Source organism: Carassius carassius, chromosome 41 (genome assembly GCF_963082965.1).
Source record: "Carassius carassius chromosome 41, fCarCar2.1, whole genome shotgun sequence".
In the NCBI taxonomy this organism is placed as follows: Eukaryota; Metazoa; Chordata; class Actinopteri; order Cypriniformes; family Cyprinidae; genus Carassius; species Carassius carassius.
Window position 1 is genome coordinate 13,995,107 of NC_081795.1, and position 51,905 is coordinate 14,047,011.

Below are 51,905 nucleotides of genomic sequence, written 5' to 3' on the forward strand. Positions count from 1 at the left end.
GTTATTTATTTGTTCTGTTTTATTGAACATCTGCAGTTGGCATCTATTTAAACTTTAAGCTAAAGCGCGATCATTCATTTAATTGAAACAGTTTGTACTATAGCCTGGGTTCATCTGAAAGTCAATTTCTGTATAGCCATATAAGTTTTAAATAAGTCTTGCCAAAAAGAAAAACGAGTCCATCAGTGCCATTAAACAGCCTACATGTCTTTAGCTACATTCAAAATTTAAACAAACCAACTATTGATTAAAACAAATCATGTGGGGAAATAAATAAATAATACAATTGTCAATGTTTGAGCAAACATATATCAAACCATTTCTTTGGTCAATACAACAAGTGATCCATCTCAATACTCATGAGCAGCATGCAACGATCCCCTAATTCTTGCAAAATAATACATGCAAGACTGTTGTAACGTGAAGTTGAGATGTTGCTCGGAAAGAGAATGAGAGTCGAGAAAGAAAATGCACGAGGGATGACGTCTTAACTTTCCCGAGTTTAATAAAAGTAGCCTACTTAAACATCACACAATTGTCTGCACATGGGGAGTCGAGTGAGGAAAAAAAGAAAAGAAGTGTACAAACATCTAACTCCGGTCACAAAAGAAAATATCAACCTCAGAGATCGGTAGAGCGGGTAACTGCTCTTCCCACCTGTCAGTTCTACCTATAGACTGTATAAAAACAGGTTCTACCTCAGACCACTGATCTATATATGACTGGATCGCTCATTGCGTTCTAAACTGCCAACAGACAGTGAAGCCACCGGAAAAATTCGATCCGCCATCTTACTAATCCCTACGAACAGAGAGCACCATTGAGTTACATTCAAATCGCTGTCATAAAATAACTTGATTTGAAGCAAATCAGTCAAACAGGACTCGTTTTTATGTTATGTGTAATAAATTAATGTTTACTTCAGATGTTATCTGCAGAGTTTATGGTTTTTTGGGGCAGGATAAGCGATATATTTAAATCGTTTAGGTGGGTGTGTCTGCTGCGCACTGATGAGACAGGTAACGATCCAACACAAAATATACCTTATTTATTTATGAACATAATTATTCAGGAATTAACATAAACGTATTAGTATCAGAAATGGATTTTAATATATTACAATTAATAATACAATTATGTTGTTAATATTGCTCTATACTGAAATGAAAAGCTTAACTTACTATCTGGGAAATAAAGCTTTATGTCTTTAATTCCGTACTGTATATACAGTCAGTTATTTCTCTCAATAAATTCAGATTTCAGAACGAACACTTTGTCGTTTGTTTTATATGTTGAGGTCATGTCAGTCTGATGTTTATCGTGTTCATGATCGCTACTGTAATGAATGTAGCTTTTTAATAAGTAGGGGAAATTCCCGACATTTAAAAAAATAACCGTTTACATGCCTGCGGTGTTTGCATTGTAATAATGTACAGAGATACTTCATATTTATAAATGCTGACTTGTTAGGTGATGTTTTCTCATTAAAATCATACAAATTCCTATTAATTCAATGGAACGTTTACGCACACTAGGGATTACCAATATGGTAATAAGTCTTAATATAATTTAAACGGATGAGTTATAAAAAAAATTCACCCCCCTCACAGTTGTCATGAATGGCAAAATTAGCTATTTAGACCAAAAACATTTTTTGAACCAGGCTGTAATAGAATGCCATTAACATCATATATCTGGAAGCAGTTCTCCCATAGGGCTTCTGACGAGTACGTCTGGTGGAGCAGATTCATTCATCCATTAACTGTCTTGTATAAAACTGTTTTGTTTTAAATCGATTTTCGTTTCAGTAATTAAAAAAGATTATAAAAACGGCAATGAATTTAACATTGCTGGTGGTCAATGTAATTACAGCATTATATATATATATATATATATATATATATATATATATATATATATATATATATATATATATATATATATATATATATTTCTATTATTATTATTATTTTTTTTTGCAAGGGTAGACCTACGCTCTCTCTCTTTCTCTCTGCGCTCATAAACTCATACGTACCTTATGTGAATATGTGATTATATATCCATGTATATATTATGTTTTATTATGTAAAATGTACGTGTATCCTTTTCAGTGTATACACTAGATGGCGCGCTTCTCTCTCTCTCTCTCACACACACACACACACACACACACACAACACTGACATCACATGAATTCTAAAGAATCTATTCAGTGTGTATATTTAGCTTACTATGTGTTTAATAGCAGCCCTGTCATAGATGCACTTTTTTTTTTTACTGTAAGACACGTCCAAGTATTTAGGAGAAAGAAGGTTGTCAAGGATTTGCTGAACCTAATTAAACACAAAAGAGCTCCCTTAGCATGTCAAATACACAGCAGGGGTGAACGTGGGAAAGGGTCAACTTAATGCACCCATAATGGGTGTGAAAATAAACTATAAAATAACAAAGCACTTTGATGATGTCTCACATTTAGGCAAAATGTGAGTTGTTTAATTTTAAGCGTTAGCTTTTGACTTTACATTCTGTGAACTTTTCACTGTCAATCAAAACGAATGGATTTGAAAAGTATCAAAACATTTTTTTTTCTTCTACTGATTAAGTAATAACTCAATCATCACTTGATTTTATTTCAAACTTGGAAGCAACAAGTCATTAAATAATAAAAAATAATAAATGTTTATCTGAAATAGTAGTTCACCCTTTTACTGGCTCTGCTTTAAAACCAGACGTTTTTCATCCAGCTGACATGACTTAATGTGGCATAAATGTCTACGTATTATAATATTAATTCATGAGACTTTTTAAGGAGTCATAAGATTAAAATAGCTAGTTCACTGCTTAGCATGAGTCCTTAGCCATATTCACCAAACATTGAATAACTTAAAATGCCATAATACTTCATGCATGATCTTGTATTTCCATCAATATGCAGCCAAGCACAGATGCTATTATTTTAATATCAATGTCATCATATGTCCCTGCCCAGCTTCTCTTATGAATGATTCAGAAAGCTTCGTTTCCATGCTCACAATAAACACAGCTAACCAATCAAATTTTTTTAATAGATGAGAAGCTTGTATAACAAGTAAAATTGGGATGAATCAGCTTCCAAGATTCCAAGAAAAAGAACTAAATATTTATTTAGTGCATAGTGCAAATCTTAGTTATATTAATCAAACTTAATTAACATTACAAAACTATTAATTCTGACATGGAGAAAGGAAATTAGTGGCAACAACTTAATTTCCATTCTCTTGTAATGCCTGGTTAGATTTAACATTAGTTGTTATTGTCATTCAAGCACATGCAGTACATTACATACTGTATTACACATTTTAAAAACTTAATGCACCCATAATGGGTGTGAAAATACACTCTATAAAATATAAAATTACAAAGCAATTTGATGATGTCTCACATTAAGGCAAAATGTAAGTTGTTTAATTTTAAGTGTCAGCTTTTCACTTTACACGGTGTGAACTTTTCACCGTCAATCAAAACAAATGAATATGAAAAGTATTTTAACATTTTTATTTTAATTAAGCATTAACTCAATCATTGACTCATCAGTTAGCCCGAAATCATTGGAAATACCTAGATATATAATCATTATATTATGACTTTATTATATAAATAAAATATATATGATATCATTATAGACTGTGACACATAAAATAATAATATAAAGACAAATATTGTTAGAATCTTGTGTGGAAAGAATACAATTTTATTTATTTAATTACTTTATTGTAAAAATACTGCAACTCCACATGACAGTCAGGGAACTTCCAAGGGGACTCAAGGGAGTCTGTGGAAAGGTTTAGAAAAATATGAATGAATGAATGGATCTCGTTATTGAGGATTAATAATAATAATTTAAAAAGTTTAAATAAAAAATAGATACATAACATATAAAAGTACAGTATTATAAATAAAAAAGTAAAAATGTAACAATAGAAACTACACATTCCACATTATGATCAAATTTAGAATAGTATTTTTTCTAAAAGATCGAGAATCTCGCTAAAAGCAGTTGACAGCTCTAATGTTGAGTCAACTCTTCTGGAGCTTTATAGAGTACAGCACAGACTCTTTCCTCTTTCTATCGAGTCGCAGCGCTGCCAATCGGAGCCGAGTAGAGTAGAGTAGAGTAGAGTTGTGTCCCTGTGGCCGCCATTAAAGGATGCGACCAATGTATTCAAACAAACCAGTGAGACACAGCTGAGCACAGCACAGCCTTACCTCTTTTAACTGTACTTTTTAACCAGAACATTTTACTTCCATCGCCAGCGTCTCCGCGAAAGGCCGTTGACGAGAGTCCGGTGAAGACCTAGAAAGCAGCGAGTGATTTTTAGTCAAATTTGAAGCTGAAGTCTTCTGTCTTGAACTGTTTGTTGCTGCCTCGCTTAACGTTAGCCCGATGCTATGCTAAGCTAAAGGGGGAGGGCTTGGATTCACTTCCCTACCCTCTCGGACTCCTGAAATTACATATTATTTGATGTAAAAAATCTCGGGGTGAATAGCATCTCACCGCGGATCATGGTAAATGCAAGCAGGGAGTTTTTAGCGCAATTATTCCTGGTAAGTGAGTAACCTCTAGCGGAGTCGTAGCGGAGCTAAGCTAATTAGCTCGCTGGACGCGAAGCCGATTGTTTCCGAGAGACGGAGACCCTATCCAACCCCCCTCGCATTATCTGTTCCTGGGATCTGAAAGACAGGATGGCCCGCTGGACTGAGCTTTGATGATGAGTTCTTGTTTTGTACCCAACGGGGCGAGCTTGGAGGACTGCCACTCCAATCTCTTCTGCCTGGTAAGAGATCAACTGACTGAGGGCCAAAGCCATATTTAGCTGGCCAGTCAATCAAACAAACAGAGGCCTGTTGATCTTAATACGAACTCAATCGCTGCCGGTTTATAAATATATATTAGACATTCAGGTGTGTGTTTGTGTTGTGTTGACGGAGGTTGGCGCATGAGATACGGCTTTGTTGTGTTATTTAGGTCGTGTTTGCCTAACGTTGGTACACACTTGCTTAACTGGTTGGAACAAGCTGCAAGTTGTTGGCATGAAGTAATTCTTTAGTAGAAAAACAGCTTTTGGGAGACAATATCAACAGTCAAATCCAGCACAATACAGGCAAAACCATTGTTTTTTCCCCCATGCACTGGATAATAATTTGAGATTTAGGCTAGTTTGCTTTTATAACATGCCTTCTTTCGTTTAAGTGAAAAGCAAACATCCAAAATCAGCTTACAGGGTTCGTTTTATTACACCGTTCTATCTGCGCTTGTAGATTTAAAATATAGTATATTATTTTCTCAAAATGAGTCAGAAACCTCCACTTCAGTAGGAGGCCTACTTGCATACACCAACGTTGACAAACTTTTGAAGGTTTTTGCAGTTTGTTTGTTTGCTTATGTATAAATCACTCATCTGGTTTTTATATAACTTAATTACTAAAAACATGGTGCAAATGTGTTTTAGATGTTTTCTAGCTGTTGACTCGGTTTTCTGATTTATGGAGTGATAAAAAAAGACGTTTAGAACACAACAAGAGAAAACGTTATATTGCACGTATTGTTTTTGAGATCTTTTTCATCATGACATTTTGTGTCAAATTGAATTGTACCAAGTTTTAAAAATATTTATTTTTTGACTTGGAAAAATGAAAATAGTGGCACAATAACTGACTTTCTACATTGTTTTATTTGTGCTCATATCTAGTTGGAGGGGTTTGTTTATGTGTCATTTGCCTGATTTATATAACATTTTATTTGTAAAGATGGGATATATATATATATATATATATATATATATATATATATATATATATATATATATATATATTCTGTCTGTTGAAGGTGTTTTTGGATTTATGGAGTAATAAAAAGAAATCCCCTCTGTAAAAACCTTTAATATGTCAACAGAGTGAAATGAGTCTTAATTGAATGTTTAGGTTTCTGTTCTGGAAATATATGCATATTAGTGCATATTTAATTAGATAATGGCTCTTTTGCATATTTAAACGTAACATTTAAGAAAACCTTTCATAATTAAAAGTTCAAATGTACTGTGATCAATCAGCTGGAGAAATAACTCTTCATGTCATGTTGCATCGCTCCTGATAAGACAGTACGTGTGAACTTTGTCAAGAAAGGACAGATTCTAAAAGCTATTTAACTTTGTTCATGGTCTTTGTTTTTTTGTCTCTGTCTTTTATGGACTAGACTAATTATCGGTTTGGTTATGTTCTTCTAGTAATGCTTGTTGAACTTTGTAAATGTGTTGTGTGGTAATAGAAGTCTAATTTTCCTATATACACCTACGTTAGTTTCTTCAATTTGTGGTTGTAGAGTGATCTGTAAACAAGAGCCAAGTATTCATTATAAGTTTCCTGTCTAGCTGGCCTTATTTCACTTCCTTCTTGCACCAAATTCTCATATTTTTATAGTAATGTTGGATAAACTACACTACTACACATATCCAGGTCAGACTATGAACTTGATTGAAGTGATCTTTGATGCAGGTTATGAGTGGAAATGTCATCTCATCTTGGTTTGGGGCTTATTCTATAATTGGGGCTACATTTCACAAAAAAGTGCAGAATCAGTATGCTTTATCAGCAAAATTACTGCTGGTTTCAGTTTATATAATTAAATTAGGGTAACATGTCTGCTAGTTGCTCAGTGTACTTGTTAACCATGTGAATAAAATTAAATTTAAAGTTATCTTAAAAAAAAAGTTTTTATAATCAGTTACTTTAAATACAAGATCCACTTACTGCGAAAGATGTAATTTAAGGGACATCAAAGTAATTTCAAGCACAGAATATTGTGTGAGGTAATCTGGTTTTTGATTTTTGTGAAGAAAATGTAAAAAAAAAAAACATTTTATTGTCTTCAATAAACATGAAATGTACTTTAAATTGTAGGATGAATCTGGGACAAGCAAATGATGCATTTGAGATAAGTTTTCAGATACTTATCAAAGTGGTGAGAAAGTTTAGCAAAAGTCAAAGTTTTTCAGAGCTTAATGCTGACAGTGAATTTCAAATAGGCCTACATGTTGATTCACGATGTTAAATGGTTAGATGGCGTCATCTTGCATTAGTCACAGAAAAATTACTTTACATGTCTACATTTATCAAAGTTGCACAATCAAATTGTCATTTTGGCTGTGCTTTTGCATATGCACGCCTGTTAATCCTAGTGGAGGTGTCGCTTTATCACTGGTTGCTGAGCCTTCACAAACGTTCTCCCTCTCTTTGCTTTTAGGCTGACCTCACTGGGATCAAATGGAAGTGTTTTGTATGGCAGGGCCCCACCTCGTCCCCCATCCTCTTCCCGGTGACGGAGGAGGATCCCATCCTGTGCAGCTTCAGTCGCTGCCTGAAGGCAGACGTGCTGAGCGTGTGGCGGAGGCACCAGACCCCGGGCCGGCGGGAGCTCTGGATCTTTTGGTGGGGAGACGACCCCAACTTTGCCGAGCTCGTCCACCATGACTTATCATGTATGTCTGCTTGGATGTGAAACTGACACATCTGCCAAACTGTAACATGAGCATACACCATTAGAAATATGTGTAGTCAGAGATGACATTTTGCTTGTCAGAGGTTAAAGCAAGGGCTTGATGCAGATTTTTTTTAAATAGCAAAATTGGTAGTTAGCTTGGAGGTGTTTTTCCAGACATTAGTCATAGACTGGTTATTGATTTTGCAGTTGTTGAGGTTTGCTAACTGCATTCATTGCAGATGTGTCAAAGCAAAACTATTCAAGGATTTTAGTATGTCTGCAGTGAGACTTTATTTTTCTTAGCATACCTCATCTGCATAGCAAATAATTCTTACTCAATATATAAGCAGCTCTTCTTATATGGAAGAGGAAACTGTGGTTAATGATGATTCATTCTTTTTTTAAGGTGCAATTAGACTTCAGTCTGAAGGGGACAAAACATCTGTTTCTCATTTACCTTTTATTACCATTATAGCTTGATCAATACTTGGTCATTGAAGAGCTAAGTGGGGTTAATTTCCTGATTCTTTGCACAATTTGTTCCTAAAATGAAAACTGACTACTGGCCTGACATTGCAATATGTGTGGTCTTCCAAAGTATCCATCTGTCTTTGCCATGTGCATTATGATTAACTAAAAAGTCATGTTAAGGCTCGTAACTGGTCCAACAGCAGTTGAGCATGTGGATATAATAGAGTACTGATCTGTCCTCTGTGACTCACAGGTTATGAGGACGGTTCGTGGGAGAGCGGCCTGACCTACGAGTGCCGAACGCTGCTCTTCAAAGCCATCCATAACCTGCTGGAGCGTTGCCTCATGAACCGAGCCTTTGTTCGTATCGGCAAGTGGTTTGTCAAACCCTACGAGAAGGATGAGAAGCCCATCAACAAAAGGTAAAAGAGAAGTTGTGCAAACCGACGATTGAAACTGTGACTGCTATGCGCCTTGTTTAAATTTTGGAGATAACCTGGTGTGTTTTCATGCCCAGCGATGCGGATGCATGCTGTAAGCTGCAGCATTTAACAGCATGATCCTCATTGTTTGTCGCAGCAGACGAGTGACATCAGGCTGTTGGCATTCTTGTGTGAGGAAGAGCTCCTGGAAGCCAGTGATTCTGTCACATATCCTCGCGGGATACTCTGTTTGTTTGCATGAGAGTTGCACTAGACTAGAGCATGTCGTCATCCTAATGAACTGTCTTAAGTGAAACATTCGAAAAATGTAGGGTGGGGCAAAAGGTGCGGTCCATCTAATTGTCTGTCTCATTTGCATAATGTCACTGGCTCCCTCAGGGTAGAGGTGGTGTGGCTGTGGGTGGGAGTATACGACTTCCTGCTGTGGCTGTGCACACTGTGCACTCAGTGTCAGTTGAGGATGCAGGAGCTGGAAAGTGTGGCTGCTTCCTCTGTCTAAGTTTTAATGAAGACCTTACTCTTCTCACAAAACACTGACTATGCGGTTTCACACTAGGTAGGTCAACAGGAACCACTATTTCACTTTCACTTGTTCAGCTCTGCCTGAACTTGAAAAGATGTCAGAGATCCAGAGTTCTTCCTAATAAGCAGTGATACTCATGGCTGAGCATTTCTGGTGCCTTTTTTTTTTTTTTTTTTTTTTTTTCCTAAGGCAGATAGGTGAGCTTGAATGATGATAGGTCACGTTGAGCTCTAAATAAATATATATATATATTATATATATATATATATATATATATATACATATATACATATATACATACAGTACAGACCAAAAGTTTGGACACACCTTCTCATTCAAAGAGTTTTCTTTATTTTCATGACTATGTAAATTGTAGATTCACACTGAAGGCATCAAAACTATGAATTAACACATGTGGAATTATATATGGAATTATATACACAACAAAAAAGTGTGAAACAACTGAAAATATGTCATATTCTAGGTTCTTCAAAGTAGCCACCTTTTGCTTTGATTACTGCTTTGCACACTCTTGGCATTCTCTTGATGAGCTTCAAGAGGTAGTCACCTGAAATGGTCTTCCAACAGTCTTGAAGGAGTTCCCCGAGAGATGCTTAGCACTTGTTGGCCATTTTGCCTTCTGTCTGCGGTCCAGCTCACCCCTAAACCATCTCGATTGGGTTCAGGTCCGGTGACTGTGGAGGCCAGGTCATCTGGCGCAGCACCCCAGCTCTCTCCTTCTTGGTCAAATAGCCCTTGATGCCTTCAGTGTGACTCTACAATTTTCATAGTCATGAAAATAAAGAAAACTCTTTGAATGAGAAGGTGTGTCCAAACTTTTGGTCTGTACTGTATGTATATATGTATATATATATATATATATATATATATATATATATATATATATATATATATATATATATATATATATATATAATATATATATATATATAATATATATATATATTTATTTAGAGCTCAACGTGACCTATCATCATATATATATATATATATATAGCCTACTGTTTAGCATTACCATTTACAATTTATTATCTTTTATTTATATTTTAATATATTTAATATATACTATATCATAGTAAAAAAAAATATGTGATGGCAAACTGAATGTTACTCCAGTCTTCAGTGTCACATGATTTAATTTTTTCAGTTGTTTTTTTTAATAGAAAGTTCAAAAGAACAGCATTTATCATGCATCATTACCAAAAAGTGTTAATTTAACTAACATCAAGCTTTTGAACGGCAGTGCATAGGGCAGTTCACATGCTTTGAAGTGCCATGTTTGTAGTGTGATGTTTGTAGTGGTTTGCTGGTGGCATTTGACTAAGAGTGCTCAACAGACGTTTGAGGAATGCAGGCTTCCCCATTTCTCTCGCTCTCTTTTTTTCTCTCATAGATCCCCTGGTATTGCATAGGGTGATGTTGGCACTGTTATCGGGGGTCATCACTCGATTCCTCCAGTGAGAGCATTGCATTGTTGGCATATAGGCAGGAAGTTCTGGTTCTGGTCTTCGCATTGGTTTTTCTGGTTGAGAATGGGCTACAGTGTTCAGGCATGCAAAGAGAGAGCTGCAACTGTAAAGGTCTAGAAAGTCAAATTGTAAATGCCATTCAAGAGAGCATTATTTGTCTGTATGGAAGTCGTGGTCTAGTGGTTAGAGAGTTTGACTCCTAACCCTAGGGTTGGGGGTTTGAGTCTCGGCCCGGCAATACCACAACTGAGGTGCCCTTGAGCAAGGCACTGAACCCCCAACTGCTCCCCAGGTGCCGCAGCATAAATGGCTGCCCACTGCTCCGGTTGTGTGTATGTGTGCGCACTTTGGATGGGTTAAATGCAGAGCACAAATTCTGAGTATGGATTACCAGACTTGGCTCTATGTCACGTCGCACATACACTGTAGTATAAATAAATTTGAATCAGAAATAAAACCACAACTTTGAATTTTTATCATAAGGTCGTCTCATGATGTATTGGAATTAGTGACAGATCTTTTCTTTCATATTGTGACAGATTTAAGTAAAACTCATTCTTGAAAATGGAAAAAAAAAATGGATGTTGGCAGGTGTGCATGCAAGCTTGAGGTCATTTGTAAGAAGGGGCTTGATCTTAAGTTGACTAAATGACAGAAGAACTCCAGCATACGTTTGTCAGAGAAAAGACTGTAATTTCACTGTGAGATCAAGTTAGCATTTTAATTTAAAATTTACAAGGTCCAAAAAAAAATGAAATGCGTACATGAATTATTCACAATATGATCAATAACATGCATTTAGAGCTAGACGGGGTGTATTTCCAATACAGGCTGACTTTAAAGCTTCTAAAGAAACCAAAAGTCAGTATGATTTTAATATATCAAATATACTACCTATCAAAGAAGTTTCTCTCACAATGGAAAAAGAAATGGAGGCAGAAGAGCTCATCAGCAGCTGCCCACTCCCATGAAGCATTGCAAATGACATAATTGTTTTCCCACAAAGACTAATTGTACATTTTTCTCCTTAATGATTATTAACTTTATAGTTTACTGTTGTTTGATTGTTATCTGCTGTGAAGCATTGCATAGTTTATTCCCTTATAAAAGCATTTTAGTTTTTTGCTTTATCAAATGCAAGTTTTTAATGTTATGATTATTTTAATCTATATAAAATTTCTTCAGAATTAAGGCCTCAGAGGAAAAAAAACACAAACAAATAAACAAACAAACTGTGGGTTCAGTTGATGATTCCTGAATGCTTCAATTTGATCACTCATCATCTTGCATGTTTGGTTACACTGTAACAGCTGTTTACTCTTGCCTGCGGGTCACACACTCACAGGTGTTGGGTTTTTAACTTTGAGAATGTGTGCTACATGCGAGTCAGAGTGTGAGACATTCATTATGTGTTCTAGAATTTAATTCAGCACTTTATAAAACCCCAAAGTTAAAATCTTTGAATTTGTAACCGGATACTCACCTAGTATCCTTTTCATAGTACTCCTAGACAAGATGTAATGTTCAGCCCTATCTGAATGTATTAAAACACGTGTTCTGTGTGACAAGTGTCACAAAGGTTTAGGCACTTACCCTGTAAACAAACTGTGATGACCTCAGCTGTCAACACACCATTCCCAGAGACCTCCAGGAAGTGTGCTGCTTTCTCTCCAGACCCTCGAGTAATCCTCCATTTGTTCCTACTCCTTTGCAGTGAGCACCTGTCCTGCTCCTTTACTTTCTTCGTACATGGAGACAGTAATGTGTGCACCAGCGTGGAGATTAATCAACACCAGCCTGTCTATCTGTTGAGCGAGGAGCACCTGACTTTGGCCCAGCAAAGCAGCAGCTCGGTTCAAGGTAGGAGCATTGCTGATCAGTTGACTCGGGTGAAATCTGTATGTACATTGTGTCTTGAATTTATGTAATGCTGTTGTAGTCTCAACCTCAGGACATGCAAAGGCTGTGTGATAAATATTGAAAATATTATATGGTGTAAATAAAATTGAAAAATAGACAAGTTATTTTAAATTGTAATAATATTTCACAATACTATTGTTTTTTTCTTTCTGTATTTTTGATCAAAGTAATGCACTTTTCAAAAACATTAAAATAAATACTGACTTCAAAGTTTTGTAAGGTAGTGTTCCTTAATGTTGCAGTTGTACTAATCTGTAATAATTCATTACTAAATCTGGTTTCAAATTTAACAACAACTAGTGGTTTTACTTTTTTGTTGCATCTGCATTTGACATTCATGGCTTTTTCTTGACTGTTGGCCCGAATAAGCTGTAATGTGGACTTAAAGGGATAGTTCACTCAGAAATGAAAATTTGATGTTTATCTGCTTACCTCCAGGGCATCCATAACGTAGGTGACTTTGTTTCTTCAGTAGAACACAAACTAATTTTTTTTTAACTCAAACTGTTGCAGTCTGTCAGTCTTACAATGTAGGTGAATGGGAGTCATGGCTAAAACATACAATAAAAAAAATAAATCAATCAAAATAAAAGCCTGCAGTCATGACTATACATTGATGTGTAAAGACACAAAACGATCGGTCTGTCCACAAACGAACAGTATTTATATAGTTTTTTACCTCTGATGCACTGCAATGCCTGTATTGTCTGAACTGTATGAGCGCCTCCTCAAAACACCTATCTCTCATGTGGACCATTGACACTCCTAATTGAGATTGTAGATAGACTATCAATGGTCCACTTGAGAGATTGGTGGTGGTAATGCACTCATAAATCTGCAGTAAAGCAAGAAGACTTCTCACGCGCAGGCTGTGTTTTGAGGAGGCGCTCAGACAGTTCAGGCGTTGCAATGCATCAGAGGTAAAAAATAATATAAATACTTTTCAGTTTCTTGCACATACTGATTGCTTTGTGTCTTTACACATCAATGTATCGTCACGAGCTGCAGGGTTTAATTTAGTTTTTGTTTGTGTATGTTTTTTTTTTTTTGGATTTATTGAATGTTTTAGCCGTGATTACCATTCACCTCCATTATAAGACTGACAGATTGCAGTGGTTTGTGTTCAACTGAAGAAACAAAGTCTCCTACATCTTGGATGCCCTGGGGGTAAGCAGATAAACATCAAATTTTTCATTTTGGGGTGAACTATCCTTTTGAAAGGATAGTTCACCCAAAAATGAAAATTAGTGATTATTTACTCATCCTCAGGGCATCCTAGGTGTATCTGACATCGCAGTTATATTTAAAAAATGTCCTGGTTCTTCCATGCTGTATAATTGCAGTGAATGGTCCCCCTGTTTTTGAAGCCAAAATAAAAAAGGGCATCCATCCATCATAAAATTACTCCACATAGCTCCGGGGTGTTAATAAAGGCCTTCTGAGGTGAAATGATGTGTTAGTGTATGAAAAATATAAAATGTATAAACTGTAATCTCCAGCTTCCAGTCAGTCAAGGTGGCACGTTCACGACAAGGCATTCGAGTGTATGACATGGACGTAGTGGAAGGCACAATGTAAGCTCTGGGGATAAAATCAATCGTTTTCTTTAACTAACGCAATCTTTCACTTCAGAAGGCCTTTATTAATACCCCAGAGCCATGTGGAGTAGATTTCTGATGGATGGATGCACTTTTTTCGGCTTCAAAAACAGGGGCACCATTTACTGCCATTGTACAGCTTGGAAGAACCAGGACCATTTTTAATATAACTCTGATTGGATTCGTCTGAAAGAGTAATGTCAGAAATGCCTAAGATGCCCTGAGGGTGCATAAATCATGGGCTAATTTTTATTGTTGGGTAAACTCTATCCCTTTAAGTGTCTATGTGAAAATAATGCTGTTAAACTCATTTGTAGATTGTTTTTTTTTGTTGTTGTTTGTTGACTCACATTAAGACACAGTTGTATTGATATACAAAAGCGGAAAGTTTAGCACTCAGTGCGAAGCACATAATGACAGTAGTCATGAGAGGGAATTTTACACTTTAGTGATGTAACTCAAAAGATGACAGGCCCTCCTCTTTGTTCTGCTGTCTTTTTTGTGGTTTGTCGTTGCCCCAGCAGTCAGACTGGTGGCAAACACGTTTTCTCTTCTGTTCAAGGCAACAGTAATGGAAGGCCTACAATGTTAACACCTCTGAGACGCTGCTTCTCTTGTGATAGTCATTATCTCAGTGTAGCCCCACTGTGGCCCTGATGAGGTGTTTTCCAGATTCAGTACTTCTTCTTTGTTAAATCACCACCGTTCCCTCCAAGGTGCTGAGTTCACAAGCTCGTGTCTTGCATTTCTGCTTGGAACTGTATGCTTTACCCTTTACAAGATGCATCTGTTTCTTCTCAACCTGTTGTCCTATGTGGGATCAATGTCAGTCGTTAATCCACCTTTGGAAATGCTGTTGCTTTTTAAAGTAATATTCCAGGTTAAGTACTAATTAAGTTCTGATGTGCTGATAGCATGCTGCCAAATGGTTTCAAGTCATTTCACAGTTCTCATAGGGCTTAACTTGAATTAAGAGTAAAATATTTGTTTAATGGAAGAGTCCTTGTTTCAAGAGATGCTGACAAACCTCTTTATCTGAAGCTTGTTTTTTCTCCATTCTAAGTGGCTAGCAGTCACAAATTGATTGATTTTAATTTAGTTTTGTTTTATTCCAGTTGTTCTCACTGTAATTGTTGAAGATTGACTTTGGCAGGGCTTGTTCACGGAGCTTGTGTTCACTTGTCTGGCTTGTGTTAGTTCGTTAACCATCTCCCAAAGGGCAACTGATGCTTATGTTAGACTCCTGTTAGATGTATTTGCAAAAGCAATAATGTCGAATGCCAAGAGCACTCATTCTTATTATCCCATCATGTTTTATTGTCTTGAACAATGGACCCAAACATTCTCTCAAGTAATCCTTATCTACATGGAAATTGCTCTTTTTACTATTACTGCAACTGCAACAATCTTTCTTGCTTCTAACAATATGCTTAATTGGCCTAATACAAACATATATGAACTCTCCTTGTTCATATTGTGAATATTTTTATTATTTGTACACTAATTGAGACACGGCAAGTTTTCACTTGCCTTTTGTGCTTGGTTTATGTTAAAGTGTCATGAAACTACCTGTGTCAGCACAGGTCCGATCTCATCACAGTTTTGAATAATGTGTAATCGTAGGTGAGAAAAGCTTTGGAAGTTGTAGGAGGAGGAGAGGAGATAATGCAACTGTTTGTGCTCCAGTCAGTTTCCTTTGCTTTAAAGGAGATGCACACTGCAATTCATGTTCGCAAATATATTATACACTTAAGAAATTCATACTTTTATGCTACAAGGACGCCTAAAATTTATCAAAAGTGACAGGAAAGAGGTTAATAATGCAGTTCTTTTAATATTTTATGCATTTAACAATCATTGGGAAAATATATTAGGGTTTTAAAAATTAATTATATATTAATTATAGGGTTAATATAGAAAACTAAAATTAAAACCATAAAAATTGTTATTTGAAATTTTTTTTTAACTGAAATAAAATATTTAAAACTTCTCATTTTAATCTAGTTTAAACTTGGTCTATGAAAAAATATATATATGAGCGTATGAGAGAGAGAGAGAGAGAGAGAGAAATTAAAAAAATATATAGAGACATGGAAATAAACAAAAACTTACAAAACTACAAAAACACAAGCACATTACTAAAACTTAAAAAAATGTTAATCAGAATGAAAAATATTATCTTAATGATACTTATAGATACACATAGAAACGTCTATTTTTTATTTATTTTTATATAGAATAATTACGAGACATATGTTAACATCTAATACCATGTTTCATAATACACTTCAAAAAGGAAATACCTTTGCTCTCTATTTATTGTCCTGTTTCAGATCTAGTGTGAACTGAATTATTGACAGAGCTCATGACTTTCGTTTTATGGCTTTCTTTGTGGCCCTGAGCGTTCTCGTTCTCTTTTTCTTGTTCTCGGGTAACCACGAAGTGAACAGAGATATTACCAGGAAGTATCACACTTGCAATTACATTGAGACAGTATACTGCTTGTTTTCCTCCAGTGATCCTCTCTCCGTATGGTTTGAGTGGGACTCTGACGGGCCAGTCCTTCAAGCTGTCAGATCCACCGACCCAGAAGTTGATTGAAGAATGGAAGCAGTTCTATCCCATAGGCCCCAACACCAAGGAGATCACAGACGACAAGATGGATGACCTCGACTGGGAGGATGATTCCTTGGCTGCTGTTGAGGTTGTTGTTGGTAAGTCCGCTGTAAATATTGAGAGTTCAACATCATCAATTAATGTAAAGTACGAGTGCAAGTAATCATTTATGTTGCACAGCTGGGGTGAGGATGGTGTACCCAGCCAGCCTGGTGCTGGTGGCCCAGTCAGATATCCCAGTCATGGCTACAGTGAGCTCTTCCACCTCCTCGGGCTCTTACTCAGGAGGGCAGCACAGTCACATGATCCATGGAGATACTGGCATCTCTTCAGTCACTCTGACTCCTCCCACTTCACCAGAGGAGGCTCAAGCAGGTAATACTACCACATTCTCAGTTATTGTGAATAAAAAAAATTAAAAAAAAGTTTAACTTTAGTTCTACACAGGTAATTTCTTTTTCCTTCCACTTGGGGTTGAGTTAATGGAAACGTTACGTGATTGATTATATTTTCTTACTACAGCATTAACTGACATTTTAGCAGAAGAATAAAAATGATAATCATGTAATCAATTAATTATGTGACTATCTATTTTTATGTATTTTTTTGGCAGCATAAGAATCATTTTAAAGCCAGAGAAATTCTGAATGTGTATATGTGATTTTTATTATTAACTGTAATTCATATAGCAGTCATATAACAGTTGCAGTAATTATTGTTGTAATTATACATTTAATGTAGGGGTGACCCCGAATAGTCAACGATTCAATGCTTCGATAGGAGGAGCCTGAGTAGACTACCAATCTCACAATCGAATATTCGTGGGGTTTTATGATCATGCCATTTTGAGTATATGGGGGAGCTCACATGTCTGATTTCAAGTAAAACTACTGGTTTTCTTCAAAAGTTCATATACAGTCTATTAAGATAATGCAGTAAATAAGAATCTGAAAAGAACGAAGCAGTAAATAAGAATCTGAAAAGAACGAAACTTTAAATAAATATTTTAACATGCGTGAATAAATCCAACCACCCCTATATTTAAGTTTCACTTTCCATAATCCGTGACCGACAGAGAAGCATGTTGGTGGCAGGGATTTAAATCTTTAATAAGACTCAAATTGACACAGACAGAGTGAAAGACTGGATATTTTCGATCAGGTAGAGTACAAGTGACTTTAAAACATTTCAGCCGGTTTATATATATTGTGTATTATTTATCTCGTATAAGATGGATTTGGTTGAGTTGCACTGCATTATAGCACTTCATTGTAATACTACGGTGATTATCTCTGCAGCGCGTGCAGGACAAACAACAATGCATAATAATAATAACTATGACATTAATAACTATAACATTATAATGAGAACACTATAATAATAAAATTTTATTGTACTACCCACTGTTTTAGTGGGTGGTAGGAAAATCTGACAGGGTTGGACAAATTGACAGAACACCAGGACACATTACCCGTTTGTATTTTCCAGAATCGCAGTGTGAAAGGGGCTTATGAGATAAATCCCACTGATTAAAAACCTGCTATCAGATGACTCATTTTACTGGTCATCTTCAGTGCATGCAACTGAAAACAAAAATGCAGAACATTAATAACTAGGCTCCTGTCATATACATAACGTTATAATGAGAGCACTATTATAAAAAGGGTTTTGCTGATGTTTAATGTTAACTAGCTTTTAATCGAAACTTTATTTTTGTATCTGCGAGGCATCCGTGACACGTTTTCCCTGTGTGTTAATGTCAGTAATTATGGCTGTCGAATATCTGATTTGACTCTTAGTAATGTATTTTGCCCCCGTCCTCAGACACATGATTTGACTATCAGTCGAATATCGGCAAGATTCGAAAATTCAGATTCAGCTATGAAAATCCTTAAACCTCTAATTTAATGTAATTTTTTATGGTTTATTTTTGTTTTTATATGTATTTCTTTTTATATGTATTTCTTTTCAAAACGTTTAATGCCAAAGAAATGGATTCTCTGTTACTGTCAAAACATTTAGTTGTAATGATTTCCCCCACTCTATTGCAGTTTCTCAGCCTGCCCAGAAATGGGTGAAACTCTCCGCTATGTCAGGCGCCTTTAGTGTGGACAGCAGCAGTCATCACGGAGGCAAGATCCCCCGCCGGCTAGCCAGCCAAATGGTGGAGCGAATCTGGCAGGAGTGCAATATTAACCGAGCCCAGAACAAGTATGCAGCTTAACTGATCAGCCAGAGCAAATAACATGGTAATGGGAAATTTGTCGAGTAAGAACAAAGCAACTTCAGGTGTTTGGTATGGTTTGTTTTTGCAGGAGAAAGTTTTCAACCATGTCTAATGGAGTATGCGAGGAAGAAATGGACAAAGCTTCTGTTTGGGACTTTGTGGAGTCATCTCAAAGGTCACAGTGCAGTTGCTCAAGGTATTCTCAAGCTGCACATTTGAAACAAATGACATGTAATTAACTGAAATTAATGAATGAAAGCCTGCTGATGACATTGAGCTTTCGCGTTTCATTCCAGGCTTAAGAACCAGAAACAGCGGGCATGTAGCACCCCCGGGCATCCTCCATCTGCTGGCCAACCTCCTCAGCCCTCTACCAAACACAAGATGGCGGAGAAGCTGGAGAAAGGAGACAAGCAGCAAAAGAGGCCCCAGACGCCCTTCCACCACCGCAGCTCTCTGTGTGAAGAACAGCCCAACTTGGAGCAGGGAGATGGTGTTCACAGGCTGTGTCTGCAGGGCCACGAGGACAGCTGCTACCCCAACCTCCACCATGCTGACATCACCTCCAGCAAGACCCCAATGCTGCACAGCTCAACTGATGAGATGGCTGGCTCCCCTCAACCCCCGCCCCTCAGCCCGCACCCTTGTGAGCACGGAGAGGAGACTGTCGATGGCCTAAAGTCTTCCTCCTCACCCTTGCACCAACACTTCTATCCTCCTTCCTCTGAGCCCTGCCTGGTACCCCAGAAACCCCCAGATGATTCTTCACTAGACCCAATGCCTTTATCCTGCCCACCTCCATACCCAGAGTCCCTAGAAGCCACCGTGTACATGGGCTCCGCCATAAACCCCAACGAGGACACAACACACAACCCCTGGAGGTACTTTAGGGTGCCTGGTAGGAAGAATGCGGATTTCCAAACACCTAATCTTCCTGTGGTCACACTATTCGAGGATGTTAACAGGGCCGGGGGCCAGGATGCTGTTGTGTCAGTTACAGAGTGAGTTCTCTAGCCTTGTGCACTAAAATAGTGATATTGTGACACTAAATACCAACACATTTTCATTTATATTCATGCATTTATCCAAAGTGACTTACAGTGCATTCAGGCTATACATTGTTGTTTATCAGTATGTGTATTCACTGGGAATTGAACCCACAACCTTTTGCTAATGCAGTGCTCTACCACTGAGCCACAGGAACACCTCTTCAACTTTGGGAAGTGTGATTAAAAATAAATTGAGTCATTCTGGCTTGTTGAACTGAAAACCAACAGTTTTCTTTTGGCAGGCAGAATGGATCCTTGTAAAAAATAAAACTGAATTGCTGTTCAAAACATGTCCTTGCCTTCTTGAAAAAGGAAGCTTTTCTAACTTGCCTTTGAATAGGTTAACTTTTAAACATCTTAATTACAGACTGTAAGGCAAGTTACTCTTCCATAAAGAACATTTCTTAGGCCTTTTTGCAAGTCATTTTGCTTCAGTGGTTGTCAGTAACAAAAAAAAAAGGTTGAATTGGACCCTGTTCCTGGCCCAATATTCTGGTGCACTCTCTCTGTATTTCCTGGAACAGATAAATAGTCAATAGCTGCTGAAAAAAAATGACCACTGACTATGTCAGCGTCTCTGCAGAGGTTTTTGCTACACACTTGATGTTTTGATTTAGTGGCTATGACTGGCTATAGAACAGGTTGATAACCATTATTATTGATCTTATGTAAAATATATTTATTGATATGTGGCATTTTATAGTAAAAAATATAATAAGCATGTTTTAGATTTTAAAACGTATTTTATTTTTTTAGACCACAATTATATTAAAAACAATAAATTAAAAGATTAATGTATATAGTTTAAGTACTAATTTCTTTAAAAAAAAACTACACTGGTGTGTCTAAATCTTTTAGTACTACTAATATTTAAGTGGTAAATACACACAAATAAATGTCAAAGTAGTATCTGTGTAACTGATCGGTTATTCAATATGACTTTCTTCCAGCTAGAGTGTAACATAGTGTGGGGTGTTTTGTTGCAGGTTTATGTCCTCCTCCAAAAGGCCTCTGAAAGTGTCGGAAGAGCTGGTGAAGATGTACGAGCAAAAGAAAAAACAGTATCTCTCAGCAGCTGAGTGTGATGGGGACCAGGAGCATGAATCTGACCCTTATGCTTTTGTGGAAGGAGATGATGAGTTTACTTTCTCTGATAAAGACAAAAAAACAGGAGCCGAGAGGGAGACTGGGAAGAAAAATAAGGTCAGGCAGTGATTTTTCTTAGAAAAATGTTGTGATATCATGTTTCTCAAAGTGAGAAGTCTTAATCTTATTTATTTTGCTTTTAGAGGGATGATGGCACTTTACCATCTTCTGATGGTGAGTATTATTTCCTTACACTTAAGTTGATAAAAAATGTTTCATTGTTTCAGAAAATGTTTCTGAGGGTCATTTTGAACACACCTTTTCACACAGATGCCCAGGGGTCAGCTGGCAGTAAATCACTTCCAACCACCAGCTTGATTCACGAGACAGATCTGGTTGTGTCCATTAATGACCTGGACAACCTCTTTAACTCTGACGAGGATGACCTGACGGTTAGTACTCTTATGAACTCACCAGCTAACAGTGAAGTGGAAAGTGAGAAGGCTAGTTGTCCTTATTTAAACAAAGCGTAACATCATAATGAGTTGGATACAGTGATATTCATATTGAAGCAAATTATGGCGCTTTTCCACTGCATGGTACGCTCAGTACTGTTAACTTTTGGGGGGTTTTCCACTGGGAACAGTACCTGGTACTTTTTTTTCTACCTCCTCGGTTGAGGTTCCAAATGATCCTTACCGTTACCAAAACATGACATGTAAACTCTGGCCATCAGACTCATCACTACCTTCATCACTGAACTTGCGTCACAAACACAACAGAACCACTAGATTTAAATCAGCAAGGCCAGCGAAGGAGCAAACGCAACTGTTTTGAACGGGTGCACATATTTTTAACAACCCAAAAAGTGGCTGTTGAGGAAGTACAGAGGGATCCTCTCGTTGATGGCAGAGGAGTGGATCCAGTGAGAGCTTGATGGGGCGACGCTAAATGAAAACGTTTTTTTAGGAGTCGGGGCAGTAGAGGCGGCGCAACTATAATGACGTGAATAATCCTGGGCACTCTAAAGCAGTACTAAACTACAGTGGAAATGCAAACCAAGCTGTGCTGTACTGAGCCGAGTCATATCACGCAGTGGAAAAGCGCCATTAGAGACCGCTTTGTTGCTGGATATCCTGCCTCATTATAAAACCTTGTAGGTGATCATAAAATTCTTTATTTGCTGAATTAGTGGAACAGTAGAGCAATTAAAGTGAACATTTCTTTGTCTTACTCCAAACAGCCTGGATCCAGGAGAGCTGCTGGTGTAGCAGAGGGAAAATTTGGTAGGAAAGAACCAAAACCAGCAGCGCCAGACCCCCTGCCTTGTATGTGCCTCAATTCATGACCCCTGCTGTATCTGCATCATTACTGATGCATTTGTTCTAATAACTGTTATTGGAAGTGTGTGAGCAGATTGGTTTAGAATGTTTCAATGTAAGTTCATATTATCCATAGAGAGTGGGAATTTTTAAAGTTATGCTGTTAAATATGTAGAAATGCTTTATATATATTTGTGCCACATTGGTTTTTGGCTGATATTGGAGTGATATTTAAAAAATATATATATATAAATTATTTATCACATATTTGTTTTTTTAAATACATTTTAAAAGTACATTGAAAGATAAAAAAATTGTATCTAAATTGTAATTGTACAGTAACACTATTAATTGTAGTCTTCAGCAAATCTTTAAAAAAAAATTTGTACGTTATAATATTGTGATGCTCAAATTCACTTCAAAATGCCTATTAAAATTTTCATTAATTTCATTAAAAACTGAAATAAAATAGAATATAAATATTAGAAGACTGAAACCTCAAACTTAAACAATAAAAACAAAAATGTGCTGCTTTGGCAACTAACTGATAAAATTTTGGTGTTAAGGTACTAAACTTAATATAACTTTTAAAACTAAAGTAAAATTTATATCATTTTAGTGTTAATTTTAGTTCTTAAAGTACTAAAGTGAACTTAAATTATAATGAAAAAATATATTAATAGTATATAATAAATATTAAAAGTATATAAATAAAAGTAAAATAACAGTGCTTTTTTTTAATCAAATTTGCTTTTTTTTTTTTTCTTCATTATTATTAGGAAATAGTATAGGATTTTAATAACTGTGCAATTCTAGAAAAGTCATTGCATGGGCTTCTACTTATTGCTCTTACTTAGAGCTACAGAATCCAAGAGCTACATGTTTTTTTCAAACAAAAACCGTTTTAGTGCTGCACAAGTCATCACAGACTGATATGTTAATGGCAAACATCTGTTACCTATTTTCTATTTATAGTGCCATATTTCTGTTCCTTCATTGTGTGTGTTTATTGATCTAGATTCTGCGGACTTGCACCAGATGTTCCCAACCCCTCCATCACTGGAGCAGCACATCATCATGGGCTACTCTCCTATAAACATGGGCAATACAGAGTCAGGGGCTGGCTTCTCTCTTCTGGATGGGGCCATCAGCGGGAACTTCAAGATGGAGGTGGAGGAGGGTTTCTGCAGCCCCAAACCCTCAGAGATTAAGGTAGTACTTAATTACTGCGGTCAATTCCCAGGAATATTTTCGTGAAGAGGCATTTTGTGATGTAAGACTGTTTCTTTATTGTATTTTCAGGACTTCTCCTACGTGTTTAAACAAGAGTCCTGTCAAGCGCTCATCGGCTGCTCCCTTTACGCCCCTCTGAAGATGCTGCCCAGCCATTGTCTGCTTCCCATCAAGCTTCCAGAAGAGTGTGTGTACCGGCCCAGCTGGACAGTCGGCAAACTGGAGATGCTGCAGCCAATGGCAGCCATGACCTTCCTCAACAAGGACAGGTGCAACAGCCCAGAAATTAGGGATTTTTCTTCCTCCCTAGCAGAATTATTTTGTAACAAACAAACCTTTAATGAGTCATTCAGCAATTCAAGCTTTCATCAGCTTGTTGGCATGTATGGAAGCCTAAAAGGCCTACCTTTTACCTTACTTGGGAGGATACATATTGAGCGGGTGGTGGTTAAAGTAAGTGGGTCAGGTTTTTAACAAGCACATAACACACTCTTCTCTGCTGTTTGTGGTCCAAGCAGCTGCCAGACCAAAATAGCAATTCGGTATTAATGATACTGCAGCCTTAATTGAGCAATGTGTCCAGAGCATTGATGGCAAGCACGCTCAACTTTTAGAATGTGTACCTGCATCTGTTTTCATGCAGATATGTTTTCCTGCCACTTCTGAACACCTTATTCAAAACTAACAAAAACTGTGCTATTTTGCAAATAACTTATGAAATGGTCCCAAGGTAATTTTAGTGAATTGATGAAGACGTTCCCACAGTTGAGTACGTTCCCAGCAGAGTAACCACAGATGTACTTTCACTTAAACTGTAAGAGAAAGAGAAGACATTGATTCACTGTTTGCTTGTTTTATTTTTGTTTTTCTCAAACGACTCTATACTGCTTGTGAATTTTGTGGTTTGATGCAGATGTGTGTGAAGTGGTTCACCTCTGGTGACCCCTAACCTTAAGGTTGTGGGTTCGAGTCTTGGGGTGGTAATACCACGACTGAGGTGCCCTTGAGCAAGGCACTGAACCCCCAAATGTAGAGCACGAATTCTGAGTATGGGTCACCATACTTTTTTTTAACTCTGTATTTACCCACCTAATCAGTTTTTATTGGCCATTCAGAGCAGACAAACACTGCTGTTGTTGGGGGTCAGTAAGATTTTTTAAATACTTTTATTCAGTAGAAATGCATTAAATTGATCAAAAGTTACAGAAAAGGACATCCATGTTATAAAAGATAAAAAAGGTTCTTTTGAATTTGAAAAATCCTGAAAAATAAGTTTTCCACCAAAATATTACAGTACAACTATTTCCAACTTCGATAATTGTAAGAAATATTTCTAAGGCACCAAATCAGCTTATTAGAAGGATTTCTGAAGGATCATGTGACACTGAAAACTGGAGTACTGTGTGTAAAGACATAAAAGTGCCATTCTGCTGTTGGAGAGTGTTTTTATATAAACTACAGCAGTGCTCGTGCATTAAATCATTAACCTAAACTCCTCACTGCATCATATAAGTAACAACTTGAACCATCAGTGTATGATTCAAACTCATTTAGACAGTCAACAGTCTTTTCTACACATCATTTTTATATCCATGTATGTGGTTAGTCAAATCATATTAAACAGTAAAAATCAATCAGGAAATCTGTCTTGCATGCACTCGAGATGCTTTTTTACTCCTATTGGTTGTCTCTCGTAAAATTCACTGCTTATTTGCATAAAGTTGAAGAATTCTCAACTTTTGTCACTTGACTCGCATCGCTTGACACACCCACATTCCGTCGCCAGAGGTCCCTGTCGCTCGTGTCGCCGGAAGTCGCCAGCTTTCTATTAAAAATACATGGGATTATGTCGCTGGCTGTGTGAACGGGGCTTAAGAGACTTCTTTCAAAAACAGAAAGAACATTTTACCAGCCCATGCTTTTTTAATGTTATCTTCAGTTCATCACACTCAAAAATCTTTCTTGTGCACATCCAATGACCCACTTTACTATGTCTTCTTAATCCATTTCTATTGGCAGGTCAGAGCAGACATAAGATGCTTTTATGCTTTATAAGAGGCTTTAGTTTGAATCTTACAAATATTTTGGGTGAATCACTTTAAATAATTTAAACAGTGAATCAGGAATCGTTTGGGAATTGGATCATGTCTCCCTGAACTGAATTGACTTGATGAGGGTTTGAGGAGGTGACTAAAGATCCCACTGTGTGACAAGCAGAAAGTAGCAACTATGTTTTTCCCCATAATTTTAGACAGTATTTCTATTGTTTTATAATTTTAAACCAAACAGTCTTATTTCTGTCACACTTTGGCTTGAAATGTATGCTTGTGCTTTTTATCATCAAAATAAATGCCAGTTGGTTTGATATTTTAGCCACTGTATGTGACACTTTCTCCTTTTCTTCAACAGTAACATCCCTAGTGTAGGAAGTGCAGTTGAGCAGGACCAGAGCTGCACCCCTCAGACACACAACACCTTTATGTCCAACAGCGCCCCGCCCAGCAATTGCGGTGCTGGCATCCTGCCCTCTCCTGCCACCCCTCGAATCTCTGCCCCGACGCCACGGACACCCCGGACCCCACGCACACCCAGAGGCCCCGCCAGCGTCCAGGGCTCGCTGAAATACGAGAACTCCGACCTCTATTCTCCCGCCTCTACACCCTCCACCTGCCGACCTTTAAATTCAGTGGAGCCGGCCACCGTGCCCTCCATCCCGGAAGCTCACAGCCTATACGTCACCCTCATCCTCTCCGAGTCGGTCATGAACCTCTTCAAGGACTGCAACTTTGACAGCTGTTGCATCTGCGTCTGCAACATGAACATTACGGGGGCAGATGTGGGCGTCTACATCAGCGATCCCAACATGGACCCACAGTACTCAAGCATGGACCCCTGCTCTTGCGGTTTTAGCGCGGTTATGAACCGTCGCTATGGAAATGGTGCCGGCCTCTTTCTGGAGGATGAGCTGGACATCATGGGAAGGGGTTCAGATGCTGGTCGGGAGACTGAGAAGCACTTTGAGGCTGTACGCGTGGCCTCCCTTCAGATAGGGGCGGCCCTTAAAGAGCAGGTCCCGGATGATCTAATCCTCTTGCTGCAGGACCTGTGCACTAACCCCTTCTCCCCCATCATCAGGCCAGAACATCCCAGCACCAGTCTCAAGACCCCCATGCGCCTGGAGGAGAGGGACTATTACTGTGATTGCTACTTGGCTCTGGAGCATGGCAGACAGTTCATGGACAACATGTCTGGGGGAAAAGTCGATGAGATGCTGGTCAAGAGTTCCTCTTTACACCACTGGGCCAAACGCAGTGGTGAGATTTTTTTGTTGTTGTTGTTCTCTTATTTTTACACTGCTCATTCAGTCCATGGTTTTTAGCAGTGCTGGAAAAAAAATAAGCAGCTTTTTCAAAATTACAGCATAAATACCAGAAATAGACTTGAATATGGTGTTGGACAAAGGGAGGGCTTTGAGTCAACCACTTCTGTAGAGGTCTGCTGCACAACCCAAGCCCAACTGCACCAATGTGGTTTCGGCTTTGAGATTGTTGTTTTTTAATTGATATTTAATGGAAAAATTATCTTATTATTGTTATGGTTCAAAACATTAACTTATTTTGAGCACATTACATCTTTGAGTCCGAATTTAGCATGTAATTTGAGTCAGGTCTTAAATTCAACATGGAACAGAGTTTATGGTCCAATTTACTGACATAATTTTGGAATAAAATGGAATGTCTAGAGTTGATTTTGTTTCCATCAGTAATTAATCTGCTTATGAAAAGTATTTTCTATGGTGGTTGGAGAGTAGAATTAAACTAAAAGGACTTGGAGTTATTAAATTGTGGGATTTTTTTAAATTGTTCATATTGAATTTTTTCGTGTATTCATTTATATATTTATGGGGGAGCTGTTGAAATATTTTCTTTGAAATAACATGCATAAATTTACATTAAGCCCAGGAATGTATTAATCTAAATAGGATTCATTTTGAATTTGATCAATCGAAGACCAGCTTAAAGTCACACTGAATTTGAAGTAGCGACAGATCATTTGTTCTGTATTTGTGAAATACATCCGAATGAAACGGATCATCGGAATATAAACAAATTTAGGGCAGGATTTGGTTTAGTCCACCAGTTGTTGATTGAATGAAGGCAGAACAGAATGTGAGCTTGGCAGTTGATTGTAAGAAGGGTGAAATGATCGGAGAAGTCCAGCGTGTGTTACCAGAGCGAATAGTTATGACTATTTGTTCACAAAAAGATCAGAATGCATTTAAAAAGTAGATTTGGTCTATTTTCATTTCATGCAGACCTGTAGCAAATTCTGCAAATAAACTTGAAAAACAGCTTTCTACTAAATGTGTTAAGCAGTGAATCTGTTTGAAGTCGAATCTGGTGTGTTTGTAAAACACTACTGTCTCTCTGTTCTTGCAGCTTTCGATATGAGCATGCTGTTCTCTCAGGATGTGCTGAGGATGCTTCTGTCACTGCAGCCTGTCCTGCAGGACACCATCCAGAAGAAGAGGTCTGTGCGCTCTTGGGGAGTCCAGGGCCCCCTCACCTGGCAGCAGTTCCACAAGATGGCTGGCAGGGGATCGTATGGTAGGCAGAACTCAACTGGCACCATCCTCTATGTCGTTTATAAATGATACAGGCACATTTACACAACTCTTTTCTCTCAGGCACAGATGAATCTCCAGAGCCCCTCCCCATTCCCACCTTACTGGTAGGTTACGAGTATGACTATGTAGTGCTGTCACCTTTTGCTCTGCCATACTGGGAGAAGCTTCTGTTGGACCCGTACAGCTCTCAGCGGGATATCGAATATTTGGTGGTGTGTCCCGACAACGAAGCCCTGCTTAATGGAGCCAAAACTTTCTTCAGAGACTTGACAGCTGTATATGAGGTTAGAATGTGCTAAAGATCTAGTGAATGCTGCGTAATATGTATTATGTCCAGCTTTATTCTCATTTGAATTGTACACTTACTATATAGTATATAATAGTTTTATGCAAAAATCTATCTATTATATCTATTATATCCAACTTTTTCTGCATTTGTACAGCACACTATATATATATATATATATATATATATATATATATATATATCAAGTCTCAACCACCTGATTTTGCTTTGTTGTAATATTAAACAACTATATGTGACCCTGGACCACAAAACCAGTCTTGAGGGTACATTTTTAGCAATAGTCACAAAAAACAACATTTTGTGGGTCAAAATTATCGATTTTTCTTTTATGCCCAAAATCATTAGGATATTATTAAGTAAAGATCATGTTCCTTGAAGATATTTTGTAAATTCCTTACTGTAAATATAAATAAAACGTATTTTTTTATTAGTAATATGCATTGCTAAGAATTCATTTGGACAGCTTCAAATGTGATTTTCTCAGTATTATGTTTATTTTATTTTTTTGCACCCTCAGATTCCTGATTTTCAAATTGTTGTATCTCGGCCAAATATTGTCCAATTCTAATAAACTGTACATCAATGGAAAGCTTATTTATTCAGCTTTTTGATGATGAATGAAGAATTGACACTTAAGACTGGTTTTGTGGTCCAGGGTCACATATTATCGCCCAGCTCTTTATATGAAGTTGGATATATAAATATTTCCAACTCTTTACACATACAGTATACCTGTGTAGGGATATAAATATAATCTGCTGAATGTGACTAGGCATAAAGATGTTACATTAAGAGGTTCTGAACATTTAATATGCTTTTCTGTAAAGCTGCTTTCGTAAAAAGCAATATACAAATAAAATTGACTTGATGGTTTATTGTTGTTCGACAGTCCTGTCGGCTCGGTCAGCACAAGCCCATCGCTAAGTCTCATGCTGATGGTATTGTGACGGTGAGTGATACTGGAGCCAAATCTCTCACGGATCAGACTCTCACTGACTGGCTCTCAAAAACCATAAACGGCAGCAGCGAGGCATTTAACAAACTCAAACTCTACGCACAAGTGTGCTGTCATGACTTGGGTATGTGCAGAAGCAAATTAAAAGTTCTTCGATGTTGTGCGGACAAGGTAAATCTAACAGTCTTATAATATTTCTTATCTCTTTAGCATCCATTCTGGCATCCCAGTCTTTGGACAGCTCACTGCTTTCCCAACGAAACCAAACCAGGTCTACACACACTTCCAGCTCTGGTAGCCCCATAACAGCTGCTCAGAATGCCACCCCATCTACCAGCAGCACCTCCAACACTAACACCACCACCACGTCCACCCCTTCGTCCTCTTCCTCCTGCTCTCAGGGCATAGGCCCCATGCCATCTTCCAAGCCCAATTCACTACCTCCTTATGGAGGCTTGCAGTCCAGCCAGCCGACTGCTGGTCAGAGTGCAGGAACTCTGGATGATGGCACGTCGGCCACCAGCCAACCTCAGGTCCAGTCTGAGCTCGCAGAAAGGTACCACCTTTCACATCCAAACAATCATGTTACTGATTCTCTCAGATGTGATCTCTGATCTGTGATTTATCTTTGTGGCAGCACAATGGAGAGAGAGAAGGTGGGGGTGCCTACTGATGGAGAGTCCCATGCTGTCACCTATCCTCCTGCTATAGTGATCTACATCATAAACCCATTCAGTTATGAGGAGACAGGCCAAGGCAGCAATTCTAGCGTGTGGACAATGGGTCTTCTTCGCTGTTATCTAGAGATGCTTCAGACTCTTCCTCCTCACATCAGGAATGCTGTATATGTCCAAGTAAGAATCCATCTGATCCCTGCTTTCTGATTGAATGTTGCTTGGAACTAAACAACCTGTGTTATTTTTTTTTTTTTATCGCCAGATTATTCCCAGTCAGTACTTGCTGCAGCCGGTCTGGAGTGAGGAGCGCCATATATACGCACAGCACCTGAAGTCTCTGGCTTTCTCAGTTTACACTCAGTGCAGACGGCGTCTGCCAACCTCCACTAATGTCAAAACGCTAACAGGCTTCGGTCCTGGCCTGGCCATTGACACTGCACTACAGAGCAAAGAGGTACTCTTAATAATTGCCAATATATTAGGCAAAGGATTTTCAATTTCACATGAAATACATTTCAATATAGATTTACCAGTTTTTTTTTTTTTTTTTTTAATTCATTATTCTTTCATTATTTTGAAAAGCGCAATAGAGTTCTAGAAGGTCTGTGGAAAGTTTAGAGAAAAAATATTACTGTCAATAACAGATTTTTGAATTTATTCATTTCATTGATTTTTTACAAATTTGTATATATTATAATTAGGGCTGTCAACGTTAACGCTTTAATGTTTGTGATTAATTTTAACACAATTAACGCAAAATTACTGAAGCACAAATTCTATTCCAACCCTTTAACCCAATTTTGCTTCTCTGCTTGCGATCAGATCATTTTAAGCTGGTAAACTCTGGGAAAGTTTTCAGTCCAATGATCCAGAAAGTGAATGCGTTCAAACAATCCATCCAAAATAGCGCTAATATAAAGGAAACCAGGCTGATTACATCAGAGATTGCAGAGAGAATAGAGACTTGTGTTGCATTTTCAGTGAATTATCCATTCCAGTGTGTTTCACTTTTAAACACTGAGATCTGTCATATTCTGTGACTGTGTCTGAAGAGTGTGAGCCCACACACATCGTGCTGTATGAAGTACAGACTGAACGGATTGTCAGCACAACACATGCAAACTGTTTCTTCGACTGGATAACCAATATCTTGCTAGTAAATTTTTGATTGATAAAGACTGCAATCAAGGTAAAGATGATTGCGGTGGCGTACAGGAGTTGTACAGTAAGCACGCGTGATTCCGTTATAATAATGCATGTATGAGTGCTCTTGAAGCAATGATTGCAGATTGTATTTATGCACAGACATTTCCATACATTCATGTTGTTTCCACACACATTCACGATAATGTTTTGATTTGCTGTGTATGTTGCTGCGTTTAGTAATTCTGAATGGATCCGTGTACTGTAGTAGATATATGCAGTCAGCAGGTGGTTGGTTCAGGCTTTTTTTTTTTTTTGCATCACCTTGTGGTCCTGTTCAGTATCGCAACTTGACTTCTCTAAAATGTAAAAAAGCTCATTCTCTTTCTCTCAATGCAGATGTTTGAGAATCACCCTTCAGTCTTTTGGTTTACTTTGCTGGATATAGCAAATGGTGACAAAATAAACATTTGAAACAAAGTATATGGTCTATGCTTAATTTCATGAAGTGTACAGAAAAAGGGTGTGCTTTTAACCAGTAGTGTATAGCTGCCTTTGTTTTAAGGGAACATTTTGGGGTCTGTGGCATCAATAAATCAAAAACAAAAAATAAGGCAGGAAATTTAATTTGAGACACCCATAATTTTCCTGCAACAACGGCCAATTTGCAGTTTTTCATACATACAAAAATATTGAGAAATGGGACTGTGTAAATATAACAATATTGACCTCTTGGTCCTTGTCCTCCTCAGAGACCAGAGTGTTTACATCTCTACGCACCACCGTTCGTCCTGGCACCGGTGAAGGACAAGCAGACAGAGCTGGGTGAGACTTTTGGAGAAGCTGCCCAGAAATTCAACGTGCTGTTTGTGGCCTACTGCCTGTCACATGACCAGAGGTGGCTCCTGGCTTCATGCACAGACCAGTACGGAGAGCTGCTAGAAACCTGCGTCATCAGCATTGACGTACCCAACCGGTGAGCACTCAAGAGCTGGTCTTTGATTGGCTTTGTTTGCTCAAGCCCAGGCCTCTGTTTTTGACTGGGGTGTGTGTGTGTTTTCACACAGAGCTCGGAGAAAAAAGGGCTCTGCACGACGGCAGGGCCTTCAGAAACTTTGGGAATGGTGCCTGGGTCTCGTACAGATGACCTCACTTCCTTGGCGCATTGTGATTGGCCGGCTCGGAAGGATAGGTCACGGGGAATTGCGTGGTAGGTTTTTCAATTATTTTTTTTATTGTTTGGCATCATGTACCCTTTGCTATGGATCTAACTGCTGTTTTTCCTCCAATCAGATTGGAGTATTATGTTGAGTAGGCGAAACTTGCAGTCTCTCAGCAGACGACTGAAGGAAATGTGCAGGATGTGTGGCATCTCTGCAGCAGACAGTCCCAGCATCCTCAGTACCTGTCTAGTCGCCATGGAACCACAGGCATCCTTTGTCATCATGCCAGGTAATTAATTTGGCGCTTTCACACAGAGCGGTTGTTTTGTACTTTGTCTTTGTTTACTGTATCCATTCAAACCATTAGAAACTTTTGATGACTATTTGATGAAAGTTCATGATTTCCTTCCATTTTCTTTCTCTCCATAGACTCCGTGTCCACGGGCTCTGTGTTTGGCCGCAGCACGACCCTGAACATGCAGTCCCAGTTAAACACTCCTCAGGACACCTCCTGCACTCACATCCTCGTGTTCCCCACTTCTGCCGGCCTCCAGGCCTTCAATCCCAACAACGGTCAGACACTTCCACATCCACCCCACCAAACACTTCTTGTGTTTATAGCAGGCTAACATAAGTTCTCATTGTGTTTGCAGATGTCACAGATGGCATGGGCGGCATGGATGGGATCTTAGACCTGCTGTCAGAGAATGACCTGGTTGATCCTGATCTTATTAACATCTTACCCAACTCTCCCAACACCTCCCCAGTACAGTCGCCAGGCTCACATTACCACCACGGAGGAGACGGCAGCAAGGTAAACTGATTTGCTCTGACCTTTTGAAGAATTTCTACATGCAATATCAACAAGAAGTCTCTTATCCTCAATAAGACTGCATTTATTTGTTAAAAATGCAGTAAAAATTTAGAAATATTTTAATAATTTCTTATTACATTTATTTGAATATATTTTCAAATGTAGTTTATTCCTGTGACGTGAAGCCGAATTTTCAGCATCATTTCTCCAGTCTTCAGATTCACATGATTCTTCAGAAATCATTCTAATATGATGATTTGGTACTCAAGATACATGTCTTATTTTTATCAGTATTGATTAGGGGTGTAACGGTACGTGTATTCGTACCGGACCGTTTCGGTACAGGGCTTTCGGCACATTTGTACCGAATGACCGAATGCAATATTTTGTTTTGCGGAACATATACATTTTCGTGTTTCCAAGCGAACACATTAAGTGGCGGAAGTCTCCGCGTTCAGCGCAAATCCCGCCCTGCAGCTGATTCTAAGGCCGGTGACACACTGGCTGCGTGGCGTGAGCGTGGTGTTTCTGCTGCATGTCAGTTGCGTGACGGCTGCTTCGCGTTTTCTGTGTCTTTACACACCAGAATCATGCCTGACGCGGCGCTGGCGTGCTGCTGGTACTGTAGGTGACATAGAGGGAGACCGCCGACAGACCAGGATCATGTCTTCACGACAACAATATCTATACTTCATGTTGAGCATAAATATAAAGCCTACTGATAAAGGACACCGTCAACAATATTGACGGCAAAATAGACTATTATTGACAGGTGCAATATGCCAGTGTGTCACCGGCCTAAGGTTTTCAAAAGGCATCATGCGAGTGTGAACATCACTACAACTAGGAAAAAATAGATTGTAATTCAAACGCAGTTCACGTCGGCATTTAAACAGACCTTTGCTCTTAATTCCGATCGGTCTAAAGCAATAACGAAATCTGAGCAGGTCTAAAAACTGAAACTGTTGATGCTGCACTTTACACTTTTGGAAAAGTTATATATATATATATTTTAAATATGAGCAGGTCTACACGCTGGGATTGGTAATGCTGCACTGTAATCATATTTATTTATATTTTTCATTATATTTTATTATATGATATTGGTTTGAGACTGAGAGTATTTTATTTAGTGGAGAACTTTGCAGCAGTATTTTATTTCTTATTCTTTTTTTTATTTTATATATACTTTATTAAAAAGACAAATTGTTTAAAAAAAGTAATAAACAACCTGCAGTTTAATGTTTGCATTTCTTTCCCTTACTGTACCGAAAATGAACCGAGCCGTGACTCTAAAACCGAGGTACATACCGAACCGTGATTTTTGCGTACCGTTACACCCCTAATATTGATAACAGTTTTGCTGCTCGATATTTTTGTGGAAACACTTTTTTGATGAATAGGAAGTTTAAGAGCAGCATTTATTTGAAATCTTTCAAATGCATTTTTGCTGAATAAAAGGTTTTTTTGAATGGTGTGCTCAATATCTTGTATATCTCTGAATATCTCAATATCAGGAACTAAGTTTAGGAGTAATGAGAAATTATTTTGAATTTTACCCATACTTTTACATAACTGTTTAAAGTAGCTGAAATCATTTCTCAAAGCTGTGAATTCACCGTCTCTCTCCCCTTCCTCAGGGCCAGAGCACAGACAGGATGGAGTCTCACGACGAGTCTCCCAACATCCTCCAGCAGCCCATGGCTCTGGGCTACTTTGTGTCGACGGCTAAAGCTGGCCCACTGCCTGACTGGTTCTGGTCCTCTTGCCCACAGGCAAAGAACCAATGTCCACTCTTCCTGAAGGTAAGCTGCTCAGTAAATGTATTAATCAATTCACTATAGAGATACATTACAGCTTTATTTTCCAAATCAAGTTCACAATCTAATCTATTTAACAGAGCTGCACAGGTGTCATATAATGAATGTTTCTGTCTTTCTTTCAGGCTTCTCTGCACCTTAATGTTTCGTCAGTGCAGTCAGATGAGTTGCTGCACAGTAAACACACTCACCCTCTGGACTCCAGCCATACCTCAGATGTGCTCAGGTATCAGCTGGACCCCTTACAGACACTCTTCCCTATATCCCATGTCTCAAATGTATTTCTGTACATTTATAAAAAAAAATCCCACATGGTGTATCTTTTTTTTAACCCTTATGCGTTGTTGGGGACGTTTTCGTCCACTAGGGGGAAAGTTGAGTCTTATTTTGGCCACAACTTTCTCTGTGCTTGAGCTAATGGAATGATTTTTGGTGACAAATCTTATTTTGACCCATATTTTGGGAAAATGCTTGAAATTTTTCAAAAGCTCAACGGTACACTGTGGGCAAATTCACTACCCTTTCGGTATGTTCGTGGATGAAAACATCCACTAAATTAAACTGCTGAAAAAATGTATCAGATAAATATTTTTTTCAATTTTATTCGCATAAATCTATTAATCAACCTCAGTCCTGATCAAAACTACCAAATGTTTAAAAAAAATCCAAGATTTTAACTCTTTAATTATCAAGTTCATAAACGATGTCACTGATTTGGGAGAAAAAACACACACAATTACATATTTTCAATATATAAAGTGATTGTGGACTGGATATTTTTTTTACCTTTTATCACAGTCTTGGGTATGTCAAAGATTAGTAACAAGATTGGCTTTGATGCATTGTTAGTTTTTGTGCAGCATCAGATTTAAAATTTTTCTCCCTGATTTGTTGTTGGTGGCTGTTTTTGCCCCATTGACTTCAATTATAACGACATTTTTTGATTGCAAAGCCATGACACCATATAATCATGCATTCTTGATTGTTTGTGGTTTTCCCTTTTGGGAAGAGGTAAAATTTTTATTTTTACAGTTGATCACTAGGTGGGACCATTAACCCTTTAGATAGGCCTGTGCAAAAAAAGGCTTAGTTTCTGGCTTGTATATGGAGTTATATGAACAATCCACAAGGGTTAATACTTGTTGGAGCTTCGATAATTTGTGATTACAAGGATCGCAACTGATTTATGATCCATCCCAGGCTGGATTTGATTTATGAATAAATTGGCTCTCAAAAAAGTCTTTCTTTTAAAATCTGAACACCATTTATTTAAAGATATAGTTCACCCACAGTCGTCATTTACTCGCCCTCAAGTTGTATCAAACCCACAAGACTTTCACTCATGTAAACAAAAATGAAGATATTTTTAATGAAACCTACGATTTCAGTCCCTCATGTCAAAATGTTGCTGCTTAAAAAAGATCATAAAGACATTAAAGAAATCCATATGAATCAAGCAGTTAATCTAAGTCTTCTGAGAAGACATGAACATGACATATTTTTAGCATTTTAATGAAGATATGTTAATGTAACTACATTTAAATAGTTTTAAGATTTATTGGGGCCGCTCTATAAGTTTGTTGAGAACCGCTGCTTAAAATGATGAACAATTAAGGCCTCTAATCACAAATCTCAACTAATGTGGTCAATAGATGCTCAATGGATGTATGTTGATCATTGTTGATATAAAAGTCTGTTAAAACTGTTTAGAAAAAGAATGCGTCTCTTAAACCACTTGTTTGCATATGGATTTCTTTTGACGACATTTTAATGAAATGGACTTTCAGTGGTTTCATTAAAAAAGATCTTAATTTGTGCACAAAAAAAGTAGGCCTAAATTAGGGATAGCTCACCTAAAGTTTTGACAGTGAACAGATTTATGCTGATTTGAAGCAATTTGAATAAATGCATTTTGAAAAAATGAAGTTACATTTTATGTAATTATGCTATGTTTTTTTTTTTTGAGTGAAGAAATCCTATGACTGACAAAAATACATCAAATTAAGTTTGTTTGTTTATGGTAAAACTGTGGATTCCAAATGGATGGAAAGCTTATACGCAATTCAGATACATAATTCTTAAATTTACGCCTAAATATTTGTCTTCTGAAAATGAGAGCAACTCTTGTGCATTTAGAATGACATGAAGATGTGTAATTAATGAAATAATTTAAATTTTAGATGAACTATCCACTTTTTCAAATTATATATATATACATATATATATGGATATATGATATGGATTTCTCACACATTTTTTCTTTATGCAGATTTGTGCTGGAACAGTACAATGCCCTTTCATGGCTGACCTGTGACCCAGCGACTCAGGACCGGCGCTCTTGTCTGCCCGTGCACTTTGTTGTGCTCAACCAAATGTACAACTTAATAATGAACATGCTCTAACCAACAAGGGGTTCTGCACAACTGTTGCCATGATTTCTCCCAACAGACCCAGCAGAGACACAGCATCACTGCACTGCACTGCCGCTGCAGGCCTCCACACTGTGGACACGGCTGGGCAAACCAACCTCAATCAGACAGCGCACTTACGGCAAGGCCAAGCTGCCCAGTTCATGCCAAATGTCCATCTCGCAACAACTGGAGGGAAAAAAACTAGTCCATGTCAGTGGACTCAAGTCCTGATAATGGCCTGAAAGTGCAGTCTGGGTCAGGTTTTATCCGGTTGAAATGCCTGCATATATCTTATTTATTGTATGTTTTTAAATGTCATTTCTTAATATTTTATATCATATAAAGACAGGAAGCTGCATATTGCCTTCCTAAATGAATTAAAAATGGTTTGTCATGTATGTAATTGTCTTAATTACAGAACCGACAAGTGAATTTGCTGTTGGTTGCTTTTAGAGGAATATTTAGAGAAATATTTTCTCCACAATTTTTACTGTCACAGTGTACAGAATGAAATATACAGGAGCTCACGTTCTTACCTTTGTGTGGTGGGGACTTTAAGATAAGGCTGTAGCTACAGAATTCCTGTACAGCAATTTAAAGTTTCAAATAAGAGGACAAGAGGTACATTGTCGGATTATATATTTTATATCACAAATTTAGAGAATTGTGTGTGTATATAAATGTGTAAATACAATTGTGTGCCGCTATGGATGGTGCAGCTAATGTTTTAGGAATAAAGTGTGTAAAACCTGAAACCTGTGGTCGTCATTGCACATCCTGCTTGATTTTGAACAAATATCTTGGGTTTCTAAGGAAAATATGAGACCCCATGTTGCAGGAGGTTTCATCATACTCTCCAGATATGATAAGCCCTCGAGGGAGACACTGCTGTGTATTTATTCTCCTCAAATCCCTGTGAAATGACAAGGTGCTATTCTCATCAGGCCTGTTTGGTGTCCTGGAGACTGGTTTTGCATATGTGCTCGTTTGCTGATGGAGCTGAACCAGAGGCTTAGCTGTGAATGTGTTGTGTTTAGTAGTGTTGTTACTGTTCATTGAGGTACTGGGCATTGCATCAAGTTCTATCACTGCATCACACACTATATTTTCATCCCTACTCTTTATGTAGTTATGGCTCTTGAGGAATTACGATTTTTTTTTTCTCCTTGCTTGCAGTTCATGTCAGTTTGAGAGGTCGTGTCATTTTTATCACAGTTATGGGACATGGTACTAGGGGAGAATAAAGAGGTAAATATCCCTGTGAACAGAACATCTTTATTGTCCGTCATTTCCAGTCAAAATTTGGACAGTTATTCAAAACGTGTGAAAACTGAATGTTTGTAAAAGCTAGCTTTGAAATTAGCCTCGGTAGTACAGAGGTGTCGGACATTTAATTTAAAAAATGTTTTTATAATCGTCATTTAATTTAATCTTTTAGTTAAAGTCCAAAAGTGTACACAAGTATAAACTCCCAAGCTGCGTATTGAATAATGTATAGTGTTAATATTGCTATGTAATATAGTATACAACGCGAACAAAAACTAATTGAACCGAGTATGAGAGATTATTACATTATATATGTTTACATTACATTACAGAACAATCGCTTTTCACATTGTTCATTCATTTGTCCCTTTGGATAAAAGTATCTAATTAAAAGAGAACAACCACATCCCAACAACGAGATGAAAAACGTTTTAGTATTTTTTTATTTTGTTATTAAAATGTTTTGAGTGGTAAAAATACGTGTAAATTAATAGCGACTTAATATATCCTGTTGATAATATGGTTACCATGATAAATTGACAAAAGAAGTGTATGTTTCGTGAAGGAAATTTCCTCCTGCATCTGTATGTGTCCAGCAGCAGGTGGCGCTGTCGCGCTTTCATTACCTCCTGAAGCCGCTGAAGAAGAACTTTACCTTTCAGGTGGACAAAAAAAAAAACGCGCAAGCCTGTCTATCTGAGCAGTGCAAGTACATCTACAACATACATTTATTTACTTTATTTGAAGTGCTTCAGCTAATGCAGCAAACCTTTAACCTCTGCAACCCTATTCTGAAATATTTCCATATAAGTTACTTATGAATCATGTCTTTCAGCATTTTCTCCCTTCAGAGAAGCTGAGAGAGATGACCCAGGATGGAGGATATCGACTGGGTGTCACTCAGGCATCCAGCAGACTGCTTGGACAAAACCTGTTAGGCCTCTAATAGCCAAGTTCATGGCCTTGTTTGAGGCCCGGGGGAAAACAACCTTTAGCTCTTCACCACGCCAGAGGTCTCTGAGATTAGAGCGTGATAGCAGAGAAGGGAGTAATCGGACTCCTGTAATTGCCTGTCGGGGCTGACATTTGTAGTTAGGGGAGCTGGGAAATGGACCTCACAGACCACAGGATAACAAATTCATCATTATCTGCACGTAATGCACTGTTACAGAGCTCGCGGAGGAATACCTTTCACCGCGTAATGTGAGGCGCTTTGGTAACGAAGTGCTAAATGTGATGGTAATGACTTCTATTACACAGAGGAAACATCTGGCAGTCAAAGTTAATTTCCATATTTAGTCTCCTCCATGAGGCAGTCGAATGAATGCGTTTGAATGTCTACTCGAACGAGGTCTCGCTTTCGCCTCGTTCCTTTGGGCAAATTGAAAGCGCACTCGAGGCGCAATTTCACCGCCCTTGAAAATCGAAGCACTGAGAAAGTGTTTTCCTCACCCTGGGCCATTGACATAACATCTGGGTTGGCATCATCTCGAGTATCCGTTTATCGTATTTCAACCCCTTGTGACCTGGTGTTAAGTTTCTCTGGAAATTGCTCTGTCTCCCCACATCAGTCAAGCATAATGCTGGCATCATATTGCTGATGGAAAATAAATGGCAATAAAAAGAGGAGAGGACGAATGGGAACTATAGAGGTTTGCCATCTCTTGTGATGTGACCGGGCACTGCGACCGCCGACTCTGTTCTCCCCTGAAAGCCCATATTAGACTAATGTCTGCCAGGCACAGACATTGGAATTTAATAAATTGCCTACACATTTTTGGGTGGAATAGATAGAAAGGCATACAGGCTTAAAATAATGCTGACGCTTATAATCGCTTTTATTTCTGAGGGCCTATGATTGCGGTCACCTGCTGAAATGAAGGCATTTTTAAGACTTGTATAACCTGCTTTGCATCTGAGCAGGCCTGAAAAAGGGGGGTCACAGAAGACCTTTCCTCATCTGTGGCGCTGAAACGAAATGTCATTGAATTTCTGTATGGAAGGAGCTCATTGGTGCAGATGAAAGGGACAGGAAGGCATGATTAGCTCGGTTTCATATGATCATAATGTAGCTGTCTGTCAAATCAACGTACAATTACAGGGTTGGGACTCTGAGAGGAGGCAGGTGGTACATTTGGATTGCCGACATGCTCGACGTTAGCCATTGTGTAGGGGATTTTTTAAAGATATCTATGATATTTGAGATAAAAGCAAGAAAATTGGCTGGAAAACTGTATTTATGCTAACACTTCCCATCTCTTCTCTTAAATAAGAGAATAAAAAGAAAGTCAAGGACCAGTTTGAAACCTCATAGCAGTTCTCTTGTGGACTCCCAAGGACTATATTTAAAGGAACCCTGAGATATTTCTGGTGCTTCTGCAATAATGACAAAGCAGCACAATTTCAAACTTTTGTTTACAGAAACTATAGGCGTGGTGGAATATTAAATTATATAAATTAAATACTTAAAATAACAAAATTCCATGAACCCAATCAGTGAATGTTCTTTACACTTTTTTGTTATGATTTAATTTTTACATTCATTTCTTCTAGTTTGTAGTTACAGCTGTTAATTTGTTTATTTTAACTCACAATTCGTGATTTCTACCCAATAAAATGTTAAAATAAATTTGTTTATATAAAAAATTAAATGCAATTTCAGCTTACATCCTGATTGTTAGATGTTTCTGCTTATTTTCAAACTTGTTCTGTCTTATTTTAAATTAATTTAAGCAATCTTGTGGCCCACTTAGAAGTGTGCTTAGGCCCCCGTCTGGTCTACATTCTGTGTGAATGGCCCCCTAGACGTTTAAAAATGAGATTTCTTGCATTTTTAGAACACTGTGTGTTTAAAGATGCTACAAAAAAGACAGAAGTGCAGCAGTCAAAGACGTTCCCCAAATATTTGAAAATCTTGCACTATATTGTTAATCTTTATGAGTGAGTCACTGAATAATTCACTCAAGGAATTTGTTCAAAAACATTGATTCAGTCAGAAACAAAACACCACTATGTTGTTCAGAAACTTGTAATGATCCTGTTTTTGTTTCATTTGAATCTATAAAATGTAAGCTAACTTATCATTAATTAAATTATAATTGACTTTACATTTAGCTGACGCTTTTATCCAAAGCAACTTACAATTGCTATATATGTCATAGGTCACATGCCTCTGGAGCAACTAGGGGTTAAGTTACTTGCTCAGGGACACATTGGTGTCTCACAGTGGATTTGAACCCAGGTCTCTCACACCAAAGGCATGTGTCTTATCCACTGTGCCAACACCAACCCAAGTGTTGCTGACTTGTGTTTTTAACAAAATATCACACTAAAACTATATATATTGTAGGAGTGTATTTAACTGAGAATCGATCTGAAATATTGTCCAGTCCACTCCTAAATTGCCAGCACTTATAGCCTCTTCCCTTAAATGAGAGAATATGAAAAAAAAAACGTCATATACAGTATCCCAGGCAGCAGCAAATGTGGTTTCTGTCTGTTAAAATATGTTTTGTTAGCTACTTCCCAGTGGAGAAAAAAAAAAGCCAGTAAATGGGAACTATTACAGTCAGATTAACGATTTTTGTCAGAAGGGATGCTATATGATATCCATTTACGCATGACCTCTGCTCGACTAATCATGAAAATGTATCTTCTATTCACTTGAAGTCCAGTACTCATGCATAAATTACTTTATCATGGATCATGTTGTGCAGCTTATACTGTCACATCCTTCTGCAGAGCTCTAATACAGCGTTTTCGATACAGCTGTCTGGATATCCTACTCACTGCTCAGCAGTTGGTGGGGGAAGCACGCCCATTAACTCCAACTTGGTCTTAGAAGATTAGGCAGGTCAGAAAGAGTGGAATTAGCTTCCCAAAGAGAACATCTGATCACAAGCCTCATCCAATTACTGACTTCTGTCTCATCAAATGAGATCCATTGGTAAACAGATACACTTTAAGGGTGTAGATTGAGCCAAGCAGTCTTAATGAGAACAGACCAGCAAATGTGTGGATTTTCGTCACATCTCAACCGATTGGTTTAACTTTTGTGGTCCATAAAAAGTGTACACAAGACTTGAAGCTACCAATATGTTGAATTGCATGGATTTTCTATTCATCAGTACTACATATTTGTGAAACAAGATCATTATTGTTGTTATTGATTTGTGAGGGGCCCATCATATAGATCTTTGCACCACTAAGAGGAAGATTCTGTCTTTGTTATAGATGTCAATTTGCGGTCTAATGTGGTCTCATCTGGATTGAATTGTCAATCAATACATGGATGATGTTGCATATAGAAAGGACCATCTGCTCATTCTGAGAGGATTTCATGGTTGTTCAGGATGATTCTCAGTTAGAGACAATGTTTGAAATATTGATATGATTCTGTGTTACATTTTAAAGGGGTCATATGATGCAATTTCAAGTTTTCCTAACTCTTTGGAGTGTTACAAGCACTTGGTGCATGAAGAAGATCTGTAAAGTTGCAAAGACTAAAGTCTCAAATCCAAAGAGATATTCTTTATCAAAGTTAAGACTTATCCAAGCACCCCTAAAATGGCTCGTTTAAACATGCCCCCACATGTCTACATCACGATGTGGGAATATTTGCATAACACCACCCAAATGTTCACGCAAAGAAAGAAGGTATAACTTTGACTCTATCTGTTGCTGCCGGCGCCATGTTTTGGAGATGCTGTGTTTTTCATTGTGAAAGCAAAACTACTTTGTTTAGCCTTCCAGAAGAGGATGATATTCACTTCGTCATGCCTAGAGCTGATCCGTGCTGGTAGCTGAGGAAATACTTCAACTTCACACTGTGAATAGCTGGATCGGCTTCCATCGTGGACAAAGCGAAGTCCAGCCCGGAGTTCATCACATGTGGTTGCCTCAAGCTCCTTCGTCAAATCCCCCCGGCCACACCATTCTCAAGCCGCTTCTGCTCACTCGAACCTGCCATGTGTGACGCTGTGTTTCATTGTGAAAGCGAAACTACTTTGTTTGGCCTTCCAAAAGAGGACATGACTTGAAATCAGTGGTTACAACACTGTTCCAGAACAGTTCGACCCAAATATTCAATTGTGTGCAACGCATTTTACGGAGGACTGTTTCCTGATCTGCCGGCTGTTCTGACTCACTGACTGTAAGTACATTTTCATATTTAAAGGATTTGCCACTGATGATTCTTGATGAATTTTGAGCAATGTAGATTAGAGCTTGTTTTGTCATTACTCCAATCACAAATGCAGATTCAGGATTCATTCAGGAATTAATCTGTTTCATTCAGTTGTTGAATCAAATCTAATTCTTTCAGTGAAAAAACGCTACTTCTCAGAGACTTTGGAACTATTTTATTTATTTAATTAATAAAAAAAAAATTAATGCCTTTATTTCAATAGGACGGTAATGAGACATGAGCCAAAGTGGAGAGAGGGGGAAAGGGATCGGGAAACATTGACTTCATGTACATGTGTATTATGTGTTTAGTCTATTGTTATCTGCACAGGAGCATAGTGCTTCTATATAAAGTGACATCACCAACTACTTGCCAGGGTTGCATGATCATAGACTGTAAAAAAATAAAGTTGGACGATGTATCTCCATTTCCTGTATGGTATCTCCACATCCCAGTATGGCCGCTGTCATCTTGCAAACATTTTGAGCCTGAGTCTGCGCAGTAGTGATCATGAGGTGAAGCTGTGGTAACAAAGTCCCATTCAAACTTCCGTAGACCCAATCACAAGATCACAATCATGACACCACACCCTGTTTTTAATAGCGTCGAATAACTAAGAGCAAACTTATTAGAAAAACAAACACTTAAACAATCATTAGTTTGACAAGAACTACCTATTATAACAGAAACCATCTTTGGGAAAAATTTATTTGAAGTGTAATTTGATCATTTATTTTGGCGGTTTATGACCTATACTCCAGCCACCAGATGGCGATCAAAATGTTGTAGCTTCACTTTTCTGGTCGTGTACGCCACACTTGTAGCATAATACAGTGTTTTTAGTCATTTTCATGGATATGTGTGAATGGGGATCATTTTGACAATGTCTGCACATGAACGTTTGCAAAACGCAAAGGAAAAACTTTTGCATTTTTAGTACAATTATTGTCATATAAACATACTATATAATCTTAACAGTAATCATTCTTGATGTGAACACTCCTTTTGAGAATGATTTCTAGCAGCTGATGAGTGATAAAAACATTTACAATTTACAAAATAAATCTGCGGCTCAAGTTTATAATAAACAATTCACACAATGTGTTTGTGCATTGGTGTGACGCTAAACTGTATAGTAAATATTTACATTCTTAGTGTAAACAGGCCTAAACTGGCAATATTGCATCTAAAATGTAATTTACTCTTCATTATCTTGTTTTTATTGAACTGTTAGTGTCTTGTTTATTGACTGCATGATATTACAATAAATATAAAATATAGTAATAACTACTATATGTATAATGGTATTGAACCGAAATTCATTTGAAATATTGCCCAATCCAATCCTATTAGGGAGCCGCGGTCCAATAGTACATATAGTCTTACCTCCTTCACAGCAAAAAAAAAAAAAAAAAAGAGATTGGTGACCTTTCCTATAAAAAATGTAAAAGGATCTCTAGAGTCACAATATGACCCACAGATGAATAGCGGTTTGCTGTAATCTGGCCAAATGTATTATAAAAACTGTGTGTGGGGGGACGTGTTTGTCCTGTCCTGTCCTGTCTCTCATTGGCTGAAATCATGTTTTATCAGGTAACTGTCAGCCATGAAGCTTGAGCATTAATGTTATCTCAGACAGCAGTTTATTTCCTCATCCCTGTTATCCTCCCCAATCGGCTTCACCTTGAGCTGACAGGCTCGCCGAGGAAACCTCTGTGATCTCTTTTGATGGTGGCTCCTTGGAGAGAGGTGAAATGAAAAAGTTGCACGCTCGAAACGGCCCTGATAAGGCCTAATCAGCCGTTGTGGCGACTTCCATTTAGCACACGGTGTAACAAATCATCTGTCACTAAGCCGGTGTGCAGCTCATGTCATTCTTCATATTCCTCCACTGAAGACATAATTTCTCCGCCAGCGCTGGATTCATATCCCTCGTGAACCCTCCTGACAGGTTTGTTATCAGTCGGCCTGGATGGCAAACCCCAGGGAGATGGAGCGTAGCTATTAAAGGACAGGGATCGGAGTGTGTAAATGTCAAGTAAGCTGTCATCCGTGGATTTCATTGCTTCCACGGAAGTCAAAAGACATCGGCTCATCCTCAGGGTGTTAAACACGGTGACAGTTCTCACCTGTCATGAATAATTTGCTGACGCCATTTGGTGGAGCCGATAAAATCGAGCAGACAGGGGTTTTTTTTGTGAAGGACACCATCCTTGTCTGCACTCAGACTGAAATGCTGGGGTGCAACAACAGATTTCAAGAACATATGTTATATTGAAACATCAACCATGAACATCAGCCTTGAAAACTCTATACTGCCACTGTTGTTTTTGTCTTCATCTCTCTCAGTGAGAAACCAGAGGTAATAAAGCCTTTCTTTCCACTACATTAAGCATAAGGAGCCACTGCCACCTGCCATAAAGCTGATGGATGAACTTGGCTGATTCCTGGCCAGAAATGGGCACAAATAAGTCAATTGTTTAATGAGAGTCAAACTCACCTCTGAGTAATTCCCTCTCTGACCAATTTGACCATGGTAGTCAACTCAATCCTAAGGCTCTCTAAAAAAACACATGCATTGAAAGTAGGTATTTCATGTGACTTTATATAATAATATAATATAATGTATATATATATACATATACAGTGATCCTGACAACAATTGCTATTTGCTATATTACTAGATTTAACTAGCGCAATGACATTCTTGACTTAAGTGTCTAAATCAATGTTTTTCTAGTATTATTTATATACGTTTATAATATTTATTAATAATTTGTAGTAGCTTGTATTTTTATATTTTCATTTGAATTTTCATTGTAAGTTTTAGTAATTATGTGCTTTTGTCATTTGTATATTATTTCTATTTAGTTCAATTTAAATATCAGTTTCAAATTTTGTCATTTTAAATCTTATTATATTTAAATCTTAATAATTAAATTATTATTTTATTTTAGTTACATAACATCCCATATTTATTTTAGTTTCATAACATATTTTGTTTTATTTCTGCTTTATTAAAAAAAAAGTTTATTTTAGTTAACAATAAGAAAACTGGCCTAAACACGGCAGTGTTTGTAGCTGTCAGCCATAAATAAACAAAAGTAACACTCCAGTGAATTATTATTGAATTATTAACCTGACTAGTAAACATATCATAGTAATAAACCTGAACATTTTTTTCTTTTTTCTGCATCGTCTGCTGTCTCGCTTTGTGTATCTGAGCACAGTGATGGGACTGCCAGATGGTAAGCATCCCAAGGACGTTAGTGAAGCCAAGACTCATGCGGAGCCATCGCAGAATACAATTTGTTTCATTGTAACAGCATGCCAAGACAGGCTCAGCAGTGGGGTGGTGTGCTCTATGCTCTCATAAGTATGCAAGAACAGAATGAAGCAAAGCTCCATCATACATAAAGTATGCTTATGAAGACAGATCTCTGTAGTCAACATTAAGCAGCACACGCAATGACACAATAACTGATTATGAATCTTTTCCCCTACAGATTAATGGAAAGAGAGGTGGTCATCTAGAAAGGGTTGTTTTAACCTGGATAGGTGAAGCATCTTTGCTTTCGCATATGGTAAGTGGAAACAAAGCGTTAAGTGGTATTACATGTGATGCATAAAAAAATGAAGTAAATGAGTGCCAGAAATAATATTTCGTTTGTGCTCTCTCCACTGTTTATAATGGAGAGCGATGTCGTAGCAGGGGAGCAGTTACCCACAACAACCCAATTGATTCTTTCCGTTTAGAAAAGCGGAGTGCGTTGGCAGTGTTTTCCTGATCTGTCTCTGCTCTCTCCATAATGTATGAGGTGCTGGAGGAGCCCTTCATTAGTCTCTGTTGGGCCGGCTGGGCAAGCTGGAGATGACTCCCGGGGCAGTGCTGGACAGAGCTGTAAATTGCATGGCCTGCCCCTGCTGAGCCAGCAGCCAAGACTGCATGTGTGAATTAGGGAGTTTGTGCCAGAGAGCAGGCGGCGGTGTTTGAGCTCTGTAGGGAAGCTCATGGCTGTCAATTATTCTGCGCAAATGGAGCCCCAGCGCTGGCACGGAGATGGACCAGTCCACCGCTGCCATCATTACCGGCTCCAGTGGACTCCCAGCCCTCTGCCATATGCGCCCACTCAGGGGTCTCCGTCTGTTCAGCGTGGCAGGGATCAGGGATGAGGAAGTAAATGGACCTTGAAATTGATATTGGGTGGTAGAACTCACAAGCTCCTTTATTCTCTTCCCAACATCCACAGGCGAAATTCGAAACTAATTTATGGAGGATTTTTGTCATTTCTTGCATGGAAATAGCAGCCTGTTATTACAGTAAATGATGCATAATAATGGATACTCTTCATCAGCCGCTTGTTTCTCTTTGGTTATAAATTATCAGGGGATTCATTTTCCAAAGGTAACGAGAATGACCATGCTGCTGTACCTTTAATTGTCCATTCTGTTGCATTGCATAGGACCAGCACGTGATAAAAGGTCTGGTCCCACAGTTTATTAAACCATGTTATTCAATCCTCATATATAATATAATATATATCAGTAGTAATTCAGTTTTAACGTTTACATTTCAAATGTACAGAAAAGCATTTTATATTGAGTGCACCTTCTCCACTGACACTCCATTATTGGTGCTGAAATCATAAATGTGCATCATACCATATTCATAGCTAACTTTTCAACAGTACTTTTTCCAAAATATTAGATTATTATTATTATTATTATTATTATCCAAATTGGAATAATCAGTTATTGGCATTTAAAATAAATATGAGAGCATTAAAAAAAAAAGCAAGAATGAAAAAAAAGTGATTCAATCTAAACATGAATATCTGTGAAAGATTTGGAAAAGAAAGTATAATGTACATTATAATCTATTTTTATATTCATGATTTAAGGTCGTGTTTCCATCTCTGGAAGAACATGGTGTTTGCAATGCCATGGTCATGGGTTCAGTTTCCAGGGAATGCAAGCGCTGATAAAAATTTATCCCCTGAGTGTAAGTTAGTTGCTTTAAATAAAAGTGTCTGCCAAATCCATAATTTTAATAAATGTACTCTATATTAAATATATATAAAACTCTTTTACACTGAGAGAGTTGAAATGGCTTAAAAGCACAGATGGCAAAGCTCTTTGAGGTGATGATATTTAAGCATGGAGAAAACAAGGATATACTGATGAGCATAACCACCTATTTACAAATACAAACATTGAAAAACTGCAAAGATTAACAAAAAATATCAGAAAGGGCGTAATTGGCTGCTAGCATCTTATTTATTAATTAAAGTTCAATATAAAAAAAATGTATTTTCACAAAATGTATGTTTATAATGTATAACAATTAACTAGATTCAGATAAACAATGATAACTTTGTCTTGTTGATATAAAAAATAATATATTTAAAAATTAGTGATAGGCTATGGAAGACTAAAAAGTCATTTATGAAAAATAAAAAAGTAGTGAATTTTTATCTTGTAATCTTAAGTTTATCTCTCAATTTTAGTTTTTTTTTCATGTTTGAGCAATTACTCATAATGACAAGATATTAACTATTAGATGAACTATTAAAAAAAGAAAAAAAGAAAGAAAAGTCTGAATTGTGAGAAAAAACCTAAAAAGCTTGATTTAAACTTGCAGTCTTGGCAAAAAAAAAAATACAGGAACTTGAAATTGCAAGAAAAATGTGCAATGTGTGATAATACCTTGCAGTTACCTATTATTATTATTTTTTTTATTCCATTGAAACGGGCCTCTATAATAAACCGCAAAATCTGAAGATTCCATTTCATGACTGTCTTTGTTGTGTAAATAATCTAATTGCTCAAATGGGGGGAAATTAAAGTGCACAACCTTTCCTGTATATTTGCTTCTGCTTGACAGCAAGCGCAAGTGAACTTTAGCATCCTGTAGGATGGTGATTTCTCAGGTGGGTTTTTATCTGCGTTACACTGGGGGGCATTGTAACTGATGACATATCACCATCTCTGCACTAGCATTTTTTTTTGCTAGTAATTTAAATGTGCGGAGCGGACCGTAATTTGTTCTTCATGGATAATATGACCCTTTGCTGAGCAAGATCATGGGTCGGCTGAAGTGATATTTTCTGGTAATGACGGTCATATATCATTCCTGACATTGTGGGTTTAAAGGCAAGCACATCACTGCCACGTCCTCTGGGACTCGCTGCCATAAACAAGTAAGACATGAGCACCCTGTGGAGGGCCGTGCAGTTTTTACGAGCTTATCCTGAGCCCTTGGTGGCTGGGGGCTGAGCCTCTCACTGTCGTGGTGATTAATACCTCTGAAGTCCTCTCATCTTTCTTCATGGTCCACTACTGGGGCACTACATTAGGGGTGGATGTCCTCAAGGTGATCTGCTGCAATCTTTCTCACCATGTAGCAGTTGAGGACAGCCTAGAGTTCTCTGAAATATAGTGCAAGCGGAGCAATAGGTTTTTAACTTAGTTGTGAGGGGTCGTATTGCTACAGAACGGTTGTAACTCTTGTAAATAGTGTTGCAGGTTCAGAAGCTGTAGACATAAAGGTTGACAAACATCAGTTATCCAGGAAGGGTTGGTTTTTAAAGGGATAGTTCACCCAAAAATGAGCATTGTGTTATTATTTACTTACCCTTAAATCATTCCAAATCGGCATGACTTTATTTCTTCTGTGGGACACACACACACACACACAAAAGATATTTTAAAGAATGTTTCAGCTGCCTGTGCAATGGAAGTCATTAGGGTGTAAAACAAATTTTTGGGGGGAAGTCATGGCTGGCTTGCTTATTGTTCATCTAAAAACCTTTGGATCAGTAAAACCCCACATGCATCTTGGAGAGTGTTCTTGCTAACAATCGTAATAACAACATGTTTGAGGGTCAAGATTGCTTTAAAATGCAGAGACTTGTTGGGGGGTTTCATGAGCTGTGATTTACCTCCACTTTTGAACAGACCTTTATAGAGTTGTCCTGTTATATGGCATGAAAGAACTAGGTCAGGCTTCACAAATGAGCTTGATAAATGCATGTTTATGGGATTGATTGTCTGGTCTAAATGATCTGTTATTTCCCTTTAGACATGAACAGACTTTGTAAATTAGCTGTCAGAGTAACAACCAGCATGTAATAAAAGCTGTTCACATTATTCTTCCAAGATCGCTAATAGAGAAGGTGTCTAAATCACCCCCTGCCATTTAATCTTGGAGCCAAGGAGGAAAATGATTTGACACCACAAGAAACATCCCATCTGCTTAAGTGTTGTCGTCATTTCTACGATTGTCTTGATTTGACAGAACATATAGTCTAGTATATATAAAAAAGATCAAAAATTATTTGATTAAGTGACTAATGAGGATAATCAGTATACATTTTTGTTTTGTATTGATATTGAAAATGAAAGTTAATTAATAGTTCAGGATGTAGAGATTACGTAAGCACTAGTCATTTTTCTTAGAGATGCACAATATATCTACCGATATAGAGATTTTTATTTTATTTTATCATATCGCTCAGTATTGGATTTACTCTTACATGCTAATTTTGCCTATTTTTACTTTTTGATTGCCTTTGTTGCCATCTCACTTAATGGTAATTAAATTAAATGATTTGATATTAAGTAAAAAAATTTGATAAAACTGTTAATGCAATCTTTATTAAATCTCAAAATGAATATCCATTTTTTTATGATGCAGGCTACATTACAGTGTCGTGATGCCTAAATTGATTTATAGCATTTGAATTGATTGATTGTAGTTTTTTATTTTTTATATATATTTAAACAAAATATTATTTTATTATCTGCATACCATTAATTGGTTATCAGTTTTTCGGTATCAAGGCCCCTGTTTTTGCACGTGCAGCTCTCTAAATTACATGGGAATTTTATCATAATCTTTAAAGGCTTCGGTTCTAAAGAAAGCATTGGCTTTTGAGTTCGCCTGCACATAAACAAAGCTGAAGGAATGCACTTTGCCCCGTTTGATAGCTCTTTACCCACACTCCTCCTCCATCTGCACTCATGACTGCAGTGGGAGCCCGG

General features: G+C 37.8%; 1 protein-coding gene and 2 long non-coding RNA genes across 3 annotated transcripts; 2 read left to right on the forward strand and 1 right to left on the reverse strand.

Moving 5' to 3' along the window:
• Positions 1-3,709: 3,709 nt before the first annotated feature.
• LOC132122800 (uncharacterized) lies at positions 3,710-4,672 on the reverse strand. The gene is made up of 2 exons (XR_009426434.1): positions 4,535-4,672; positions 3,710-4,333 (listed from the first exon to the last, which is right to left on the reverse strand). It is a non-coding gene; the product is annotated as an uncharacterized LOC132122800 (long non-coding RNA).
• Positions 4,332-38,166, forward strand: med13b (mediator complex subunit 13b). The gene is made up of 30 exons (XM_059533212.1): positions 4,332-4,814; positions 7,280-7,514; positions 8,241-8,409; positions 12,158-12,303; positions 16,478-16,675; positions 16,758-16,952; positions 18,629-18,788; positions 18,893-19,000; positions 19,101-19,805; positions 20,840-21,056; positions 21,143-21,173; positions 21,270-21,391; positions 22,183-22,267; positions 23,280-23,473; positions 23,564-23,763; positions 25,904-26,808; positions 27,934-28,101; positions 28,182-28,405; positions 29,318-29,507; positions 29,594-29,939; positions 30,021-30,237; positions 30,323-30,514; positions 31,956-32,179; positions 32,271-32,413; positions 32,497-32,655; positions 32,796-32,939; positions 33,020-33,180; positions 34,821-34,985; positions 35,126-35,226; positions 37,270-38,166. Exons 1-30 carry the CDS (start codon positions 4,746-4,748, stop codon positions 37,400-37,402), a joined length of 6,306 nt encoding a protein of 2,101 aa, XP_059389195.1. The 5' UTR covers positions 4,332-4,745; the 3' UTR covers positions 37,403-38,166.
• An 8,884-nt stretch (positions 38,167-47,050) lies between these two features.
• On the forward strand, positions 47,051-47,836 carry LOC132122946 (uncharacterized). The gene is made up of 3 exons (XR_009426453.1): positions 47,051-47,280; positions 47,369-47,446; positions 47,619-47,836. It is a non-coding gene; the product is annotated as an uncharacterized LOC132122946 (long non-coding RNA).
• Positions 47,837-51,905: the final 4,069 nt, after the last annotated feature.

What these genes read in the sequence shown, in the direction of transcription:
- med13b (XM_059533212.1), top strand. Translation starts at nt 4,746, where the DNA reads ATGATGAGTTCTTGTTTTGTACCCAACGGGGCGAGCTTGGAGGACTGC. An exon ending in AGCGCCAGACCCCCTGCCTT is followed by an intron (nt 22,268 to 23,279) that starts GTATGTGCCTCA and finishes TTATTGATCTAG; the next exon opens with ATTCTGCGGACTTGCACCAG. An exon ending in AGGTCACGGGGAATTGCGTG is followed by an intron (nt 32,414 to 32,496) that starts GTAGGTTTTTCA and finishes TCCTCCAATCAG; the next exon opens with ATTGGAGTATTATGTTGAGT.